This window comes from Cornus florida, unplaced genomic scaffold (genome assembly GCF_030987335.1).
Source record: "Cornus florida cultivar Cherokee Brave unplaced genomic scaffold, ASM3098733v1 CherokeeBrave_3.0.0_Hap2_Chr10, whole genome shotgun sequence".
Lineage (NCBI taxonomy): Eukaryota > Viridiplantae > Streptophyta > Magnoliopsida > Cornales > Cornaceae > Cornus > Cornus florida.
The window spans coordinates 73,947,792-74,018,152 of record NW_026775580.1 but is presented as its reverse complement, the minus strand read 5'-3'; the positions used below and the strand labels follow the sequence as shown (position 1 = coordinate 74,018,152).

At 34.9% G+C, this 70,361-nt stretch overlaps 7 protein-coding genes, 1 long non-coding RNA gene and 2 other non-coding genes across 17 annotated transcripts in view; 4 read left to right on the top strand and 6 right to left on the bottom strand.

The window, feature by feature from the left end:
- Window positions 1-3,522, top strand: part of LOC132276773 (uncharacterized) — an 8,126-nt gene extending 4,604 nt beyond the window's left edge. For 2 of the 7 annotated variants that reach the window (XM_059778374.1, XM_059778373.1), the window contains exons 7-9: window positions 1,900-1,981; window positions 2,246-2,909; window positions 2,990-3,491. In XM_059778374.1, the coding sequence (XP_059634357.1) occupies window positions 1,900-1,981; window positions 2,246-2,909; window positions 2,990-3,194 (951 nt within the window). In that variant the 3' untranslated portion in view covers window positions 3,195-3,491. Of the gene's footprint in view, window positions 1-1,899; window positions 1,982-2,245; window positions 2,910-2,989 lie in introns of all 7 variants that reach the window. The other 5 variants (XM_059778375.1, XM_059778377.1, XM_059778376.1 and 2 more) reach the window with 5 other exon arrangements.
- Window positions 3,523-15,490: 11,968 nt separating this feature from the next.
- Window positions 15,491-24,987, top strand: LOC132279699 (putative E3 ubiquitin-protein ligase LIN-1). Its single transcript, XM_059781725.1, has 17 exons — window positions 15,491-15,757; window positions 16,436-17,513; window positions 17,727-17,787; window positions 17,922-18,302; window positions 18,405-18,490; window positions 18,625-19,905; window positions 20,680-20,824; window positions 20,934-21,191; window positions 21,281-21,590; window positions 21,718-21,842; window positions 22,144-22,263; window positions 22,434-22,565; window positions 23,506-23,628; window positions 23,749-23,859; window positions 24,006-24,149; window positions 24,363-24,614; window positions 24,836-24,987. Exons 2-17 carry the CDS (start codon window positions 16,576-16,578, stop codon window positions 24,851-24,853), a joined length of 4,485 nt encoding a protein of 1,494 aa, XP_059637708.1. The 5' UTR covers window positions 15,491-15,757; window positions 16,436-16,575; the 3' UTR covers window positions 24,854-24,987.
- Window positions 24,988-28,860: 3,873 nt separating this feature from the next.
- LOC132280620 (small nucleolar RNA Z105) lies at window positions 28,861-28,933 on the bottom strand. The gene has a single exon (XR_009471627.1). It is a non-coding gene; the product is annotated as a small nucleolar RNA Z105 (small nucleolar RNA).
- Window positions 28,934-29,022: 89 nt separating this feature from the next.
- Window positions 29,023-29,116, bottom strand: LOC132280631 (small nucleolar RNA Z161/Z228). Its single transcript, XR_009471638.1, has one exon. It is a non-coding gene; the product is annotated as a small nucleolar RNA Z161/Z228 (small nucleolar RNA).
- A 1,267-nt stretch (window positions 29,117-30,383) lies between these two features.
- On the top strand, window positions 30,384-41,884 carry LOC132278794 (uncharacterized). 2 transcript variants are annotated; one of them, XM_059780681.1, is made up of 13 exons: window positions 30,384-30,574; window positions 30,702-30,789; window positions 30,893-31,079; window positions 31,179-31,269; window positions 33,028-33,063; window positions 33,183-33,281; window positions 34,958-35,088; window positions 35,213-35,261; window positions 35,371-35,460; window positions 35,544-35,597; window positions 40,042-40,107; window positions 41,187-41,238; window positions 41,319-41,884. In XM_059780681.1, the coding sequence occupies exons 1-13, from the start codon at window positions 30,497-30,499 to the stop codon at window positions 41,342-41,344; spliced, it is 1,047 nt and encodes a 348-aa protein (XP_059636664.1). In that variant the 5' UTR covers window positions 30,384-30,496; the 3' UTR covers window positions 41,345-41,884. The 2 variants fall into 2 exon arrangements, with proteins under 2 accessions (XP_059636664.1, XP_059636663.1); XM_059780680.1 differs by having other exon boundaries at window positions 41,141-41,238.
- A 730-nt stretch (window positions 41,885-42,614) lies between these two features.
- LOC132278793 (tubulin beta-6 chain) lies at window positions 42,615-46,551 on the top strand. Its single transcript, XM_059780679.1, has 3 exons — window positions 42,615-43,189; window positions 45,227-45,496; window positions 45,588-46,551. Exons 1-3 carry the CDS (start codon window positions 42,790-42,792, stop codon window positions 46,259-46,261), a joined length of 1,344 nt encoding a protein of 447 aa, XP_059636662.1. The 5' UTR covers window positions 42,615-42,789; the 3' UTR covers window positions 46,262-46,551.
- A 706-nt stretch (window positions 46,552-47,257) lies between these two features.
- On the bottom strand, window positions 47,258-48,404 carry LOC132278795 (uncharacterized). The gene is made up of 2 exons (XM_059780682.1): window positions 47,855-48,404; window positions 47,258-47,716 (listed from the first exon to the last, which is right to left on the bottom strand). The coding sequence occupies exons 1-2, from the start codon at window positions 48,176-48,178 to the stop codon at window positions 47,414-47,416; spliced, it is 627 nt and encodes a 208-aa protein (XP_059636665.1). The 5' UTR covers window positions 48,179-48,404; the 3' UTR covers window positions 47,258-47,413.
- Window positions 48,405-51,709: 3,305 nt separating this feature from the next.
- On the bottom strand, window positions 51,710-56,064 carry LOC132278903 (uncharacterized). Its single transcript, XR_009471167.1, has 2 exons — window positions 55,688-56,064; window positions 51,710-52,808 (listed from the first exon to the last, which is right to left on the bottom strand). It is a non-coding gene; the product is annotated as an uncharacterized LOC132278903 (long non-coding RNA).
- Window positions 56,065-58,087: 2,023 nt separating this feature from the next.
- Window positions 58,088-59,465, bottom strand: LOC132278587 (uncharacterized). Its single transcript, XM_059780415.1, has 4 exons — window positions 59,081-59,465; window positions 58,761-58,823; window positions 58,589-58,654; window positions 58,088-58,505 (listed from the first exon to the last, which is right to left on the bottom strand). Exons 1-4 carry the CDS (start codon window positions 59,405-59,407, stop codon window positions 58,284-58,286), a joined length of 678 nt encoding a protein of 225 aa, XP_059636398.1. The 5' UTR covers window positions 59,408-59,465; the 3' UTR covers window positions 58,088-58,283.
- Window positions 59,466-66,660: 7,195 nt separating this feature from the next.
- On the bottom strand, window positions 66,661-68,109 carry LOC132279443 (uncharacterized). The gene is made up of 4 exons (XM_059781423.1): window positions 67,638-68,109; window positions 67,318-67,380; window positions 67,142-67,207; window positions 66,661-67,047 (listed from the first exon to the last, which is right to left on the bottom strand). The coding sequence occupies exons 1-4, from the start codon at window positions 67,962-67,964 to the stop codon at window positions 66,697-66,699; spliced, it is 807 nt and encodes a 268-aa protein (XP_059637406.1). The 5' UTR covers window positions 67,965-68,109; the 3' UTR covers window positions 66,661-66,696.
- Window positions 68,110-70,361: the final 2,252 nt, after the last annotated feature.

Genomic DNA, 70,361 nt, shown 5'->3' with positions numbered 1-70,361 from the left:
TTTCTTCCCTTTAGCCATTGGATGAAGTTTATAAGGGTTTAGAATTGACAGGTCATAAATGTTAATAGGATGATGTAAGGCTAATAGTCAAAGACTCCGGAGATCTTTCATCTTGCTGAAGAAAGAGGCCCAAGTTGTGGTGTGAGATAAACTTTTTGTGCAACCACGTCACTAGTGTTGTTAAAGACGTGCCTAAACTCGAGGCGCAAGTCTAGCGCCTTTGTCATCCCAGGCGCACTTATGTGTACTAGGCGCACGCCTTGGTTGTGTCTCGTCCTATTTGTCAGGCGCGCCTCACTATTTTTTCAATTGATTATTCTATTTCTTAAGCCAAAAAGGGTACTTTTAGCAAATTAATAACCAAATAAGAAAGCCTAAGTGAGAAGGAACTTTTGTTCAAAAGAATAAACAAATAAGAAAGCCCGAGGGTGTCAATTCAATATGGAAAGAGTGAGACTGTGAGACGAATGATGAAGCCATACTTGTAGAGACGAACGACGAAGCCATGTCAGTTCTTTCGTTTTATTCTCTCTCTTCTCATCTCTGTTTACTTCTTTCTTTTGTTCTCCTCTCTCTGTCTTATTTTTTTTTTTTGGGCTCTATTTTTCTCTCCTTTTAACACTTTCTCTTCTCATCTACTTCTCTCTCTTCATCTACTTCTTTCGTCTCTGCATTTTTTCTTTTCTTTTTTTGTTAATAGATTTATTTCTTTTTGTACTCTGTTTTGCCTTTCAAAGGAAAACAAATTCCGTTTTGCCTTTCAAGAAAACAAATTTGTGATCTGTTTTATGGTTCTTGAAATGCTTAAATGGTTGATGTATTCACTTTTTTATATTTGATATTAATTTTTAGAATATTGATACGACTTATGAGATATGAATGCTTTTATGGAAGTTTAAAATTTCAATTGTGCGCCTCACTTCACTCGGGTGCGCGCCTCGCCGAGCACTTCACGCCTAGGCTCCAAAGGAGGACCTCTAGTGCCTTGGTGCGCCTTGAGCCTTATTAACACTGCTAGAACCAAAATTGTATTGTCGAAACTTCATGGACCACTTAACAGGATTCTCTGAAAATCAAAACCTGTTGGAAAAACAAACTGAAAAGTGTTGAAATCCACCATAAGAACCTCCAACTGTTCACATGCCCACAACTCTCTGAGCATAGACTGGAGGCCAAACAGATTGACCTGTTTCGTCATGACTTCCTGTCCAATGAAACTAGACGAACAGGCCACCAAGCCCTCCTTAATGTCCGACTCCACCACCTGTATCCCCTCTCTCTTCTTCTGTCAATGAAAAACATTGGATCTGAGTCACAAGATCGTCTTCCATTGCAGTAAATAATTCACTAAGCAAACGAACAAAAAAACACTGTCAAGACCTACACGTGGTAGATGCCAAGAGGAAAACCGCCACCCTCAGATGTTAATATTGGATGATAGAATTATCCTTGCTTTATTTTTACGTCAAGAATGTCCTGCCCAACATCTCAGATATTCATTTGTTGTATTATTATTTTTCAATTTTCTAAAATTTTGTAAACTCTTAAGTAACTTAATCATATACCTTTTAGTTCAATTCTCTCTTCCGATTATTAAGGCCAAGCATTTGACTCGCTAAATGAGAAGTTTGTACAAATACTTGAATTGTTTGGGCAAGATAATGGAATGCTGACTGCACATAAATCCTCCTTGGGAACTCTCAAGTACATCTTTGAAAAATCTAAAGCAGTATATTACGATTTGAGCTATTTAGGCCTATGTAAGGAAGGGCAAAGGGAGAGAGACGGAATATTTTTAATGTTGTTAAGTTGTATTTTGAGCTTGTTCAGTTGTTCCTTCTAAAGCTCTATATTCTATTTCTTACATTGTGAGCTACATTCTTTTGTTTTGTTAATCAGACTTTATATTCTAGTCTCCAATCAGCAAGAACTGTTCCCCCGCCGACAATAGAAGCTTATGATCAATATTTGGAGCTCCTGGATATGTAATGCAAGCATAGATTGTTCTTTTCACTTATTTGAACACAATATGCAATTTATTTATTTATTTATTTTGCATTTGTGTTATTTGTTGGTAGATTTCTGTTAAGGTGCTATATACGATTTGTGGTTCTATGCATGATAGATACGTATGCACGTCTTTATGAGACAGTGATTCTTTTGCATAATGATTGTTCTTTTTTCGCAAATAGGTGAATCAATTATGTATGTTATTCTCCTAACATCTGTTTGTGTTGTCGTGTAGCTGCTCATAATCGTCGTCGTCGTTTTCGCCCTCCGTCAGTCATTTATTTTCACCACATTTCTTTTGCTCGGGGTGGATACTTGGCTATGTTGATAAAACTTGACCAATTTGATCCACGGGATCGTTTTGATATCCCATCCTCAGAAAGGGTGGGTAAGAAATATATGACTGTCTCTGATTTTATGCAATGGACTTCAAAGTTTCGTTCGGCCATGGATATGTATGGGATTTTTGATCATTGTGGGAAAGAAGTTATTATAGTGGTTGGGTCTGCTGGAGAGCTGCATTCACTTTTGACGAGTGATATACGGCTGTTGCCTTTTTCTCTTCCACCTCCAGGATGGAAGTTTCTCAATACAGATGGAGCCTATAGACAAGGGAAGGGGGCCGGGGGCTATTGTTGTCGGGATCACCTTGGTGATGTAGAATGGCAATATTGTTTCGAGATAAACGAGCATCAGATGAGGTCTTTTGCATGGGTCAGGGGAACAGAAGCTTTTGTAGCCGAAGCCCTTTGTGTCATTGTGGGTTCACGGACTGCACTTCGTTATGGAATTAAATGGTTATTCGTCTACAACGACTGCCTGGATTTGGTAGAATTGGTCAATAAGAAAAGAGAACCACGTGGCTGGGAGTGTTTACGCCCGTATCGGGTTTTAGTCAGGTTTGCATTATTTGCTTATAGCTTTATATACATATTTAACATTTAATGTTTATTATTATTGTTTTCTTTTTGGTTTGTAGTAAAATAATTAGCGTGCAATTGGCTTTCAAACCCGACGGCGAGATGATATTGAGCCATGTGAATCGGGAGTTGAATACCGTAGCGGATTTTCTTGCTGGAGAAGCTATCCGAGGGAGAACGAATCAATATGATCGAGAAGAGGTTAAGCGTCTCGCTGCTTTAGATTTGGAGGAGGGAAGTCGATGGATGTTTAGACCTTTGTAACAAAACTTCTAGATTACTTTTGTAGAAGTTTGTCTTGCCAGGCTTAAATAGTTAGAAATTTAAGGTTCTGAAAACTTCTGTCTAACAAATTACTGTCATAGTTTGAGCTCTGATTAATTACAGTATTGCAGTAATCACATTGCCCCATTGTGAACGTTAAGTTTGTATGAAATGACAAATATACCCCTCTAATATAATCTGAAATTTAAATACAAAATAATTGTTATTTTGCAGATTACAATTGTAACCTTGGGGAGGCAGCAAAACGACCAAAACACCCCTGACCCCTGATCTTCTTCTTCCTCTTAAAATTCCTCTTCACTCTCTCTCTAGAATATTGAACATAATCATGATTCAATTACAATGACCAATGGTGGGAGCGGAGGATGTTGAATGATTAAGGAGTTACGTCCACCCCCCCCCCCCCCCCCCCATATCTCTCTCTCGCTTGTGTAGTTCTTCAACAGATTGTGGGACAATCGAAGACTAGTCTTCAGAACAATTGTTCGCCGGAGAAGAAATAAATTGACGATAACTGATTCGGCAAACGCGCTCCCAGTTTTAAATCTTATGATTGTCGTTGATCACTTCCCAGAAAAAGAAAAAAAAAAAATTGTGTCTCAAATCCTATGCTTCATTACTCATTTGTTTGGTCTCCTCTGTTTTCTTAGAATTTGTTGATTCAGTGTCGCAATAAATCATCATGTAGTTTCCAAAACCAAGCAAAGATCAGAGAGGCGGTTACTAAAAAATGGACATCATGTATCTTCGGCTGAACCAAAAATCACTGCATACATCATTATAGAAGTCATATGGATTTTTGTGTTCTTGGTACCATACTTGAGAAATTGGAACTACATGTTCTGGATCAACATATGTCGCCTGGAGATCTTCGAAGTTCTTCGAATGTTTGTGATGAACCAATCAGGTCTGGTATTGTATGTATCAATTTGAACAGCAGGATCAGCGTGTGATGAGGAGTAACTACCCGTGGACGAGAGTGGTGAAATTGGGATGCTCATGATGCCTTCTGGCTTTGAAGCTTATGTGACACTAGAAAATGGAAGATTGGTTCCTGAGAGAGAGTATTGCAGTAAGATTCTCATCCTCTTTTTGCGAAAGAATCAGCGCCGGCGATGGCGCAACGGACGACTTCGATTTGATGTTCTTTAAAGGTGTGGTTTCGATTTGGAGGATCTACTGAGTGCTTCGACAAATTAACATAGAGAGCAATTTGAGAGAAAAACAGGAAAGCCTCATGATCTAGTTTCAACATCGTCAAACTCCTTGGACGCCAGCGAGAGCTCCACAACCAATTTCTATTCATTTCAGTGACCCAACCGATTGGTGCACCCTCATGATCCAGCGGTAAATCGAAAAACTTTAGTCCGGTGAGCCTTTTAGAGAAATAAAGCATCAAAATCCACCAGAGAAATGGATCAATCAGAGGACTTAGATCACAACACAGAGCCAAAAAGTTGACCATGCACTCAAATTGACACCAAAAAAATCAAAGCAGAGTAAATCGCAAGACTAGTACAAGATCCTGACACCTAATAAAGTGATCAAGCTGATCAAAGTGGCACAAAATCAAGAATTTACAATACAAATTCAATATCTATCAAGTACAAACCCTATCTCTGAACCCAAAGTGGAGAGAAGAAGAGTATAAAGTGAAATGAACCAACTTTTTTTTGGGCAAAAATCTTAACGCCTCTGGATTCAGAGAAAAAGGAATTGGATCAAAGATGGATCCTTGCACACACACGCTTATATATATATATAAAGACAGTACACACAAGCTTATATATATATAAACAGAGACTAAAAGGAAAGGGTGAGGTGGGGGTATTTCAGGTAAAAAAAATTGTGATGAGCATGTGTTGGTCACTCTCCAAACCGGCAGGTAAACGGATTTGAACAAAAATGAAAAATGTGACGCGATTTATAGTTGAGGGGGTGTTTAATTTTACTTTTTAGATGAAAATGATAATACAAGGTGAAAGGAACAACTTAAAAAATCTTAGTAGAGAGCAACATATAAAATAAGCCATTGACTCATAAACTATCAAGTCCACTAAGATATAAATAAATTATAATTATACCAAAATATATAAATAAATAAATTGAAAATAATTAGCGTTGGTGAGTTGGGCTTGGTCATTGACTCCTAGTTGAGGACATTCCCGCCAAAGAAAGAGACAGTTGAAAGTTAAATCAAATGGGCAATTTCGTCCTTTAGCCAACAACAATCAGTTGAGAGTATGGTTCGCCGAGACTCGAGAGTAGATTCATTTTGCCATTGAGAGCTGAGACAATACCAATGTTTCAGGCCAAAAAGTGCCTTTCTGTCATTTATCAATCGAATCAAATCCCTCTTTCTCTATATATGTATATGTATATATTATTCAATTTAATACTATATGAAATGGACTCGGCCACAGTTTGCTTTGATCATCACATAGCGACAGCCAAAGATTGGCCGGCAGCTACTCCATGAAAAGCCGGCTCTCTCTCTCTAAAAAGTGATACGAATTTCAATGAAATTGTTTTCGGGATCATTGTTGATATTTCGCGGGTAAAAGAATATGTTATTACATCAACTTCAGAGGCGTGTATTGAAAGATGATCTGAAAACTCAGTCTCACACTTTCTTCTACAAGTTTTTTCATCTATTTGTTGGACTTGTACATACCGTGTTTCAGAGTTTTCTTATTCATTACTGTAAGTCCCCTCTCTCCCTGTTAGGTCTTCTCGAACACAGTCGCTCTCTCATCTGCCTTTTCAACTTCTTTGCTTTTTGTAAATTAGAATTGTTTGAATTTCTGTGATTATATACTTCGAATTGTTTGGAATTTCTGTGATCAATTTGATGATTTAAGTAGGTTTTTTTTTTTTTAGTTTCTGTTTCATGTAGAACTTATGTTCAGTATGATTTTGACTTCTTATATTTGTTTGAATCGCAGGTCAATGAACTAGTTCTATATATTAAAAAAAAAAAATGTATGAATTAGGGTTTTTAACTTCTTCTTTTTTTCCAATTTAAAACGATGATTTTCAATTTAAGTGATATATTTACTTACATGAACTGAGCTCTAGTAATTGAGCTTTGTTTTGGATTCCTGTGAGTAAATACTTAGAATTGTTAGGATTTCTGTGGTTAATTTGATAATTTTAGTCCGTTTCTTTTTCCCCATTTGCATAGTTTCGTTTTATGTAGAGCTAATGTTCAGTATGAATTTGACCTCTTATATTTGCTTGAAACGCATAAAAGTTAAGTAGACCTATCAAAGAAAGAAGAATGAATTAGGGTTTTTATTATTATTTTTCTCCCAATCCGAAACATGATTTTCAATCTCAGTGATGTATTTGTATGAACTGTTTGTTAAAGTTAATTTTGAGCTTCAGAAATTGAACTTCTTTTTCTATTTTGCGCCAGTTGTCAATGAATCAGTATAGTGGTTTTGGTAGAAATAAGCAGACGACGTATGATTTCACATATCAGGAACAGATCAATAACATAAAGAAAAAGTTTCAACATTAAGTGGGAACTCATTTGCTAGGATCAACTTCAGGAAGATGGCTGGAAATTATAGGTTTGCAATGGACCAAAAGGATATTGTTAGATTCTTGAAAACCACTGTTGGAAGTTTCATCCAGGATCAGTTAATCAATAAAGAACAGAGAATACAACAGAAGGAACAATGTGCAGAGAGATTAGCAGCTGAAGATGGAAGCTCCGATATTGATACAGAAGTCCGGTACTCTGATCAAGCTGTGTTAGCGACTTCGGATTGGGAAATCGATGCCCTCGAAGAAGCAATCGACACATCCAATGTGGAAACGAAGCTTGCAAGATTAGACCATGCAGAGAAGATGCTGCAAGTGTGTGCAATGTTTTATTCTAACCAGAAAACCGCAGGAGTTCCTAATTTTTATCTCTCTGCTTGGGCCCATCTTAACCTTGCATACCTGTGGAAATTGCGGAACAACGATCACAATGCAGTTATTCGTGTTCTCGAGATGTTCATTGTTGACCCATTCTTTTTGCGGATTGATTTTGCTCCTGAGCTCTGGAAAGATCTGTTTCTTCCACACATGAGCTCCATTGTGGGGTGGTATTCAGAGGAGAGAAACAGGCTTGTGATGGATGTAATTCCTGACTCCACTGGTTTGTCTTTCACTGTGGATTTTGATCAGTACTTCAATGAATCTTTGATCTTTTCTATGAGGCCAGATCAAGTGGAGAAAACACAGAAATTGGAGCAACTTTATGGGCAATCATTGGATTAGAATACAAGGATTTATGCAAAGTACTATAAGGACTACATGAACTACGATTCAGCCACTAGCAAGAAGGTGTTGCCCATGTTGCCTATGATTCCTTTGAACGAGGTGAGTCATTCGATTCCTGATTATGTAAAATTTGGTCCTATCTTGCCAAAGAGTGCTGGGTTTACTCCAATCCTCAAACCTAAAGAGAATGCAAGAGAATATTCCAGGTTAATTTCATCTCCTAACTGCTTTGGAGTTTTCATTTTGACCATGTAAATACTTTTAGCCATTTTTTGGTCATCTCAAATCTTTTCCTTTGTTTCTTTTGACCTTTCTTTTAGATTCATCTTATATTTTAAATGATTTATGGGGAAAAACCTTCTCATTTGAATGAAGGCTCTGATACCTGTATATTCTTTCAAACATTTGTCTCCATGCAGGTTGAGTGTAACTTCTACATCCTCACACAATCCGGAGGAGTCTGCCATATGGAATCCACAAGTGTTTGTCAGTACATTTATCGAGCTTGACTTTGGATGTATTCTTGGTTTATTGCTTTATACCCTTTATATCATTTGTAATTTTTGGAATAACTAAAGCTCGTTTCTTGGTTCTCCTTATTAGGAGGGCATCCCTGAGGAAAATGCAGATGATTGTGACAATGAGCATCATTCACATTTGGATTCTGAAGATAGAGCACACAATGTAGTGTCGCCTAACAGCATCAGAACAAATAAAGGTGTAGAAACTCAGCCAAACATACAGCCAACAAAAGCGAAGAGTCAAATGCATTCTCCTAAAATTTTCTCTCCTATTGATTCCCCTAAAACTCCTTCCCCAAAAGGTTCATCTCCAAAACCAGGCATGCATTATAAAAAGGAACCCACGTCTCTATTGCGTCTCAATTCCATGGTAGATTCCACTATTTCTAGCTCTTTGCACGTGTCTTCACACTTGTGCAATGATTCAAGCAGTAGCTCAGCAGATTCAGATGGTGAAATGCCGGTATATTTCAGAGTTATTTACTTGAGCTTGTTTGAATTGTTTCACGTTACTTAATCAAGCAGAGTTGAAAATTTCACTAAAATTAGCTCAGTAATTCAGGAGCTGCAGAAAACTAGTAGGAAAAACATTGGCCATGCACGGGGTATGACTTATGGAAATGTGACTAGTCAAGTACTTGAAAACAGGTAAGATGAACTTTCTTTGATTTTCTGTATTTGCACTCTTCCTCAGCCTTGTGGCATCCATGAAGAATGCTCCAACAAAGTTCAATCAGAGGAATTGTCATTATTTTAAAATCATGTCTATTTCAACAATGCAGTTCTCTTAATGAAAGCGACGAAGGAAGCCAATGTTGCATTTCTCTCCCATTGGCCGAGAAATTGGCTCCTCATTCAAGACCTCCAAAAGATTTTGTCTGCCCCATCACTAGTCAGATTTTTTGTGACCCTTGAAACTGGTCAGACATATGAAAGAAAAGCAATTGAAGAATGGATGAAATGAGGAAATATGCTGCCAAAAACAAACTATGTTCTGAAGAGACTAATCACCTCCTGGAAAGAACAACATCCTGATCTCGCTCAGGAATTTTCAAACACTGAAACACCAAGAAGCTCCTTCAGTACTTCCTCTCCTAAAAGAAATCCTTCAGAATTCACTCCATCTAGGACGTTTGATCTATCCATCCATAGAAGCAGGGATGATTATCATAACACTAGGAGCAGAAGATTTATGCGAGCTGCAGTGTCTACATCCAACCAGTGTAATATCTCAAGCTGCTGTTGAAACAATAATAAATAGCTTAAACCCTTATATTTCGTGTCTCTGTACTTCGGAGAACTTACAAGAATGTGAAGCAGCTGTGTTGACAATTGCCAGGATATGGAAAGACTCGAAAGCTGAAACAGGGGTTCATTCTTATTTATCTAAACCAACAATAGTAAATGGATTTGTGTAAATACTGTCAGCTTCACTGAACAGGGAAGTTCTCAGAACATGAATTTATATTCTTTCTGAGCTAATATTTACAGATGAGAGTGTTGGTGAAACACTTGCTAGCATAGATTCTGATACCAATTTGTTGGGAAGCGGAAGGGCGCGAAACACAAAGATCTAACAAAGCAATCACACACAAACACAAGATATACATAGTTCAGCCAAAACCGGATTACATCCATAAATGAAAAGAGATTCCACTATGATTTGTAGAGATATTACAATAATAGAGTACCAACACCACCACTCCACGAGTTTATTTCCTCGCTACCAACGTCCTACTCTACCAACCCGCATGCTACCTCTATCCATCAACTCTCCCGTGAGACTACGTCTCTCTCAATCTCATAATTCTTAACCCACAACATACCCATCAACTCCCCCGTGAGACTACATCTCTCTCAATCTCATAAGTTTCAACCCACAACATATGTACTTATTTATAGGGTTTCAAATATAATTTCTTATTGGACAATGATTACAATTCCTTAGAGGCCAAGACTTGCTAAATAAGAAATTACCTAATAGAATACAACTCTAAAATAGAATCCTAATTAGAATAAGAATTTGAGATACAATTTTCAACAGTTATCTACTAAAGTATTAACGAGAGGCTCTCGTTAATCCATGACTAAGTAGTGGTCATCCAGTTTTGCATTGAAACAACCTTCAATTTTCCTTTTCTTCTTACGGACCTTGAGAAAAACAAGGTACTCATATTTTTGTTGATAGCAAGGCTGGTAAGAGTTGCAAAGTCACTCAAAACCTCTAAGGCATCCAAGGCAGGTCTGAAAGAGCATTGATAGATTATAAGCCGGTCATCAACATAAAATAGATAAGAAACATGGATGTTAAGAAAAGGATGATCTCTGCAGCTTTGTGCACCTTATTTAGCCCTGCATTCCGTTTGTTAGCCAGCATATTGGAGAATTATTTAGTGACAAGAGTGAATAGGAGAGGGGACAGTGGCCTTTCTAAGCCCTTTTTGAGGCTGAAAAAAGCCATGAGGTTTACCATTACTCATCATTTGGAAGAGCATACCCTTTGAGAAAGAGCATACAATTGTTCCATTATGATATTTCCATTGATCAGGGAAAGATCGAGACTGATGGAATTCAACCAGGGGTTAATCAAGAGCTTCCACAACTTGAACAATAAAATCAACCAGTTTTTAAAATGCCAGTAAATACTAAATAGATTTAGTAACATGAAAGTAGCTGTCAAATTAATAAGAGTTGTTAGGTTTCAATAAGAGTGATTTTAGCTTATTTCAGAACTCTTGTGCAATTGGTAATGAAATTTTGGTTGATGGATTATACGAATTGAATTGTGTTCATTCTTTTATAACTTTAAGGATGAAAAATGATGTTGGAGAAAAACGTGTACATTCTTTTATAACTTTAATGAAAATTCATCCATGCTTTGACATATATGGTTGGTCATATTTCTAAGAAAAGGATTGAACACGCATTGTTGTTATATTTTTCTATTTTCAGAAAAAATTGTGTTCCTGATGTATTTTTTTTTTTTGATCAGTTAAAAATTAGCCATATTTGTGTTCTTGATGTCTTTAAAGTATTTTTTTCAGATCGAAAATCAATTAGGTAGGAAAATTAAAATTGTAAGGTCCGGTTTAGGTGGAAAGTTATGACGAGTCTGGACATCATCCTGGCCCTTTTCTTAAATTTTCTTAAAGGGTGCATTATAGTTGCTCAATATTCTACTCCTGGGACGACTAAACAAAATAGGGTTGCAGAAAGGCGTAACCGTACACTAAGTGACATGGTGAGAAGTATCTGTTTTGTAAGTTTTTCCGGCCTGAATCCTTGCGGGATGAAGCCTCTAAGACGGTCAATTATATTTTGAGTTATAGACCGATAGAAAACCTAGCTTAATGCATTTTCGCATTTGGGGATGTGAAGTTGAAGCTAGAATCTATAATCCGCTGGAAAACAAGAAAGACCCCAGAACCATTAGCTGATATTCATTGGGTATCTAAAGGCTATGCCGCTATAGATTTTACCGTTCCAATTAGATTGTTGAGAATAATCATCTAAATTATAGAAGATTTTGATGTAAAAGGAAAAGAACATACTGAACGTATTGGGTTCTTGGAAACTTATCCGTGGAGGTTGGGATGAATTCTCTAAACATATTCGTTTCAAGGTTCAAAGCGGAAGAAATGTTCGATTTTGGGAAAAAAGATGGTGTGGGGATTCGGACGTCCTTGCGATCTTCCATGTGATCAAACCTTTAGTTTCTAACAGGGGAAAAGAAAATTGGTTTCGGTTCGTAGAGATAGGGAGAGAACGGGAGTCACCTTGGTTCTTTGGCATACTAAGAAGCACGGACACGGATACAGGACACTAATACATCACGACATGGCAAATCCTAATAAATTAGGACACAAACACGTCGGGGACCCAATGAATAATAAATATATATTTATATATACAATATTGTGCTTTAAGAAATTAAGAGTAATAATATTAATTTTTATCAACCTAATAATGAAAAAAAATTGTTGTTTGCCGTGGAAAAAGAGAGAATAGTAGAAATAGAGTTAAGAAAGAGGAGAAAACAAAAGAAACATAAATATGCAATAATTTGAACCTTCGAACTAAATATGCAATAAAATAAATAAATATGGCAAAAAAAATTCAGAAATGTTTTTTGGTGTGTCCGACGCGTGACGTGTTGGGGTGTGTCTATGTCCGACGCGAATTCTTTGTCCTTTTAGACATGTGCTCGCTTCCTAGCTAGCATATATGGTGTTTCAGTGATGGACAACGGTTCTGGTAGGATTTGGATGAGATTGAGGAGTGAGAAAGGGGTGGGAAAACTTGAGAGAAAATGCTTTGTAACCTTAGTTTGAATTTTTAATAGGTCAAATTAAAACCCCATTTCAAAAAATTACAAAATACCCCATCTACTATTTTCTTTAGCAACAAATACCCTCAATTTACAAACTGCTGCAAATTCCCCAATTGACTTACGGAAGTTTGAATTCTGTTGTTAAAGTAGTCACTTGCACTTGGCAAATGAATTGATTGTTTTGACAAAAGTAGTCAAGTACATCCTTGTACTATCCATTTCTTCTGACGATGTAGTTGAGTATACGTGCATTGAAGGAAGTTGACTAGTGACGCTGAAATATAGAAATTGAGAAAGTAAAAGGATTTAGAATGAAATAAAGATTTATAGTCTTGCGGGGAAAACGTAAATTATTTGAAGATAAAGGGTTACAACAAAACAAAATTAAAATAGTTAAAGAACAAGTGCCCGTGCCAAGTTATCAACCACGCACTAAAAATATATGTATATGTTATGTTTTGTAGAACTCTCCATTCCTTTTTGTTTATTACACCCTTTCAAATAGAGGGAGAATAGTGTGGTTACTGTTTATTACGGCTGTTTTTCTTTGATTTTAGCACATATCGTCATTTGACTCATTTGTAGTTTCCTATTTTCCTAACGTCTTGAATGACCCAAAAGTTAAATCAACGCTATGCTTTTGGATTATATTTGTTATTCTCCTAACCTATATACGTGTATATAGTTATATATACTCCTTAGTAAACTCTGCATAATGTTCTTTTTAATGATTTTTATTTCTGTTTTGTATTGTAGTTGGTGATGATAGTGGTGATTCCGACATTCTGGTTCTCCACCAATCTTTTTTTTTTAGTGGCTTGGTGGGGTGGTTAAGAAAAAATAATCGATTCGATTCACGTAATTTCTTTCTTTGACATCCCAGGTGAGATGAGAAAAGGCAGGGTTGCAAATGAGCTGAGCCGAACTTTGGCTTGCTCGGGTTCAGACGAGCTTGTCTTAACCAAGCTCGGGCTCGGCTCGCCAATGTTCGAACGAGCTCAGGCTCGGCTCGGTCGGCAAAAACACACTGCCAAGGCTACATCATCTCATGATTCCATTTTACATGTGCACTAAACCATTGCAAAACACTGCTTGCATCATACAACACAAATAGTGTATATGAACTCAAATCTGCATACCTTTTTCAGCTAACACATAAAACAATACAATCCGATAGATGACAAGCCACCCAATTTCATTGTCTGCTCCAAGACTTTGAAAATGCCGAGACCCTTGACGCCGTTGGCCTCTCTGCAACTTTGCACCCACATTAATTTCTTGATTCTCTTCATCTTCTTCATCGATACCATCAGTGGCGCATATAATCAGTGGAGCTTGATGAAGCTGCTATGGTGGCTCTTGCAGATCAGATATGATAGGGAACTTTGGTTCAATGAAAACAATGACACACACGCACACGCACACACACACACACATATTCATATTTACATACAAAATGGGTTTGTGTGCTTTTTGATGTGTGAAGTTGCAGAGATGGGAATGAAATAGGTTTGGGGTGTTAAAATGGCTTTGTAGTTTGTGTGTTTTGATGTGTGAAGTTGCAGTGATGGGATGAAAATGGAAATCAAAGACTGCCATAACCGCTTGTTGTCGTAAAGGAATCCCAAAATTTACATACTTTGACTATGTTAATCGTTAATGGGCCGAAGGGTATGTTAATCTCATAAAAGAGCTTAGCGTGGTTTTAAATCTACAGAGGAGATCCATATAATTATTCCATACATTTACAGATGGGGTATAATATATTTTTTTTGGTGAGGAGTATTAATTCATTTTTAATTATATTTAGAAACTGCTTCTCGTCACTTTATATATATATATTTATTTATTTATTTATATTTGAATGGACCATTTTATGTGAGTGAAAAATGGCATAAGCATGATATTATTTTTTACTAACATAAATTTAAGTGGACGTGACCTATTTTTGGAATTTGTATCATTACTCTTTTGTTTGAGTAATTCAAAAGTGGGATGTATCCAACTATTTTATGTAAGTGAAGAATGATATCATCATGACATCATTAAATATGATATTATTCATACTCATATAATTTTAATATGATGTGTCCATTTAGACTTGTATCATTACTCTTTTTCTTCTTTTTTTTTTCTAGTCCCTCCGGAAATTATTTGCACCTTCGTTACTCTTTTTCTTTGTCTCACTACTTGGCCCACCCAACAAAAGAAAACAAAAGGTGAAAGTTTAAAAGGTTTTAACTTCTTTTTTAATGCACTTATTCTTGTATAATTCTTCCAAAAACTCAAAGATATAAACTATTAGTTTGGACTGTTCCAAAGCTTAATAATAAATAAATAAAAATCTTCTTTTGGCAAATAAATAAATGTTTAGTTAAAAAAACACACACACACAATAAAAAGAAAGAGAATGGTACCAATTAAAAAGTCCCTTATTATGTTAGAAACTTAAAATATAGCAAAGAGCAACATATAAAATAAGCCATTGACTAGCCGGCTACATATATTTGAATGCCATAGTTTATGAACATAAACTACCAAGTCTACTAAGATATAAATAAATTATAATTATACCTAACCAAAATATATTAAAAAAATATCAAGCAATTAGCGTTTGTGTTATGATCTAATTGGGCTTTGGGTGAGTTGGGCCTGGTCATAGTTGAGGATAGTTCCCGCCAAAGAAAGAGAGTAGAAAGTTGAAACAAAACAGAATAAGGGCAATTTCGTCCTTTAGCCAATAGTATACCAAGTCTTCTAAGATATAAATAAATTATAATTATACCTAACCAAAATATATTAAAATAAAATAAAAAATCTAAAATTGAAAACAATTAGCGTTTGTGTTATGATCTAATTGGGCTTTGGGTGACTTGGGCCTGGTCATAGTTGAGGATATTTCCCGCCAAATAAAGAGAGTAGAAAGTTGAAACAAAACAGAATAAGGGCAATTTCGTCCTTTAACCAATAGTATTAGAATGTTTCAGCCAAAAAGGGCAATGCTTTTCTGTCATTTATCAATCGAATATTTTTCAAATCAAATTCCCCTTTCTCTATATGTATATATGTATATGTATATATTATTCAATTTATACTATATGAAATGGACTCGGCCACGGTTTGCTTTGATCATCACATAGCGACAGCCAAAGAAGCCGGCAGCTACTCTATGAAAAGCCGGCTCTCTCTCTCTCTACATTTCTTTCTCTCTCTAAAAAGTGATACGAATTTCAATGAAATTGTTTTGGGGATCATTGTAGATTTCGCGGGTAAAAGAATATGTTATTACATCAACTTCAGAGGCGTGTATTGAAAGATGATCTGAAAACTCTAGTCTCAGACTTTCTTCTACAAGTTTTCTCATCTATTTGTTGAACTTGTACATACCGTGTTTCAGAGTTTTCTTATTCATTACTGTAAGTCCTCTCTCTCCCCTGTTAGGACTTTTCGAACACAGTCGCTCTCTTATCTGCCTTTTCAACTTCTTGGCTTTTTGTAAATTAGAATTGTTTGAATTTCTGTGATTATTTACTTAGAATTGTTTGGAATTTCTGTGATCAATTTGATGATTTAAGTAGGTTTTTTTTTTTTTACCTTTTCATAATTTCTGTTTCATGTAGAACTTATGTTTAGTATGATTTTGACTTCTTATATTTGTTTGAATCGCAGGTAAGTGAACTAGTTCTATATATTTAAAAAAAATGTATGAATTAGGGTTTTTAACTTCTTCTTTTTTTTCCAATTTAAAACGATGATTTTCAATTTAAGTGACATATTTACTTACATCAATTGTTAGGATTTCTGTGGTTAATTTGATGGTTTTAGTCCGTTTCTTTTTGCCTTTTTCCCTATTTGCATAGTTTCGTTTTATGTAGAGCTAATGTTCAGTATGAATTTGACCTCTTATATTTGCTTGAAACGCATATAAGTTAAGTAGACCTATCAAAGAAAGATGAATGAATTAGGGTTTTTATTATTATTTTTCTCCCAATCCGAAACGTTATTTTCAATCTCAGTGATGTATTTGTATGAACTGTTTGTTAAAGTTAATTTTGAGCTTCAGAAATTGAACTTCTGTTTCTATTTTGCGCCAGTTGTCAATGAATCAGTGTAGTGGTTTTGGTAGAAATAAGCAGACGACATATGATTTCACATATCAGGAACAGATCAATAACACAAAGAAAAAGTTTCAACATTAAGTGGGAACTCATTTGCTAGGATCAACTTCACCAAGATGGCTGGAAATTATAGGTTTGCAATGGACCAAAAGGATATTGTTAGATTCTTGAAAACCACGGTTGGAAGTTTCATCCAGGATCAGTTAATCAATAAAGAACAGAGAATACAACAGAAGGAACAATGTGCAGAGAGATTAGCAGCTGAAGATGGAAGCTCTGATATTAATACAGAAGTCCGGTACTCTGATCAAGCTGTGTTAGCGAATTTGGATTGGGGAATCGATGCCCTCGAAGAAGCAATCAACACATCCAATGTGGAAACGAAGCTTGCAAGATTAGACCATGCAGAGAAGATGCTGCAAGTGTGTGCAATGTTGGATTCTAACCAGAAAACTGCAGGAGTTCCTAATTTTTATCTCTCTGCTTGGGCCCATCTTAACCTTGCATATCTGTGGAAATTGCGGAACAACGATCACAATGCAGTTATTCGTGTTCTCGAGATGTTCATTGTTGACCCATTCTTTTCGCGGATTGATTTTGCTCCTGAGCTCTGGAAAGATCTGTTTCTTCCACACATGAGCTCCATTGTGGGGTGGTATTCAGAGGAGAGAAACAGGCTTGTGATGGATGTAATTCCTGACTCCACTGATTTGTCTTTCACTGTGGATTTTGATCAGTACTTCAATGAATCTTTGATCTTTTCTATGAGGCCAGATCAAGTGGAGAAAACACAGAAATTAGAGCAACTTTATGGGCAATCATTGGATGAGAATACAAGGCTTTATGCAAAGTACTATAAGGACTGCATGAACTACGATTCAGCCACTAGCAAGAAGGTGATGCCCATGCTGCCAATTGCAGAGCCACCTATGACTCCTTTGAACGAGGTGAGTCGTTCGATTCCTGATTATGTAAAATTTGGTCCTATCTTGCCGAAGAGTGCTGGGTTTACTCCAATCCTCAAACCTAAAGAGAATGCAAGAGAATATTCCAGGTTAATTTCATCCCCTAACTGCTTTGGAGTTTTCATTTTCACCATGTAAATACATTTAGCCATTTTTTGGTCATCTCAAATCTTTTCCTTTGTTTCTTTTGACCTTTCTTTTAGATTCATCTTATATTTTAAATGATTTATGGGGAAAAACCTTCTCATTTGAATGAAGGCTCTGATACCTGTATATTCTTTCAAACATTTGGCTCCATGCAGGTTGAGTGTAACTTCTACATCCTCACAGAATCTGGAGGAGTCTGCTATATGGAATCCACAAGTGTTTGTCAGTACATTTAAATTTCTATTATCGAGCTTGACTTTGGATGTATTCATGGTTTATTGCTTTATACCCTTTATATCATTTGTAATTTTTGGAATAACTAAAGCTCGTTTCTTGGTTCTCCTTATTAGGAGGGCATCCCTGAGGAAAATGAAGACGATTCTGACAATGAGCATCATTCACATTTGGATTCTGAAGATAGAGCACACAATCTAGTGTCGCCTAACAGCATAAGAACAAATAAGGGTGTAGAAACTCAGCCAAACATACATCCAACAAAAGTGAAGAGTCGAATGCATTCTCCTAAAATTTTCTCTCCTATGGATTCCCCTAAAACTCCTTCCCCAAAAAGTTCATCTCCAAAACCAGGCATGCATTATAAAAAGGAACCCACGTCTCTATTGCGTCTCAATTCCATGGTAGATTCCACTATTTCTAGCTCTTTGCATGTGTCTTCACACTTGTGCAATGATTCAAGCAGTAGCTCAGCAGATTCAGATGGTGAAATGCCGGTACATTTCAGAGTTATTTACTTGAGCTTGTTTGAATTGTTTGTTCATGTTGCTTAATCAAGAAGAGTTGAAAATTTCACTAAAATTAGCTCAGTAATTCAGGAGCTGCAGAAAAATAGTAGGAAAAACATTGGCCATGTACGGGGTATGAGTTATGGAAATATGACAAATCAAGTACTTGAAAACAGGTAATCTGAACTTTCTTTGATTTTCTGTATTTGCACTCTTCCTCAGCCTTGTGGCATCAATGAAGAATGCTCCAACAAAGTTCAATCAGAGGAATTGTCATTATTTTAAAATCATGTCTATTTCAACAATGCAGTTCTCTTAATGAAAGCGACGAAGGAAGCCAAAGTTGCATTTCTCTCCCGTTGTCCGAGAAATTGGCTTCTCATTCAAGACCTCCAAAAGATTTTGTCTGCCCCATCACTAGTCAGATTTTTTGCGACCCTGTTACCCTTGAAACTGGTCAGACATATGAAAGAAAAGCAATTGAAGAATGGATGAAACGAGGAAATACGACATGCCCCATTACGCGGCAGCCTCTCTCTGCTACAATGCTGCCAAAAACAAACTATGTTTTGAAGAGACTAATCACCTCCTGGAAAGAACAGCATCCTGATCTCGCTCAGGAATTTTCATACACTGAAACACCAAGAAGTTCCTTCAGTACTTCCTCTCCTAAAAAAAATCCTTCAAAATTCACTCCATCTAGGACATTTGATCTATCCATCCATAGGAGCAGGGATGATTATCATAACACTAGGAGCAGAAGATTTATGCGAGCTGCAGTGTCTACATCACCAACCAGTGTAATATCTCAAGCTGCTGTTGAAACAATAATAAATAGCTTAAAACCTTATATTTCGTGTCTCTGTACTTCGGAGAACTTACAAGAATGTGAAGCAGCTGTGTTGACAATAGCCAGGATATGGAAAGACTCGAAAGCTGAAACAGGGGTTCATTCTTATTTATCTAAACCAACAATAGTAAATGGATTTGTGGAAATACTGTCAGCTTCACTGAACAGGGAAGTTCTCAGAACATCAATTTATATTCTTTCTGAGCTAATATTTACAGATGAGAGTGTTGGTGAGACACTTACTAGCGTAGATTCTGATTTTGATTGCTTGGCTGCTCTGCTAAAAAACGGTCTAGTTGAGGCTGCAGTACTCATATATTTGTTGAGGCCAGGGTTCTCTCAACTTTCAGCTTATGATCTTGTACCATCACTTGTCCAACTTATTCTAAACAAGAATGAAGAGCTAGATGACCTTCAGTTAGTTTTGGAACCCAAAGATGCAGCTGTAGCAATACTTGAGCAGATTCTAGCAGGAGGAGATGAAAGCAGCAGATCTGTGAATGCTATGAGTATTATATCTGGAAATGGTATTCCTTCCTTGATTAAGTGCCTGGATAGGGTAGAAGGAAGGCAATCTGTTGTATCTGTACTGTTACACTGCATCCATACAGATAGGAGCTGCAGGAACTTGATAGCAAGCAGAATTGAGTTGTCTCCTGTTCTTGAACTATTTCATTCCGGAAATGATAGTGTGAGAGGCATATGTATAGATTTTCTCTCTGAGATAGTTCGATTAAACAGGTACATGTTATTTCTTTAATCACTTTGCAAATCCTATTTTTACTTCTGGAAGAATTCCTAGTATATAACAGTCTTGGGAAATCTTGCTTTCAGTGTTGCAAGATAATATCAGTGGTACTTAACAAAAACAAAAACAAAAACATCAGTGGTGGTGGTAGGTGTCACCAATGGAAAAGGCAGTGATACCATCAATCTACTGCCACCATTTCCATCAATTCCACCACCCTGCACACTGTTGCTACTCTCACTGGCAATCTACCAAAGATGCTTTTGGCTTTTGCTTGCCACCACGCAGACGCAGGCACACACACATACAGATTGCTTATCCTGCTACTGCGAATTACTACAAGTTCAACCTGATGGTTTGATTTGACATCATGTGATCAGAACACTAACCAGTTGAGCTGCATTAAGTTGCTAAATTACTTAAGATACCAATCTTAATCTATGCATAATTAAGCTTCAAATCTTTTGCTCTAAATTGATATTAGTGTCCAAACTTATGGTTACTGGGATATCATGCAAATATATGGAGGCATCTAACAGAACTTTATTTTTTAACTTTCAACTCTAATAGTCTTCTAGCTTTTGATTCCAGAAATGGCTACTTTCCTTTATTCCATATTTTTTTAAAGTTTGATCTGCATTCTACATTACCATTCATTCATAAATAATAACTATATGAATAAGTTCAACCATCCAATCTTTCCCGATCTTGCTGAGTGTCTGTGTAACAATAATATGAAGAGGTTTACACTTCTAATGGTGTTTCAGGAGGACATTCTGCAACCAACTTTTGCAGATAATAAAGGATGAAGGAGCATTTAGTACCATGCACACCTTTCTTGTCTATCTACAGATGGCTCCAATGGAACAGCAATCTGCCATTGCAACTCTTCTTCTTCAGCTTGATCTTCTGGTTTGCCCTAATGAAACCTAAATAACTTCAATTCTTAGATAGTGTTATTAAATTTACATAATGATACTATCATACCATCCAGTTAATGATCCTAGGATTTCTTTTCCAGGTTGAACCTCGAAAGATGAGTATTTACAGAGAAGAAGCTGTAGAGGCACTAATTGAAGCACTTGGCAAAAAAGACTTCCCAAATTCTCAAAAAATGGCTCTTGATGCGTTATCATCTCTTTCTGGGCGTCTAACTGCCTCAGGAAAGTCCTACACTGAAGCATGGTTACTCAAAATTGCAGGTTTTGATCAACCATATAATGCTTTAATGAAGGCAGAGAAGACGAAAACACATGAAAATGAATTGACAGAAACAATGGTTTGTTTTTTATGCATTATTTGCATTGTTTAAACACTTGTATTTGTTGCATATTTATTTTATCCAAATCTTAATATCCTTATGCATAGGAAGAAGAACAAAAAGCTGCAAGTACTTGGGAGAAAAGGGTAGTTTTTGTACTTTGCAACCATGAAAAGGGCGCTATATTTAAAGCTTTGGAAGATTGTCTCAAAAGTAATTCCTTAGAGATGGCAAAGTCATGCCTTGTAATTGCCACATGGCTCACATATGTCCTTTATAATCTTCCCGATACTGGCATAAGAGATGTTGCTCGGAAGTCTTTGCTCGACCAGTTCATAGATGTGCTACAATCATCAAGAAACGTTGAGGAGAAGATATTGGCAACCATTGCTTTGAGAAGCTTCATCATTGATCAAGGTAATTAGAATAAGAATGCTAACATAAAGATACAAACATTCACATGTACCCCGAGTGATATTTTGTTTTGATAAGTAATACTATGACCGTAAATATATTTAGTAACCTGGAGTTCTAATTTTTTAAGGTGCATTGGATGAACTGGGGGTGTACGCCAAATGCTTGTACAGGACCTTGAAAAAGCTTAAGAGGAATTCCACGATCGTCAATGATGTACTGAAAGCCTTGATGAACTTGCCCTCTGTCAATCCTGTGAGTTTTGGGACCATGCGTACCGTATTGATTTTTTAAGCAACATAAACAGATAATTATTTCATAATTTTAGGGCTTGTTTGAATGATGCCATTTGGAGAAGGGTAACCATGTCAAAAATTAAAAACTCTTTAATTTTAAAAAGCCTAAATATGATCCTGTAGGAGGAAGTACAATAAAGTTCTTATTTTTTCTAAATAACTCCATTCAAAATGATAAAATTTTAACATGTTATGTAAATTGTAAATGGCGCCATTCAAATTTAAGGATGTCCTGACAAACCCTATGTTGTGTATTTCAGACAGAGCTGTGGTGTTGTACTGAAGCATTTGAACTGGATTCCTTCATAAATGGCGAGGTTCTATCACTGGTTCATCTAAAAGGCCGGGTAATAAGTGGCCATTCCGATGGAACTATAAAGGTTTGGACCTATCAGAGGACATCTGTCTCTCCACATATGCACATACAGAAGCATAACATTTCCTATTGTATTGTTTTGTATGAGCATGTTTGTTTGTGCATTTATAATGTCGAGTTGGAGCTGATAATTACCTTGTGTAATGCGAGTGTTAATCTTTGTCTTGCATTCAGGTGTGGGATGTTGGAAAAAAAGTTCCACGGTTGATTCAGGAGGTTCGTGAGCACACAAAGGCTGTCACATGCCTCTACGTTCCTTCTTCACATGACAAATTGTACAGCGGTTCCTCAGATAAAACAATTCGGGTAATCATATCATAAATTTGTGAAGCTGTTTTTCAGTTAAAAACACACACGCATGCACAAATAAGATACAAAAGTAAAAAAGGATTGCCTTTTTACCGTTTCATGCAGTTCCTATTTGACATTTGGCAAATTGGTGGCATGATATTGACTTGCCAAATTTTTTGAGTAGGATATAGGAAGAGGGTACTGGCTCAAAACTGAAATTATAGCATCTAAATTTAAGTGTTGTGCTGGTGATGAACCAGTTTTAAGGAGAAGACATCCTTGTGCTACAAGTGCCTATTCATAAGGTTACAAGGTGCTCGTGGACTGTCAGCAACCTTTCAGTTCGACTGAATCACAAATAGCAAGATAGGATAACTCTGTTGAGGAGGTCATTAAATGAACATTAGTCGTTTCATTGCATATAAAAATTAATTGGGGGTTTGATCAGATCGAAGTTAGAGGTGCTGAGGTGACTTTCTTTATACAATACCTTCTCCTCTACTCATCATCAAGGTGTGTGATATTGTTGAAGCGTAGTGTCTTGTACAAGTGTGTCTCGAGTAAAATCGTATTGCACAGAAATGTGAGAAAATTGATCATACATAAAGATAACTTGGAGCTAAGACAAATAAAATGACGATATAAAACCCCAGGCTTCCCACTTTCCATCTAAAATTAGTCTGTTAAAGCTTGGACCGTATCTTTAAAACAATTAGTAGATAAGAGGCACTATTGGAGTAATATACGTGCTTGACCTAGTTGCCTACCATCAAAATTCATGTCCTGCATGAGATTTTAAGCCCTCAAACTGTTTAAATTAGTCCCCACAAAAAGAATTTTATCTAAAAATGTAGAAAGAAACCAAAAGGCTTTAGCGGTATGCTCTAAGCTGTAAATTTGCCCAATGATCACCGAAGCGAGCTAAACAGTTGTTATTCAACTTTTCCATCTACAGGTTTGGGCAATAAAACAAGAAGAAATTCACTCTCTCCAGGTTCATGATGTGAAAGAGGCAGTGCACAAGTTGACAGCAAATGCAGATGTTGCATGCTTTTCCTCTCACGCAACCGGCGTCAATGTAAGCACTCCTAATTTTTTTTTGAGCAACTAACATGTCCATAAAAGAAACTATGAGTTGAAATGTTGAATAATATAAAAGACAGTATTAGCTTTAGTGTTGAACATCAAAATTTTACAGATCTACAATTGGTCTGGGGTACCAAAGCATATAAACTTCAACAGACATGTCAAATGCCTCATGATGAAGGGCAAGAAACTATATTGTGGTTGTACAGGTTACAGTATCCAGGTAAAAACTATCTGCAATTTCAATGCATTTGATCATTTGTTTTAGCCAAACTCCCAACAATTCAAAAATTGAAACAAACACAATCAAAATTATGAAAGCCATACAATGATTTCTAATTTTCATATAAATTTGGAATGAAATGGCAGGAGGTGGATTTGGGGAAACACACATCAACCACATTCTACTCTGGTGCAAAAAAATTGTTAGGGAAACAAAATATACACTCCCTGCAGATTCACAATGGTCTTCTCTTCGCGGGTGGTTCATCAGTTGATGGCATAGCGGGAAAGGTATATAATTATTTTTTTTGGTTGTCATACAATAACAATAATCATGCCTCTTCCCAATTACTTGGGATAGGATACATGTATCCTATGTTTCCATTCAGCTCTATTTAAGGTCATAGCCCTATTCAATACACATGCTAACTCATAATTTCTCAAAATGGAATCATAACCATTGGTGAGATTGACTTTTGGGTGTTGTCATTTGCATCATGTAAGGTATTCTCACTCTCCACCAAGGCAGTATTAGGATCAATATCGACGGGATTCGACATCCACTGTGTAGCAGTAAACAATGACTTCATATTTACAGCAACAAGATGTGGGATCATTGAGGTTTGGTTAAAAGAGAAGGTGACAAGAATTGCTTCCTTCAAAATGGGTGGTGGTGGACATGCAAAACTTACATCCTTGACAGCAGACATGGATGGAGAGATGCTTTTTGCTGGCTCTTCTGATGGCAAAATCCAGGTTAGAACTTAGAATAGAATCCAGGTTATTAACAGCGTAGTAGAATCTACTTGGTTTGTCTCTCGGAATACAAAAACACTGCGTGCTTCGGATTTCTAAAAAATCAACCATAGAAAATGGGTTACCTGAAAACTCAATTGTATGTTATGTATTTATTTTATTTTTATTTTTTAATTCTTGACAAGTGATGGGTACTAATATCTCCTTATTGATGGTTGCAGGCTTGGGATCTGGACTGATACATGTACCATCAAAGTTTTCTTGTAAAATAAACATTTGGGGTTTCCTCCTTTTTAAATGCTACCCAATTGAAGCTATCATCAATTGAGCCCTCGTGGTTGGGTAAATGTTGTTCACTTAATGGAGTGTTCAATTCACCACAACCCTTCATTAAGTAATTAATATTGTTACAAGAAATTGATCGGCCACTTCAATTCACCACAACCCTTCATTAAGTAATTAATATTGTTACAAGAAATTGATAGGCCAATCCAATTCGTGTCATTTGTACATAATTACCATTCAAACTTAAAAAAAGGAAAAAAAGAAATTTTGTTCAAAAATGAAACTTAGACCCTTGCAAGTAGGTAATGTTCTTAGGGCTCGTTAGGCAAAGCTTTTGCTTCTGCTTTTACGTAGAAAAAAAAAAGAGAAACAAAAGCTGTCACTTCTATTTAGCTTATTTGTTAGTATTTGGAAATTATATTTTAGAATAACTTTTAATGGCAGAAGAGTTTTTCAATCTGTTTGGCAAAATATTTACGGAAGCTCTTTTACTGCTAAAATAATTATTTTGTCCTTAAATAGAGTATTTTTTAAAATTATTGTTTAACTTGTTTTTTTGTAACTCTTTTTGTAAAGACATACAAATAATCCATTCAGTTTAATCAAATTTATCCACAACATGCCATATGCAACATAATAATTAACAATATAAATAATAACAATAAGAATAACAATTAAAAAATTGCAAAAAAACTATTTAAAGATTTAGAAAATTTTGTAATTGAACATTTTGATTCTACCAAAATATAATAATAAGAATAATAAAATATTGAAGGTTTCTAATTTTTCTTCCAAATAGAAAATAATTAATCTCATGCTTATGACTTTCCTAGAATAATATTGTTGTTTCCTTATAATTACAAACTTAATTATATTAACTTAATTATATTATAAGGAAATTAATAAAAACAAAGAAAGAAAAATATTACTACGGTCAACGTTAGATTGCAATACAGGAAAGATCTATGACGGTGAATTAATCTGAAATTAATCTAATAAAAAAAGAAATCCTATGCGAATGAATTAATCTGATAAATAAATAAATAAAAACATTATTTTTGGGTAAATAACTAGAATCCATTATTGCACAAAAGGGAATTCAATTTGAATGTGAAAAAAAAAATTAAAGATTTGTGACGGTAGGATGCAGCGTTGAAATATGGTGATTACTCCTATGAAAGCTAGTGATTGTTCATCGGGGAGTTTCGAAAATATTTAGAGAAAATAGGGAAAAAAAAGAAAAAGAAATAGGCAAGAGAAGAAATATCAAGGTCGAATGATAGATTGGAAGATTGAAGGAGTAAAGCCACCGGTTATGTCCGCAATAATCTTCTTCAATTTTTTTCTCTGGTTGAATGCTTAATAGATCGTTCTTGTGAGTATGAAGGAATATGTACGTTGTCAGAGAACACCGATGTGAGTTTTTTTTTAGACTAAGGTTTGGAAATAGAATTAAGGGGGGTTTTTTTTAATAGGGATACGGTTGGAATTATAATTTGTTATGAGATAATATAAAGGGTACGCTTGTCATTTAAAAAGTTTCATTAATACCCCTAACTTTTCCAAAACGCTCTTTCAAGACCCAAAAACTCTTTAAAAAAATTAGCCAAACACTACTTAAAACAACTTCCAAACTCAAAAAGCCAAAAGCAGCGTTTGAAAAGCCAATCCAAACGGCCTTCTTATATTAAGACTATTTTGCATTTAGTATTTAAGAATGGAATGTAATAGAATGCAAGTGAAAATATAATGAGATTGAAATGGGTCATTCTCATTCTATTCTTTTGGTTCCAAATATGAAATCTAGTGTTTGGTTGGATCAATTTAAATTTTAGAATGGAATGAATTTGAAATTAAAATATCCAAAATATCTCTTTTAGTGACAAATAAATTAAATTAACAAAATAACATTATTCTATTAAATTTTTAGAAGAAATGGCCATGGTAGAAGGCAACGGCAGCATTGGTAGAAAGCGGTGGTGGAAGGCCGTAGTGGTGTAGGTGATGATGGTGGAAGGCAGTGGCAGTGGTATGGTGGTGGTGGAAGGTGACAATGGTGTAGGTGGTGGTGGTGGTAGTGATAGTGGTGGAAGGAAATGGAGGTGATGATGCTGGTGATGGTGGAAGGCAGTGGAGATGGGGTGGTGAAAGACAGTGACGGTGGTGGTAATGGAAGGCAATGGAGGTGGAATTGTGGAAGGTGATTGCGGTGGAGGTGATGGAAAACGGTGGTAATAGTGGTGGAGGTGGTGGCGGAAGTGACAATGGTGGAAGGTGGTAGTGGTGGAAGGAAGTGGAGGTGACGATGGTGGTGGTGGTGGAAAGTAGTGGAGGTGGGGTGGTGGAAGTCGGTGGTGGTGGAAGGTGATGGTGGTGGCAGTAGAGGTGATGGAAGACGGTGGCTGATAAGGGCACAAAAACTATTATTTTATGAAGAATGCTAATTGCAGTCGTGCTCGCCACTATGAAAAGACAATCGCGTTACTTATTGGTCACAATTCCTATAATTACACGTTCATTTATGAGATATCTCTTGCCTTTATGGAAATTAAAAATATAAATTTTTAAGACAAAATTACCCTTTAACCTTTTCTTATCTCTCTCCTTTTTTTCTCCTCTCCTCGTCTTATCCCTTATATCAATAACATTCTATATTGCCAAAAATATTTTATTTCTTTTTTTTTTAATTATATTTTAACTATATATATATATATATATTTTATTTCCTTTTTTTAAAATCATATTTTAACTGTATATATACGTGCTATATATTGATATCAAGTGATAATATTATTTGTTTTGCAGTCCAAAAAGAAAGAAAATAATATATTCCTATTTTTATTTATTTATTTATTTATTTTTTTATATAAGGGAATTGAGGTGAGGAGAATAAAAGGAGAGAGATAAGAAAAGGTTAAAAGGTAAAGGATAATTTTATCTTAAAAATTTTTATTTTTAATTTTTATAAAGGCCGGAGACATTTCATAATTTAAAAAATGGACATGGTGTAATTATAAAAATTGTGACATATATTTTATTAAGATTTATATTATTTTAATATTAGTATATGTATGTTTTATATATTTTCAAACCCAAGATTCAGCATACCAACCAAAAAATCAATAATATTTGACACTTTCGTGTCCCCTCAACGTGAACGGATTTGGTAAGCAATTGGTGCCTCCTCATGAGTCGTCTCCTCTACACCAATGTAAATGACGTGTCATTTTGAATTAAAGATTATTGTTATATATTTGCTTATTTTAAATAAATAAATAGAAGAGTACATCTTTAAGTCGCAAGTATTGGTCAATGGATGAGCAAAAATCTGTTTGGTATGCGATTTGGTGTTATTTTTGTTAGGAAAAATAAATATATTTTTTGTGAATAGTGATAAAAAATTAATATTAAAAAGGATATTTTAAGCCCAGTCATCTTTTTGATCAAATTCATTTTTTAAAAATATAAAATTTTGACTCAATAGCCTTAACCCCATTTATATATAAAAATCCCAAATATATATTCTTTTCTGTATTCTTAAAAGGTCCTATTCCCTATATTTTTTTTCCTTACAAAATCCCTTTTCCTAAAGATTTATCATTATTTCTTTTAGTACAATAAATTATGGCTTAAATATTGAGTTCCGTTCTTGACAATTGAAATTACTTGTGTTTAAATTTAACAAATAGTACTATAAAAAACAATTAATATAGAAATATATAATCAAAAGCCAAAAAAATCATAATAAAATATCTCAGGTTTGGCACTCAGAATGAAAAGGACTATTGGATAAAAAAATCAAAATTTCAAAGATCTTTCGATCTCATCATAAAATATGCATCCTCATCGTGCCAGTTCAGTAATCTAAACAGATAGTTTTTTTTTTTTTTCCTTAAAAAAAAAATACTTTTAATATATATATAAGCAAATCACAAATTGAATACAAAATATAAGCAAGCATTCAGTATGAGTAGGAGGTTATGAATTCCTTTCATGAAATCAATCGGTATATGTTTTGTTTATCATCATTATGCTTGCTCTTATCAACAATTTTAATTTATATATATATATATATATAACAAAAAATATAAGTTATAATCAGAACCATAAACAATATATATTAAACCATCAGAAACATTGGATGATAGCATCAGTTATGACACTTTGTGTCTCAGACGACCGTCGTGAGAAATTTATCCAAAATCGTCATCTGGTTTCGCTGTTTCTATAGAATCATATATGAGAGAGGAGAGAGAGAAAAAAAAAAAAAAAAACACATAATACATAAATATATACATATGTGTGTATACACAATCAAACAGATAGATATATAGAGCGTGAGAGAAAATCAAACAGAGGTCGCAATACTCCAAGTATCATACACGCAGCAGCTGCACAAGGTTTTGGCTGCGAATATGTTGGTACCACGCGAGGGTGATTTAAAGGGAAAGGTTTTAGGGTTTCTACCAATTCGTATTGACGACTTTACCCTTCCTGGTGGAGTAAACAGTTTGCTAAAGTGGATCTCTTTTTTCCATTTTAAAATTTTAAAATACAACTGAATTAAATTATTTTAAATAAAAAAAAATATAAAACTATACTTCTAAAAAATTCAAAAATTGTTAAAACATCAATGAATAATGAGATTAACCATCCTCATAAGATGGTGGGTAATTTGGTGTATGAGAAGCTTGAGACCTTAGAAATAGTTGAATTTTTTTAATAGAGAAATTAAATTCATGACATTTGAGACATTGAGGCTTTCATTAAAAAAAAACATTGATTATAAATTCTTAAATGATTGAGTTCAAGCTTATATATAGAGTATTTGTGCTCGACTTAATATTAAACTAATTGGGCTCCTTTAAACATTCTTGAATCCAATTTGGAAGAATATTTGTGCTCGACTTAATATTAAACGTATTGGGTATTGGGCTCCTTTAATCATTGTTGAATCTAATTTTGAGCTAATTCTAAAATTTGAAGTTGAGATTAATCAGATAAAAATTAGTAAATAATATACCCTTATACTTATTGAACTCGTTAAACTATTCTTGTATCTAATATCGAGCTCATAACTTAAGATTAACTAGATAAAAATTATTAAACAGACTATCTACACTTGTCTCTTCAAACTTCTTCACAAATATCAATTCATAAACGCGTTCATGCTAATAAGTCAAAGGAAAAAAGAAAAAAAAATTTAAGTCATACATGTAAAACCTAAATTGTTGATATCAAGTTCAATTTCTTTGCAGTTACACTTATAGATTGGCTTAGACCTCCAAGGCCCCAATTAATTTCAACGCCAATTAAAATGAGTAGTACTTTCTCACATTTAATTTACTTCATATTTATAATATGTAAGAAATTGCAAAATGTTTGTATTATTTTATTTCAAAATTTAATGCCTTTTATGTTACTACTTTATGTAAATAATATCCAACCTAATTTTTAAAATTCTATATATATATACAGGTTCATTTTTGTTTTTCAACAACAGTTTCTAGAGGCATTTTCTTCTCTGATCACTTACCATTTAGTAGATCGATTGAATCCAACCGTTGGGCGAAGGAATAGCGAAAGCACAGACTACAATGGCCATCGACACAGTCCCTCCCCTCATCGGCGCGCAGCTCAATTATCTCCTCACTCACTCCCCTGTCTCCATCAAGGTGATACACTACTACCTAGGGTTTCATTCTCGTTATATATATACATATATACATACGCACATATATCATCAATTTGAAAACACTAGCTCAGAAACTCCATGTATCTCTCATGGATTTGATCTTTCAGGTTGAACAGATGTGGTCTGGTTCTAAGCACCATGGCTTGCTCGATCGATTCACCTTACTCATCCCCTTCTGCCTCGATTTTATCAAATGTCAGTCCCATTTTTATCACATATACGCACTTACATACATGTGTGTGTGTCTATATACGCAACCATGCATGCGATTCCTAGTTATTTGATGGTTTAATTTCAGGGGATGTTATATACAACGGACAGTATCCATTGTTGGCACCAGATATCATTTTTGGACCTGATGATGAAACTTTTCGTCCATTTCACTCTGCCGGTGAAGAAGGGGATTTGAAGTCTCCAAAGAGCAGTTTGAGTGATTGGAACAACAAAGACCATACTCGACTACTGTCTCTCATTCTTGAACTTAGGTTAGGGTTCTTTTATGCTCCTTAATGAGTTCTATATTTTGATATTTGGTAGTAGTTTGCTGTTGCCATAAATAAATTTTTTATTTTATTTTTGTGTAGGGAATTATATATGGCTTACCAAAGGAAGCGTGTAGGAGACGTGGACGACGATAGACTAAAATTTGAACTTAGCACTATGGTATCAAGGAAGGTAATTTGTCAAATTATTATTTACGTGATAAATTTTAAAGAAATGTGACATGATTGGAACTTATATAGAAATTAGTTCTTTCTTTTGGTGTGTGGTAATGCCTGTCTTCTGTGCTAGTGTTTTACATCCATGTCCTGAAATTTGAACTTAGCACTAGGCATCAAGGAAGGTAGTTTGTCAAATTATTATTTAAGTGATTTTTTTTTTAAGAAATGGAACATGATTGGAGTTTCTATAGAAATTAGTTCATTCTTTTGGTGTGTGGTGATGCTTGTCTTCTGTGCTAGTGTTTTTTATCCATGTGCTTGGGATTTTGAAAGCAGGAAATTGGAAATTTATATTATATTGTGTCATAATCAGACCTAGCAAGTGAGAAAAACATTATGCCTTCCAAAATTATCATAGGAAAAGAATGTGCTTTAGCTGATGCGTGTAACATCACACCTGCAAGTTTTCATTATGGAACATTATGATGGGGATTACAATAAAAAATGAGAATAGTGTCGATGATAGTTAGTAAGGCAAGGGTTGTCTATTAGATTTTGGGGTAAGGCTTACTGTATATCAAATTTGATCAGCTTAGTTAATTCTGGACATCCTCAGATTGCACTGAGTAGGATATGACACAAATATTGAGGCAAAAATTGGCAAGGCTAAAATATGGGTTGTGCTGTGCTGTTCTAAAGACAGTAGCTTACAAGAAGGTAGACACTGCACATGAGAATACAACTTATCTTTTCACATGTAAAATGAGTTTTGCAAGTTTGTTGTATTGGTTAGTAGGTTGATTTAGAAATCGTAGATTCTCATCTGTAACCTACCCTTTCACTAAATCACTCTTATGTTTGTGTGTTCAAAAACTAAATAAAAGCGAAATTTAGTTGGATTTAAGTTGGGACACCAAGCATTTAAAAAAATAACAGAAAGAAAAAAGAAAAAGAAACTTGGTTCTAGTATGTGAGAGGATAAATTATCCTTATTTTCCTCCTTTTTCCCTTTTCCATTTTCTGGCTGGGGTTGCTAATGTACTCTGTGCAATTGTAGCATAAACAACATTAGCAGTGCCACCATTTTATGCTTATCATGTGTATTAATGCATCATTTATAGCCCACATTGCTTATATAGGAATACACGCAAGGTCTGTCATATGTATGTTTTAACGAACATGTCCTGAAGTCACTATCTATAATATATATATTTTATACCATTACATAAATGTCAACAGGATTTTTATTTTTCGTATGCCATTTTTAGATTTTCTTTCTTTAAAGTTTTATTTATATATATATATATATATATATATCTAATTCAGTTGTTTTATTGGCTCATTCCCAATTGACAGGACTCATCTCAATAGTCATACGACTCATACTTCTTCTCTGCATCACAGAGTCCATTCTATATTCAGAAACAGCAAAAACTTCTATTGTTTAATTTCCATAAGACACGATTCATCACAAAAGTCATTGAGTTTCTTAAAATCACATCATTTCTCTACATACATTGTACATTCTGTATTCAAGGAACAATAAAGGAAAAAGGTCTAATTGGTTACTTCTCAAAAGACGCGACTGTACTTCCCGTATTTTTTGAGATCCATATAACTTAGATTGATTGTATGAATTGAATACTTGTTTGCCTTAACTTGGAGATATACACACACACACACACATATATTTTGAATCCATATTTCCAGAGTATTACTCTATTGGGCTTTGATTATGAATATTGTTTAAACAATCATCATCATGCTGCAGGGAATTGAAATGTGTATGAGCTCAGGTGTTGAAAAGGTATAATTTAAGAGGGTTGCATCTTTCTAATTGATTTTATGAGCTTATAAGAAGCAATTATAATTTTCTCTTTAGTTTTGACTATGTTGGTGGTTTTCTCACTATGTACTGTAGTATAGCCAGAAGAGGTAAAGTTTGCAGTGCCTTTACTGGAAATAGATATAAACAAAATGGTCATTGGGTGCACCTGGCGACATCAGCAAAAGATATATTTACAGGTTATTCTTCACATTATTTTGTCTTCAAAATGTAGTTTGTAAAATTGTGCACTCTTAACTGTCTAACACCTATATATTTAAGAAACATTTTATGATTGACTAAACAAAGGGAACAATACAAGTAGGACAAAATGAAATCCTTTTTAGAGGACAATTTTTATTTGGGTAATTTACACAGACCTCCCCTATGGTTTGCCATAATTGCAGGCAGCACCCTTCCTGTTTCGGAAATTATGCGGACCTCCCCTACTTTTGAAAATATCCTACACGGACCTTCCTTCTGTTAGAGTCAACGGCAATCAACGACGGAAAATGATGACATCAGCTACTATTTTTTATGAAATGCTGAAAATAGCCTTGTCTATATAATTAGATATTATATTTAAAAGATATATATATATCAAGCCTTCATCTGGTTTAGCAGTGGTGATGGCGGCGAGGATCTGCTCGGAATACTATCATGCCTATTTAGTGAAAAACAAAAGATCCCAAAAGATCACATGCCCTCTCTCTTCAGTTTTCCGGATTCAATTTCCCGCCAAAAATGAAAATCTCAGAGCTATCGTCGTCGGATTTCCGTCGGAGCATCCACGAATCCCAATCTCACGTACTCTCACAAATCGAGTCCTCGATCAGAGAACTCGAAAGCCACTAGCTGGGATCTCCCTTGTCAGAGGCTCTCTCCTCCGACCTCGGACTCAGACTGACTCAGCTGAGTTCACTCTCTACGTTCCTGAACTCGGTCAAGCTCTAGATATGGAAACTCAGCTATTGCCTCTGGAACTCCTGCATCGACCTCAAAAACACCGCTGGCAAGTATCTGCCGATTTGCTCTTCCTCGCCGGCGTTCAAGTCGGCCTCGTTCTACTACAAAACCGGCTTGATCTGGCACGACCTTCGCAAATTCGATTTCGCCAGCAATTGCTTCTAGAAAGCCACTGATCTCACCTCAAACATCGAGATCAGCGCCATATCCGATCACGAAGAGCGAAAGTTTCTCTTGGATCTGAATATAGCGAGATCGAGAACGGCTTGGGAGATATCGGACCGAAATTTAGCAATTAGAGCAAAAACTTCACTAAATAGGCATGATAGATTTTCATTCCTCTCTGCCCTCTGCTCGGAAACGCAATTCCCATGCTCACAGCCAGTTATTGCAAAAAAATCCACTCCTGTCTTTCTCCACCTCACTCTCATACATAAATCATAATAGTTGCCCTGGATTGAATTTCATGGATGAGAATTTGGTGCCAAATCAAGGTCTCTGTAACTATTTTTAGCCACCTGTAATACTCAGACTAGATCAAAAGCTCACCAGAGTTCGGGTTATATTCCATTGGAAACAATGGTTAGGGTACATAAGTAAATTCATCTCATTTTTATTCACACTATATATATATATTATTTGTATGGGTATTTTAGTCATTTATCATAGAAAATTGAGGGCATTTCAGTAAATTTGACGTGTCCGTTAGTGCATTTGACGGTCAGTTACACATAAGGGAGGTCCGTGTAATTTCCGAAACAGGAAGGGTGCTGCCTGTAATTATGGCAAACCATAGGGGAGGTCTGTGTAAATTATTCTTTTATTTTTATTTCATTTCACTTGTTCGTTCCTTTTCTTTTTCTTGCTTGCTTCTTCCTAATATGTTTGAATTGAATTCATGATGATGCAGGCCATATATCCTGTGGGCAGAAAGTATTCATCTGTCCCTTCGGCACCACGCCTAAAATTGGTAGCTTCTTCTGAGTTGAAGGCTCTATTTTCAATCGAAGATTTCAAGCTTCCTCCATGGTTGGATGGAATGTAATGTTCATTATTTCTGCCTTTCTATTCCTGTTCCCTTTATCAGAAAGAGGCATCTTGCTGTAGCCTGTAATAGCAAATCTTAATCTCTCTCTCTCTCTCTCTCTCTCTCTCCCCTCCAAAGGTGTATGGCTGAATATCTTCCCAACTTAGAGGAGATGCTAGCATCACAGGTTAGTTGTAACTAAACCATTCTTTTATGTAATGATGCCTTAAAAAAAGTCAATTACACCAATTATTGATGCTCCACAACTATAATTGATTATTTTCTTTTCAACAAAGATTGGAGATGCAGTTTCACTTATTGAAGCTAGAAGGAAGTTTATTGAGGCATTAGCTCCTCATTTTGGAAGGCCCGTAGAAGCTGATCCGGTAAGATTTTTTTTACATTTATGGGACTCGAGTATATAAACCAGCTAAACAAACTGCTTAGTTCTCCTTGCTTTACTTGCCAGGTTTTTTGCAGAAAGGCAACATTTCTGGCTGCCTCAGGATTGTTTTCGTTTCTGGTATGCAGTAGTCTTCATCATTTCACACACACACACACATATGATGAAAACTTTTTCATTATGTACTAGTTAATTTAAACAACATCAACGTGCTATACATCTTACTAACTTGATGTGCAACTAACATGGCCTTTCATTCTCTTTAGCATGTGATACTATGCATTATTTTTCCTAGTTTGAAACTCAACACACTCACTCTGTCCCTACGGGGAATTGAACCCTTGACGTTCCACTTTGGAAGGTGAGGAAGTACCACTAGGCAGCTAAAGCCTTTACTGATACTATGCATTCTTTTACTTGTCCATGTGATCGATGCTGGTAGATTTCTAGCGAAAGGACTTGGAAGAGTGACATTTCCATCTGTGTTACAGCAGTATGGCTGTATTCTCATACTTAAGGTTTTTATTGATATATATCATATATATAGACACAAGAATGGGTAGTGGTGGTGGTGGGTGGACAAATCTTCCGCTATTATTACTTGATAAAGTGTTACAGAATTTAGCAATTTATATACATTTAATGTTCACTCCCTGGGGGCCTGGATAGTGGAAAATAGTAAGCGGTTGCGTGATAAGTTAATTGTTGCTGATCCTTTGAGGTACTACATAATATAAAGAAAAATATATAGTTTATGAGTCTAGTTCTTGCAAATGAAATAGATATGAAAGTATTTTATAAACAGATTTGAGGTACTGCATGAAGTAAAGAAAAATGTGTACTTTATGAGTGTGATTCTTGCAAATGAAATAGATTGATGAAAGTATTTTAGAAGTTGTTAGAAAATGGTGGAGCAGAAGGAATCATAACAAAACTTTAAGCGAGCATATTGTTCTCAGCATCCTTGCAAACTGCAAAGGGTAAAAAATTCAGTTTAGATGTATATTGTTCTCATCGAAATTGTTTCAATAGCTAATTGACTTGAGCTGGACTGGTTTGGTAATAAATTTCAATTGGGAAACATAATTTGAAATTTAAGCTACAATTCTCAGTAACCAAGGAGAATTAAGGGTAGCTGAAAATTAAATTATTTTAATTAAAAAAAACTTTTACTTGTCAAAAAATTTTATTCAACTTCCTCCGCTCTTTTTTTTTTTTTTTTTTGAATTATTGAATTTCCACTTGCCATGTGTTGCCATAGAATTTACCACATATGAGATTTAGATGTATTGACGTACATTCACAGAGATTTTGTCACTCTACATACTGCTAAGGCACACTTAAATTCATCTCAACGATGGGGACAATTCATGGCTCTTAAGAGCTACCGGCTATCCTTTTTTGCTTTGGATAGGTTAGAACAAACACATCAAACATGCTCACACAGTCACTCGTCTCCCAATGGGAACTTGAACAATGAACCCCAACCTCCCATGTCGGAACTTGAGCTAGGCTCTTGGTATTTCCATCTACCCAAACGCATACAGATACATATGAATATCTTTATGGGGGATAGAGATGCTTATGCACAACCTTCCATTAGATTCCATTGAATTTAGAAAGAGGGGAAAGGAAATGTTAGGTCCTACAGCTGCATTTTTTAAAACAGATGAACCAAATGTACTAAATCTTCCTCGGTACCTTCTCGATGGGTGTATGAGCTAGAATTCTAATGCCTCAAGGCCAAGGATTCAAGAGTTAGTACCAGATCATCCTCACAGATGCCGTAGAACAACCAACCATATTAATTTCAGTGCCTGTGTTACTAAACGTACATCAAGTCTATAAATTGAATCCATTCAGTCACTTGGTTTAGAGTACTAGAATTTGGATTTTCATTGAGCGCACACCTTTTTTGGGACCCTTCTTTCTAAAAAAATTATTTCTTATAGAGAGATAATAGTCTAGTTCATCACTAATGCGGTAGAAGTGCATGAGGTGTATCCTTAAGAGGTAACTCTGAGAAATTAATGTACAAAATAGTTCCATCCATCATGAATAACTAGTTTATTATATGCTAGTTGCAGGATTACATGCTATCATCTTTTGTATTTTGTGAGCAAAAGTCTTAGTTTAATAGGATTGTATAACCTTATTGGATGATCCACCATTGACATTAAGGATGTAATTGAAGATGGAGTTCAAAGATGGCACCAACATGTTTCTTCAATCTCCTACAATCATAGTACTGGAAATGTTAATTAATACTTTTGGTGGCTTCGAATTTCCCTGAAGAATCCTTTAAAGTTAGCTAAATATTTGTCTTTGAAGTTAGAACTAGTTTGTAATTTGGAATTGTTTTTTTTTTTTTGATGAATAAGTTTAGAATTGAATTTTAATTTATTTGGAATGAGTCTGGAAGCTTTGATTTTGATTAGGAAGCTTCAAAGTTTGATAAAAATAAATATAAAAAAAAAAAAACAAAATGTTTTGAAAGACAAGAAAGTTGAGCACTCTGAAATCATGTTTGATTAGCAAGAACAACCTATGCTTGCATGACCCAAATAGTTAGCCATCAATGCTGAATTTCCCAGTACCAATGCTTGGCTGGTAGAGAGTGGAGCACCAATGCTCACGAACACTTCTATGATGGTTCCGTGTCCCATGTCTAACACCGTGTCGGATAGCGACACTTTTTGTGAGAGCGTTGAGAAAAACTTTTTGTGATTTCTTTGGGAATTTATGAGAGATCATCAAAGGAGTAAAATTACACAGGTCACTTATGTGATTGTTCTCTCTGGAGTTTCGATCAAGAATGGAACACAAACCATGGTCTAGGAAGCACAAACACCTCTCATATGGGTGTTGTGGCTGTATCGGACACTTAGACATGCAGGCACGCATGCAACACAGTTAGGGGTGGCAATATTTGACATGACACGCTTAATCTATGACGGCTAGGGGTGGGTTTGGGTTTGGCTTAATCGTGTTCGTGTCGACTCGAATTGACACGGTAGTTAAACGTGTTGTGTTTGACCCTCAAATCCATTTATAACCTGTTTAACTAAGTGTGTCAGGTTTGTGTCAGAAATGACTTAAAGCGTGTCTTATCGTGTCATGTCAAGTGTTGACTCATTTATTAAACGGGTTATGTGTATCGTGACGTGTTACCTATGTAATAATTGTGTCGTGTTCTTGTTGACCCATATAAAAGGATAACCCATGTCTTGACACGATACAAACACAAATTGCCACCCCTAGAAACGGTCTGGACATGTGTTCGACATGGCTATATGTGTCATGAAATTTTGACTAATTCATTTTTTGGTTGGGCACGGCATGAACCCATTGTGGACACTTTTCAAGACACAACGAGGTGGTTTTGTAATTATTTTTCTTTTAAGAATGGGATTTAATGAAATTTGAAATATATTAGGGGTTAATTAGGAAAAAAAAAAATATAGAGTAAACAAAAATGACAGACATCTAGCTCTAAGCTCCAAATTAGTGGTTTCATTCATGATTATGTAAAAAAATGAACAAAATTATTATTTATATATATTATAATAAGTAGAGTAATAAATTACTATTTTTGAACATATCCCTGCCTTATCCATGTCCTACTTTTCTGAGATTTGTTGTATCGCCATGTCCGAATCGTACTCGTGTCCCATGTCCATATCTGTTGCTTCATAGATCATGGTCCATGATATCATCCATGGTACATTTGGAAACTTGGCTTGTTGATCGCTGGTGACCGCACTGTGTACAAGGGTTGTAAAAGTAGGGGTGGATTCGTTGCTGCCTGTGTAAGATGTAGGGGGAGGAGGTTTTTAAGATGGATTAATAATTGTGGGACAAAAGAACGAATTTGTGGAAAGTTAGAATTGGCACCACTTAGGGAAAAGATGAGTAAAAACCACGCTAGATAATTTGATTGCGTGATGTTGACTGATGAAGACTCCATTGCAGAATAGCAATCAGATTTAAGTTGGAGATGAGGGCAAAACTATGAAAAAGGGTATTGATTTAACTGTGGATGCTTTAGGTAGAGCTGAATTGGAAACATGATTAAGTTGTGAGTGCAATAGTTGGAACCAAGTTTCGTTGACTTGGTTTGATTGAATAATTTTTTTTATGGTATCTTATTATGCAAACAATGTTTTATGTAGATATATAACTCTTAGGAAACACCTAGTACTGGTGAATTGAATTTGCTTTAACTAGTAAATAGTCAATATAGACTTTTCAAGGTTCAGGAAGGGATTGTGCCACTCAGGTAATGATTGTAGTAACTTTAGTTTCTAAATTCAACTGGGATTTTGTTTTGGCACTGTCTTTTTGGTGAAACCTCTTTTTGGTTACTAAGAACGTTTTTGGAATCTGTCCTTGTAGCGTCAATTAAGTGGCTTTTGTTTATTCTTTCCCAATTTTTTCATATTTCAACCTTTTCAGTGTAGAACTCATTTTATAGCTTGCATTTTCCTATTTTATAGCTTAATTTCTTGCATTGCCTTGTTTTTACTTTATGCAAATTCTGATCATGAGAGTATGAATGCCTTAGGTGCATTTTTCCCTTCCACTACAGTTCCCCAAGCAACAACCACTTCTGATGCTTCAGAGTTCTCAGGTAATAGCAATTTTTAATCTGATTTATGTATTTATGGATATTTGTTATTGTATCCGTACAAAAGTGGTTAGACTTTTATTGATTCAGCCATGCTGGTGCAATTTTTTCTTGTGGATGTGGTCTGGTTGAATATGAAAATTATTTAGTCCCAAATTAATTTTCTTTCCTTGTAGCTTCACTGCCATGCACAATTCACAGTCGAATTCTCTTTGTTCTCAGTTTCTTATCTAAAAATAAAGCACTTTGAAGATGATGTGATAATTTCCTTGTTTTCCTTGAACATTTGCTTTATTTCAATATATTAGTTTAGTAAGAAACACAATTCAATCACCAACATCTTTTAGGAGTATTGATTTGTATCAGTAAACCAATAATTTGTTGGCATATTTGTGAGATAGATAACTCACTTGCTGACATAGATAAATCTGTTGCCATGTGTCATTAAAATATGCATGCCTATTAACCCCTTTGTACATTGAAACAATAAATGCATGTGTGCGGAAGAAGCATGTTTTATGTTTCTTGGTTTCTACTAATTTAAATGTCAGCACAAGGGCCCTTTTTTGGGGTGTCCATTTAGGTCAAGTACTTCTTGAAAGGCATGGATACCCTAAATGATTGTTTGGAAGCAGGTGGTCTTTGCCGTCAGTCACAAATACATCAGCTGTCAACTTTTGAACTTTATATGCTTTTGAACTTTACTTTTTTTTGGTTGGCTCCATCGTTCAAAACTTTTGGTTATTTTGGTAACTTCTTTATCAATAAAAATTGTGTACAAATTACTTCTTTTTGGTGGCCTGCTTCCTAGAGCCTTGTACTGAAAACATTGTGATTACACCAATAATCTACTAATGATGGTGGTTTTAGCAATGTCGGAGGCTAGTTGTGCGTGTTTAATTTGTTTGCAATGTCTATAGATTGTTGGTTCTGACATTATGTTTATGAAATTTAGTTTTTTCCCCCCTTATTTTGTTTATTTTGATGGCTTATATGAAATTTTCATTTACTGATCCGGCTATTTTCTTTAATGTAGCATTTTAGTTACCATGGTATGCCCATCAAGTCACCTATTTTGACAGATTTTCCCTGGAGTCCCAGATGGGAAGCATCAGAAATGGCTGAACGGTTCTTGTAAGTTCTTTCAATTCCTTCTATGACTTAATGTCTCTTTGCATGCCAAATTCTCGTGATTCTGAATCATTTTTTGGTAGTGATTATCTTGTGGAAGAATGTTTGAACTTCAAGAAGTACTGCAATGAGAATATGCTTCAGCAACGATAGTGCCCCGTCTTGGGAAGGTCATTAATGTTCCTTGAGTTCGCCCTCATCAGTACAGCGATGTAATATTGTTTTATTTGAGCTATATGGTTTTATTTGTTGATATGGTTGCGAATTTCATTTACTTTATGTGATGTTGCTGCTTCAAAATCACAGTGAGCACGAACCATGTTCTCGACATTGTAATATATCCCCGCAAAAAAGGTTATGGAGCATGGTAAACCGACTTTTGTGTTGAGGAAAAGTAATTCTGGGGAATTTACAAGATTACAACCAAATTGGGTATGTTATGATGGATGATGATGATGTTTTTTTTTTTTTTTTTTTTTTTTTTTTTAAACAATTATGTTGTGATGATGTTGGTAACTGGTATGCTTTTAGGAAGAATTTGTGTAACGTCAAGATGCATTTGCTCCAGCAGATTTGTAAAGTAACCTACCAACTAAAGAATCATAATAATTTTTTTTTCTTAAGCAATATATGGATTGTTGTTCGTGGATGTGTGTGTGTGTGTGTGTGTATATGCAAGTGTATAGAAAAAATGTCATTGTTTGCATATGTGTTCTCTTTATTAGAATTGTGACACATTTGTGCTACTAAGGAGACTCAAAAAAATACAGGGAAAAAGGATAACATTATGAGTATTCTATATAAATACATTTAATGAAAGATACTGCACGCGAAAACAAAAAGAAAACATTTAACAAACATATTTAATTTGTCTCCTGCAGTGGATCTACCTACTTCCTCGGTTTTGCATCACTGATCGTTCAAAAATCTATACATGGTGAAAAGTTCTACTGTATTAATTTACTTTTACAAGCTATAACTCCGAGAAACAGTCTCGTGTCACCATTTCAAAATATTTTTTTACTTAGTAGGACCAAGATTCCATATTCTAAGTTAGGGAGGATTTTGATTCAACGACCAAATCCTTGTCATGATTTGCATGATTTTTGTCTTTTTTTAATTTTTATTTGTTTAAAATTTATTGTCTATGGTATAATTTGTATATGATTCAATAATGATCCAAATGGGGTCGAACCTGTGTCCAAAAAAACGCACAACCCTCGCCAATCGTCAACCACCACCCCAACCGTAAAAATCGTGAAACCATTGCGGGTAACTTGCGCACCGACATGCCCAAATGAATGCGCTAATATCAACAGTACGCACGTGGGGCTCACCCTCTTAACGTGCACCCCCCACCCCCCTCTCTCTCCAGCGGTTGTAGTGTCTGTATTCCCGCTGTCATCTATCACATGCCGCTTCAAATAATATCCCTTCCCCTCTCTCCTCCTTCCCTCCTCTATTACTCTCTCTCTTTACACTCTCTCTCTAGATCTCTTTCTCTGTCCTCCCTCATTCATATCACATCACCATCTGAACTTCAATAGATAGACAATGAGAGAGATCTTGCATGTTCAGGGAGGCCAATGCGGCAACCAAATCGGTTCCAAGTTCTGGGAAGTGATCTGCGACGAGCATGGCGTCGATCCGACCGGTAGGTACAAGGGCGATGGATCGTCCGATCTTCAACTCGAGAGGATCAACGTTTATTTCAATGAAGCTTCCGGCGGCCGCTACGTTCCTAGGGCTGTTCTCATGGATCTCGAACCAGGAACCATGGATAGTATCAGATCCGGCCCGTACGGCCAGATCTTTCGCCCCGATAACTTCGTCTTCGGCCAGTCCGGTGCCGGAAACAACTGGGCCAAAGGTCACTACACCGAAGGCGCCGAGTTGATCGATGCCGTTCTTGATGTTGTTCGCAAAGAGGCTGAGAATTGTGATTGTTTGCAAGGTAATTTGGTTTATTTCTCAGTTCCATCATGCTTACATATATACACTCATGCATATATAGATTTAGTTATATATACCTTTATATGTGTGTGTATACATAGGATTTAAGTTTCGAATGGTTTGGTTTCGTGGTATGTGAATTTTAGGGTTATATTGAAGTTCGATGCACTGTTATGGAACTCGTGTTTGCGATTACTGATTAGATTGTAAATGCACTAGATCATTTGCATTTTCTTTGCTTGAATTACATTATATGTTGTGTTAGGAAGCATGGATTTAATGCTTTGGAGGTCAGAGGATTAATAGTTCCTTTCAAAGGCAATGTATATGTATTTTCAAGTAAGGAAATGAAGATTTACAAAAGGAAAGAAAGGAAATGGGCATTTTTCTACTAATTTAATTTCTTGTTTTAATGTTTCAGTGAATGTACCGACTCACCATTTACATCTGCAGCATTCTGATCCCAATTTCTTTGATGCTGAGTTTTGGAAGCATGGAATTGGAGTAACATTTATTAAAATTTGGATCTAAAATGATCTACAATTCTAGGATATATTTTGTTCTCCCTTTTAGAATAGTAAACTCATTAGATGATTTATAAGTTTTTTTTAGCATTACTCTAACTTTGATTGTGATTGCCTAACATTATAAATGCAGTAGTACTAGAATCACATAATTTTTTTAGATCTTCTGAACATGAAACATAAGGTACTTATTAGATGATTTGTAAGTTTTTTTAGCACTATAAATGCCAAACATTATAAATGCAGTATATTTTAAGATCTCCTGAACATAAGGTATTTGTAGTTGTTGTCCTTGTGGAAGTAGGGGACATTGAAGTTTTAAGCCCCAGTGGAGGCATGAGAGTGCTTAGCTATTAGCTACAAAAAAGAAAGAAGAAAAAGGAGAAAAAATCATGGAAGTAAAAAAAAATCAACTTCAATTTAAGGCCTTGTTGTTTGTTAACTCTGTTTGGTTTCTGGGCATCTTTTAAAAAAAAAATGCAGCACTGCTGCCACTTTCTTTGTAAATTTGAAAGCATCAAAATGATGCTGCAAAATAGTGTTTTGAAAAGAAGCGGGGCGGGCACTGTGGTGGCTACAAGGCCCACTTGAGTTATTACAGGCCTCAGTCTTAAACGGCAGAGGCCCCACATCTCTCTTTTTTATCTGTCTAACGTAACGTCTCACTCTCAACAGCCATCTCTCACTCTCGCCCTCATCTCACTTCATCTCTTGCCATCTGTCCACAACAAGGAAGCCAATTGTCACCCTTTTTTTTTTTTTCCACCTTTTGAAGCTTAGGGTGTTTTTGTTTTTACCGATAACACACCCTATGCTTCAATTGGTGAAGAAAGAGAGTGAGAGTTGGCTTCCTTCTTGTGGAGAGAGAGTATAGTGAGATGAGAGTGAGAAGATGGATGTTTGCGAGTGAGAGAGAGATGGCTGAGAGTGAGATGTTACATTAGAGAGAGATGTGTCGCCTCTGTTATTTAAGACAGAGGCCTGTAATAACTTAAGTGGGCCCTGTAGCAGCTACAGGGCCCATTTCTTTCCGCAACACTACTTCGCAGAATCATTTTGATGCTTTTAAATTTACTTACAAAGTGGCAGCTACCCTTTTTTTTGTAAGATACCCAGAAACAAAACAGGGTTATTAAACACATTTCTTGCTGCTGCATCTCATATTTTTTTAAAAAAACACAGCAGCAGAAAACAAAAATTGGCAGTGTTACCAAACAGGGTCTAAGTTATGATTTTTATGTTGTTTGAGTGTGCTTTATCATCCATTGATCACTGCTGGATGATGGTCACTGTTCAAATATTATGACAACTTGGTTTGCAATTTATTGTGGCATCTTGGTTAAGCAACTCCTTTTTGTTTTGAAATGGTTAGGGAAAATGTTATTTTACTTTGTGCACTTATTTAGGTTATTCAAGTGTCGATTGCCAGCACAGAAAGATAGCATTTGTCATCTATTGCCAGACGGGCTTGTGATGCAAGTGTGACCTGTATGTTTCTCTTGTTTATGGGACAGGTTTCCAGGTGTGCCACTCCCTTGGAGGAGGCACAGGTTCTGGCATGGGAACCCTTTTGATATCCAAGATAAGGGAAGAATACCCAGACAGAATGATGCTCACATTCTCTGTTTTCCCTTCACCAAAGGTCTCGGACACAGTTGTTGAACCCTACAATGCCACCCTCTCTGTGCACCAGTTGGTAGAGAATGCTGATGAATGCATGGTCCTAGACAATGAAGCACTCTATGACATTTGCTTCAGGACCTTGAAGCTCAGCACTCCTAGTTGTGAGTATTAAATTTCTATTGGTTTAATTAGACAAGGACCTTTATAATGAATAAATATTGAAGCTTAACTTAATGTACCTTCTTTTTTCAGTTGGTGACCTGAACCACTTGATATCTGCAACTATGAGTGGGGTAACGTGCTGCTTGAGATTTCCTGGCCAGCTTAACTCAGACCTGCGGAAGCTGGCAGTGAACCTGATCCCATTCCCACGTCTTCATTTCTTCATGGTGGGGTTTGCACCACTCACCTCTCGTGGATCGCAGCATTACATCTCCCTCACTGTCCCAGAGCTGACTCAGCAAATGTGGGATGCCAAGAACATGATGTGTGCAGCTGACCCTCGCCATGGTCGTTACCTGACAGCATCAGCCATGTTCAGGGGGAAAATGAGCACGAAAGAGGTGGATGAACAGATGATCAATGTGCAAAACAAAAACTCATCATACTTTGTGGAGTGGATCCCTAACAATGTGAAGTCAAGCGTGTGTGATATTCCACCGACAGGCCTAAAGATGGCATCCACATTTGTAGGGAACTCCACGTCGATCCAAGAGATGTTCAGGAGAGTGAGCGAGCAGTTTACAGCCATGTTCCGGCGGAAAGCGTTTTTGCATTGGTACACTGGTGAAGGAATGGATGAAATGGAGTTCACGGAGGCGGAGAGCAACATGAATGATCTGGTTGCCGAGTACCAGCAATACCAGGATGCCACTGTGGAGGATGAGGAAGACTACGAGGGTGAAGAAGAGAATTATGAGGGCTAAGACATCGGAGAAGGGTGGCACTTACCCTCATCTGATGAAGGTAAGATATGACAAAATCAGTGGTTGGTTATCTACTACTACTATGTGGCCTCTTTTGTTCGTTTTGCTTCTGAAGTTTCAGCTCATATTCATTCCTTTTGCTTCTGAAGTTTCAGCTCATTTTCCTTCCCTTTCTGAACTTTCAGCTTATTTCTTTGGTTCTTATTGTTCCATCTATTACTGTATTCCTTGATATGTTACTCTGTTTGTTCTGTTGAAGCTTTTGAATAATAAAGTAACTTTTCCTAAAATTCAATTGGTAATTAATTCCTCAAATTAGAGAATGCCCTTTTATGCCGCAATCATAGTCTCTTTTAATGCGTAAATTGTGCAGGAACTTGGTTATGTTGATGAAAGTCACGGGGATTTTCATTTTGTCCACTTATTGTTCCGGTCTGCACTTCTGAAAGAACTAGACTTTGTTAGTAATTTCAATATAGTTCAAGCCAAGCAATATCAAATAGCATAGAAAAGGGCAAACCTTAAGATATTTTAATTATACATGGATATAAGTATAATATTAATTTCTTAAGATTTTTTTTTGAATTTACAATAATGTCCAAATTTATTTTCTATAATCACCTAATTTTTTTGAATTTACAATAATGTCATTTCTATTAAGGTAAGTTTCTTGCTGTGTGTGCAAGGCTGCAAGCTGTTGTTCATGTAATGGGCTAAAGCTTCGGTTTCTTCTAATGGGCTAAAGCCCTCTTTTGTTACTTCGGCCCATTAACTGGGCCTGTACATGTTTATGATATAGTCAATTAGTATAAGTGTCATTATCCCTTTCCCTTTTTCCCTCCAACCAAACACAACATTTGTCCTGGTCACCATTTGAACAGGCCAACTTTGACAAACAATCTGATTTTTTTTTTTGTACACATTGCACCAATAATTGAAATTAAAAAATAAAATAAACTAAAATAGAACGATAAAACATAAAGACTAAAATAAGAATGAGGCAAAAATTTTATAGAGTTTCTCAAATTTACATTACATTTCTCAAATTTACCTTACATTTTAGATATCCGATTAATGCAATGTCCTTAATTGGTAATGCCAGCTATTTAATAAAATATACACACAGAATTATATAACAAAAACAAAATTTATTTAAATCGCTATTGGTTTGAAGTAACGCTTGAGCCCTTTTATTCCCATCAGTCTCTGCTTTCTTGCTTCAGCAGCTTTGGCTCTGATACCGGGTATCATCACAACCCTAGTCAGATAAAACCGCTGTGTAGACTCCTTTACCAATGACTCATTAGCAGACTGTGGGACCACCAACCTATAACCCCCAATCATCGTCCGATTCATAATAAACGCCTGTTGATGAACCAGACTAGGAATTTGACCAGGTCTTGCGTTTGCTTTCCCTATTTCCAAACTCAGATTTTGGGTTTGACCTCTTTCACGCTGTAAAAAAAACATAAAAATATTTTAAAAATTTATACAGTGATTACACACACAATCACAGAAGCAAACCAAAAACGGGGGAGACTTTCAAAAAATTTATTCAAGAAGCAGAAAGAGGGAAGAAGAAAAATACAATACCGTTGTTTTTGAAACTTTCTTGTGCGAGTCGTCGGATTCACTGACCGAGAAAGAAAGAGGCGTCGCCGGACTGGAAGTCCCGACGACGAATTTGGGCCATCTCTCTGTTCTCCGCGGCGGAGGTCGCGACGGTGGCGAATCTAACGCCGATCTCATCCTTTTGGTGCCCCACCGAGAAGGAGCCTCCAATTTGGCTATAAGAAACGGAAGCTCGAGCAGTATATCCGCCGCCTCCTTCTCTTCTTCGTTAAACACATCTGAGCCGTCATCAAAGGGAGGAAAGCGAGTGGGGATTGCGAATTTCGCAGATTTCTTCATCTTCATTCAGAAATTACAGAGATTGGAATATCTAGGGAGAGAAAGTTAGAGAGAGAAAGTGGGACTGAGTTGCTACAGTAATTGGAATGTCTAGAAAGTTGCTACAGTAACTATCTTTATTAAGAAGTAAACCATCCGGCCTATTAAAAAGTGATAATAAAATTACAATCAGTTTTAAAAACTCCCAACAATTTTATCCCAATTTTATCAATTGGCCGAATACCTAAAATGATTAAATTCTTCTTATAATATTTTAATTTATTTAAAAAAACAAAAATTTATAATTTTTCAATTACAAAATTATCCTCTACTTTTGAGTTTTGATTTGCTGCAATCATGTCCTTCTCTTCCCCCTCCATTGCCTCCTCTGCCCCCACCCTCAATCCTCCCCTCTCTCTCTCAAACAACACACACAAACACACTATATATATATATATAACACTGTATGTATCTGACTTGGCTCAAGTCTCGTCCTTTGAGAGTCCTCCCATTCCCAGGGCAAACTGTTCACGGCGATTGGTTAATGGAGGTTCGCCGAAACTGTTCACGCCGGAAAACATGGAGTTGAACGTTGAAGCTCAAGTTGAACTTCTGGTTACTGCAGTTGGGTCGAGAAGATTGAAGTTTCGCTGTTTTTGAAGTTCAACGGAACTTCTCGCCGGATTGACGCACAAAAACTAAAGTTTGCCTAAACAGGAGCACGCCGGAACTTCTGGGTCTGTTAATGGGGCTCGCAGGAACTGTTTACGGCGATTGGTTGATCTCTGTACTAAACTGAAGTTCGCCGGAGTTCATGGTGTTTAAACTTCTGCGTCTTGCCGGTCTTCATGTTGATGGAGTTCTTCACCGGTGCTTGAAAATTTCCAATAGTATCAAAATTTTGGGTGGAGCTCATGTAAAAAAAAAAAAAAAAGCAAATTTGGTGAGTTATGATTGTCATGAGTGAAGAAAGTTGTGGATTTCATCAAACTTTTGCGGAAAGTGTGGCTCATACTTAGGGAGATTGTAACTGAGGGAGCAAGGGTGTGGTTTGTGAGCTAGTCGAATTACTTATTTTAATTTTTAACACCGAAATCTATACACATGGTTAACTCGTCAGAATTAATTTACCACCATAAGTTTGATGATCTCAACAGTCATGGTCTAAATCTTTTCATTGGATAACCCAATGAAATGCTCCTTAAGATAATCATTGCTTTTGAACTCGAAAGCCATGGCTGAATAATTCTGATATTTGTTTCTTCTCGCCATAAACCACCACAAATGGAGCAAGCAATGACTATTCCAACAGGGCTCCAATTGTAACTACTTAAGAAAATTTTGATGAACACACCTACCATATCCAGTAATGTATAATCTCCTTCAAGAAATTTAAACTCGAGATAAAAAAAGGCATCATTTTCATCCATAATCCTCTGTTAAATATTTTATGAAAACCTTATACGCCATAGATTTAGATCGATCAAACCCCTTATGCTCATCCATGAAACTGTGATGCCACTTGCGGGGAATGACATTATTTAGACATAGACCCTGATATGATGCAGAAGAAAGCTTAGAAATGAAGCCAATTGCTGCACATATATTGTAGAAATTGATTAACTCATTTTCAAATGTAACCAAACAATCTTAGCATTCCAATAATAATTTCCACATATATTATAAACAAATGGCAGTAGAGGATAGATACCGCATTAGAGCTTTCATTGTACTCCGCCTCCATGAACGGCCACAGCTTCTCAAAAACTTGAGGACTCCGATACACAGACCCAGGCGGTGCCTTTCCGCCGCCGCCGCCACCATCCTTACTAACAACAACCTCTAAGAGCATACACCAACGGCTCCACGAAATTCTGCAGCTTTGGCTCCGAACCGACTCCCCGGAAACCTCCTCCCCCGCCGACAACACAGCCGGTCGCGTGCTTGCTGCGGCCATGGCAGAACCGAGGCGAAGACGGCAGCGACGGGGTGGACGACCTCCCGCTGCTTAGACGGCTGTAGCCGTGCATGGTGGCGGCTGGCTAGGGTTTATTACGGAAGTAAAACCCTAGAAAATGCTAGGGATCTGATTTATTGTTGCGCACTACCAGTTAGTGGCATTTCAGTGGTGGTTTTTGAGGAATTTGGTGTTTGTTAGTGAGAAAAAAAAAAATGGAGATGAAGAAGTTGAGTGGTGAAGCAAAAATGAGATGAGTAGACTTTTGTGGGTTTTCACTATTAGAAGCATGGGTATTTTCGGTATAACATATTTAAATATACATCACTTGTTTGGCATATGTGACAGTAGAGGTATTTTTGTCACAAAAGTCAATTTGTCAAAGCAATTGTTAATCACGCGCTGGATTAACGGAACCAATTGACAGAGTTAGGATAAAATAATAACTTTATTATATTATTGGGGGGTTTTTCAAACTGTTTGGGGTTTTATGATTATTTTTTAATAGTATTGGGGGTTTACAGAAATTTTGCCCTAAAATAAATCTGTAGGAGGCTGATGCGATGTGTCAAGTCTTAAACACTGTTTTTAATTTTTTTTTTGCAAATTGTTCAATAGTGTTTAGAAACATGTTTGGTGAGTAAAAATAAATTTGGTAAAAAAAATGTAAGATAAGCTAGTTTAAAAAGCCACTGTTACACTACAAAAAATTACCAAATATATTGTGTTGTTTTATTTTGCTACAGTACAACACAACGATGCAAACATATATATATATATATATATATATATATATGGTTGCCAAACAAGCGATAATTCAATAAAATGTACCATAAATCAATGTGTTTGTTCTAAAATGGAAGACTATATCCATTATCGAAAAAAATAAAATAAAATGGAACACTAAATCTCACTAATATGGGTGACACTCCTAGAATTACAATAATACGCCTCTTACTTCAACTCCATTATTGTTAATATAAAATCACTAATTCTCTTACAAGTTTTAGTTTCTAAAATATATTAGTATTTTCTTCAAAAAAGATTTTTTTTTAGATAAATAGATAAATATATAAATATATATATATATTTACTTTTTCTGTATTTGACAAATTTTTAGATTGAGGTTGAGGTCGAATTCATCGGGTGAGGCATATAATATTATTTATTAAAAATTAATTTATGAATAAATTATTTTTATTAAGTTTTAATTTTCTTTTCTTCGTAAATATTTTATGATAATCAAATACTAAAAAATAAAAATATATATATTCAAAAATATATTTTACATCCAAACAAACGGAAATTTCATGACGTTAATTTTCTAAATGGTATAAGTGCAATAAACACTCTTGAAGTATAAATTTCATAACACTTTTGCCCCGTATTTAAAAAGTTGTGAAAAAACACCCCTATTCTTTTCAATTTGTGCAAAAACACCCCTCAATTAAGATAATGCCCATTTTACCCTTTTACTCTTCCAAAAATACCCCTACCAAACCTTACTTTCCACCCCCAAAATGGCAACCACTGGGCAAAGCGAGTACATCAATCTTTATGCTTAGCTATGACAGCAAGTGGTGAGAGATATACATAGAGAATTACAAGTAGAAAGATATACACACATAATTTAATTACTCGGATCCCTAACACAGAGACTAGAGAGAGTAAAGAGGGAAATGAAACCCCAATCTATACTACACCTAATTTTACTTTCACTCTTCTTCATCATCACCACCGAATCAACAGACATCCAATTAGGATCAACCCTCTACGCCTCAAACCAAAATAGCAATTGGAACTCACCAAACGACACGGCTCTGGTGCCATCGTCTGGCAGTCCAGCACCGCCGGCCGCGGCATCTCCTCCGCCGCTCTCGACGATTCAGGACATTGTTTCATTGGAGACTCGGCGGAAATGACGACGGCTTCAGCACGCGACGGCTAAGGAACTGGTGGATTTTGACCAGAACTGGCGTCCCATCTTCTTTTTACTCACCTCTGCATTGGTCTCCGATACCGGGCTTGGTTCACCTTCACCTACAATAGTAAACTGCCTCTTCGGCATCATATTTTACGATTCTTTATGTTGAGGGCCGGCCAAGGAGAGGGATCCGACGCTCATGGCTGGGTTTTGGTCCTCTCGCCTTGACTTTGAAATATCACACGGATGCGAAGTACCACGGCTCAGTATCATGCACGCTGCCATCACCATGCCCAGGTCCTTTTTATAGCCGACTGCAGTTCACCGCCGCGAGTTCACCATCACAGCCCGTTGCTCGCGGGCAGCCGATTCAGTCCATCCCTCCACCGGCCGAGCTCTCTTTGTCGTTCTCCATCTCTTGCTCACCGCCGCCTCCATCACGGCGAGCCACATCGCCGAGCTCTCTCTTGCTCGTCGTCGCCTCCATCACAGCCGAGCTTCGCCTCACCGGCCATCCCTCACCACAGCTGAGCCCGTCTTCTCCTTACCCGCCGGTGCCGCACCGACTCATCACAGCCGAGTCCTCCTTTCCAAAAGTCAAGTCGTCGCTTCACCCCTCCCTCACCACCCAAACCCAAATTCCAGTTAAGGGCGTTGAGGAACTAATCCTCTGATTTCGTAGAGTTCTCTAGCATAGACCCAATTTGAGGAGTATGAGAGAAAATAGAGGGCTTTGACGGTGGAGAGTTGTAGATTCCGGCGACGGCGACAGACGACTGATGAAGAAGAAGAAAGGCCAAACCCTTTTTAGTCATTTCACAATTATTTTTCTTATTTATATAATAAAATGTGTTGCGACAAGCATTTTAGTTCAATTTGAATAAATATGAATTATTTACACAAATATCATAATTTAGGAGTATTTTTTTGTACTAGAAAAATACAATATGCATGTAAGCATAATATAAAACTGTTTTTTGCCCTGACCCTTTTCTGAATAGGTGGTGAAGTATTTTGCAGTAATCATATTTATGCCAATTTCAAATGAAAAAAAAAAAAGAAAAAAGAAAAAGAAAAAAGTAGTATTTATGCTTTTCTTACTCTACTCATATTTTTTACTGGCTATTAACAGCTATTTCATACTCATCCACTATGATGGGCTGGGTCAGTATACGGACTCCTATTATAAGGTCTTGTTTAGCAATGTTACTATGCTATCTTTTCTTTCCAAGGCCTGGTGTAACTTTACTGTATATATAATTGCTTCCGCGAGCCAAACAAACCAAACTCACTCCAGCAGCCTCGCGGAATTATTATTTTTTTATATATATTATAAAATGTATTGCTAAGGGCGTTTTAGTTCAAGAATAAATAGAATCTATTTGCACAAATATTATAGTTTAGGAGTATTAGTACAACATGCACTGTAAGCATAATATAAAAGTGTTTCCTTTTCTGAATAGGTGGTGAAGTATTTTGCAGTAATCATATTTATGCCAATTTCAAATGAAAATAAAAAAAGTAATCATATTTATGCTTTTCTTACTGTACTCATATTTTGTACTGGCTATTAACAGCTATTTCATACTCATCCACTATGATGGGCCGGGTCAGTATACGGACTCCTATTATAAGGTCTTGTTGGGCCTGAATAAGTCTTGCTGTATTTTGTTTAGCAATGTTACTATGCTATCTTTTCTTTCCAAGGCCTGGTGTAACTTTACTGTATGTATAATTGCTTATTGGTAGAATGCTTAGCTTTTTGAGTGTACCCGTGTTTGATTTTCTCATTTCTCATTTGTCAGGATGAAAAAAGAAAAAAAAAAATTTGCTTTACACGTCAAAAAATAAATTAATGGATTTGATAGCTACAATCAGATTTAGAATTATAATATATATATATATATTTTTTTTCCACACAATCCTTCACAGGTATCGCTCACGCTCCGAGCGCATTATTCGTTCAAAGTTTCACTGCTTATGACTTAATTCTGTCGCTCTTACGCTCTCGCTCTCAAATTCGCTCTAGTGCCTACTCCTGCTCCCGTTTTATGTGATTTCGAAGAGTACAGGAGCCACAAAATATAAGCGAGAATAGGAGGCAGAGTGCGCGTGGAGCGAGAGAGGGAGCACAAGATGGAACAGCAAATTTGTTTTAGTGTGAGAGACGATTTTGATCCCAATGAGACAGTCCCTCTCACAATATAGCACTATATTTTTGCACCAGTTTTAATTTCCTGACAAGACTAGGACAAGCCTTATCTTTAACAAAACTTCTCTTAATATGGTTAATCTCTTTGTTGATAAGAAATGACTTAAGAGTTGTAAGTAGTTTTCACCTAGGAAAATGTCTAAACATATTGAAAATATTTTAGAAACAAAACGAAGCCTATAGTAGTTTAACTTTTCAAAATCATTTTTTCTTTTTTTTTTCTTTTTTAATTTTTATCACCATTTCAAAATCTTAAAAACCACAATTATTAATGGAGATACAAGCATTAACAAGGCTTGGACAAATATTTATGAATTCGACATTAAACCTTCTTTAAAATTTAATTAGTGATGTACCTTACTTTTTAATATATTCCTTTAGTAACAAATAATTTATTTATTTGTGGCATCTGGCATAATGGAGAGTCACGGAAACTCTCCATTATTATTATTATTTTAATTTTGTGATATTAATTAGGGAAATCTCCAACAATTACATTTACTCAGTTGGTGAATAAAATTTTACATAGAGGAGTTTGTATTAACGCTTAATTACCAAAAGTACCCCAAGAGGTTGGTATTTTAAGATGCATTTAATTTGTTTTCATAATTTATAAAATTGGAAAAATATCCTTAATTTCTCTTTATTTGAATTTGATTTAACGAGTAAAAGTATGGCCTTTTAGAATTTTTGAAGCTGGATTTGATAGATTCAGTTTATGGACAATTGAGTTTATAATTGAGTTTATTGGTTTATTACAGGTGAAACAACTGTGAGTTAGGAGTAATCTCTAATTAAATTTTAATTTGGAGAAAACAAATTATATATTAAAATTGTGAAACTTAAGTCAAATTTACTTTTAAAATCCTTAGAAAATAGTCGGATTCAATGGAATTTACTCCTCATATAATTTAGTAAACTAAAATTCACTATTTATTCAACCATATCCCTGCTTTAATATCTTAAATTGCACACATTCAAAAAAAGAAAGAGAGTCTAAATTTTTTCATTTCTTTTATTTTCAAAAGGATTTGAAGCAGAGTTTTAAAGACATAAGAGTTTTAAAATTATAAAAATAAAAAAAGAGAAGTAGGGAAGATAAAAATTAGAAAATTGAGAAAGCAATTGGTGTTATTTTATAAAGAAAAGCAGAATCTCTTAGCTGTCAAGAAAAATCAAGATTTACTAAACTATGTACAAGAAATTTTTTTTTTTTTAAAAAAAAAAAAAAGAAAAGAAAAGAAAAGAGACGCTATTAATAACAGGAAAAAAAAAAAAAAAAAAAATTGTAAAAGGAAATTAAAGATCGAGAGACTATTATTTAAATGAAAATACACATAGATGTGTGTGTTGTGTGAAAAATCCAAGTTCGAAAGGACAAATAGATAATTGGTTATGGTATGCATCAGAGTCATGGAAGTATGAGGAACGAACATCGCTTACCTGATTATTTGCAAGCTTCTCATAATTCAATAAATTCTCCTCATTTGCTTGCACTTTTGACTCTAAAATTCATAATAATAAAATATAAAACTAATATAATATTATATTCAGAGAGAGATGGGGATGGATTAGAATAGGGTTTGTGCAGAGATCTCTAAAAATGAAATCCAAAGCGAGAGTGTCCTTATATGTGTGAAGTACAACCCTAAACCTAGTTTGTTAACTCAAGGTATAACTCATGTCTATGTGTTGGGTTTTGTGTTGACCAGGATAGAGTTAAGATTGACGGTTATAATTCTCTCTCTCTCTCTCTCTCTCTCTCTCTCTCTCTACACCGTTCCAGTGCAGATATACAAAAAAGCAGATGGGCTGCAGAAGAAGTGTGTCCGTTGGTCATCATACTTTTGGGCTTTGTTTTATTCCATCCGCCTCAGAAAAAAATAAAGTGTCACATTTAAAAAATCGTAAATCTCATAGATTTAACTGATTTTCTAAATATGACACTATCTGCAAGAATACTACCGAACAACTAAAGGCTCATGGATTAGGCCCTTCTCCAATTAGCCCATGAGGTAACTTAGGGCCAGATCTTAGGGTCTATTTGGTAATTGTCTCCTTTTTTTTAAAAAAAAGGAACAAAGTAGAGAGATAGCATATATGGACATGTTTGGTTTAGAAAATCAGAAAATTGTACCCCAAAAAAAAATTAAAAAAAATTGTTTGGATGATGTTTTTTGAAAACCGTTACGAAAATCTGTTTGGTTGTCTACTTTTGAAAACCATATTTTAAAAGGACAATATCCTCGCTAGTGAGGATGTACTTACATTTTGTGGGTTAATGTGAACAACTAACAATAAATAAAAATGTCTTTGAAAATTGTAAATTTAAAAGGAAAAAAAAAATTAAAAAATAATATTTAATTGCTTACTAATGAAACTAAAAGTGTTTCATTTTTTTGATGGTCTATGTCATTATCTCTAATTTTGTAACTAAAAATTATTTATTTGTTATTGATCCATATCAACAGTCAGATCATAATAGAATTTTAAAAACACATATTTATTTGTTTTTGATTCCTATCAATAGTCAGATCTTGATAGAATCTTAAAAATCGTAGTTTAAAAAATTGTTATTTTCAAAGACAAAATAGTTAATTCACTTCACTTAATATTTTCTTTCTATTAACTTCACTTAATGAAGTTAGTGAAGTTAATAGGTCTTCTAAGTATCATATGCATACCATACACATCCCACATTATAGAATAACAACATTCTTCTACCTATTAATTATTTCTCCTCTATGTTCATCATTAATTTTAAATTTTGATATATAATATAGTCAATTGTTAGAAGTGTTATTCATAATTTCTCTTCTTTTCTCCCTCTAACCATACGCAACATTAATTCTTGGCATCATTTGCACACTCCAATTTTCACATACAATCTGAATTTTTACATACAAAACCAATAATTGAAATAAAAAAAAAATAAAATGGAACAATATATAAAACATAAAGTCTAAAGTAAGAATCAGGCAAAATCTTCATAGAGCTTCTCAAATTTACACTTTTTAACCCGAATTGATTGGCTGATTAAATTTTAAACGAAACAAGTGTGAGCTAATACTAAAGAGAGGAGTAATCTCTAATTAAATATAGGTATATATATATATTTTGTCTTTAAGTTAAAATTATGATACTTTAGTGACTTTTAAAATCCTTGGAAAATAATACTTTACTAAACTAAAAATCACACTTTATCCAACCATTTCCCCACTTTGGTATCTTAAATTCCAAAGATTAAAAAAAAAGAGTCTAAATCTTAGTAATAGTTGAAGCGCTATATGAACAAAATTGAGATAAAATAAGGCTAGATAAACTATGCACAAGGAACAAAAGCACCAAGAGACTATTAATAACAGGGGAAAAATAACCGAGAAACCCCCAAAAAATGATCTGAAACAAGCAAGAGAAAAAAAAGAAAGAAGAAGAAATCGGGCATGGTTTGATTAACAAACATTAAACCACCCTTAATTGTTATTTTATTTATTTTGTGAAAATCAGGTAAAATGTACAAAATATGTTTAGTTAACTATTTTTTAAAATTGTTTTCCAAAAAAAAAAAAAAAAACAGAGATTGTTTTTAAAAAGACAACAAATTAGTATTTACAATAATGCCATTTCTATTAAGGTAAGTTTTTTGCTTTGTTCAAGGCTGCAAGCTGTTGTTCAAATTGGGCTAAGCTTCGGCTTCATGTAATGGGCTAAAGCCCTATTTTGTTACTTCGGCCTACTAACTGGGCCTGTACATATTTTACTCCTATGATATAATTAATTATTACAGGAATTATCATTCCTTTCCTTTCTCCAACCAAACACCATATTTGACCTCTGGCACTATTTGCACACTCCAACTTTCACAAACAATTTAAATTTTTTCACACACTACACCAATAAATGAAATTTTAAAAATAAAATAAATAAAAAAACAATAAAACATGAAGATTAAAATAAGAATAAGGCAAATTTTTTATAGAGCTTCTCAAATGTACAGTTTAGATATTAATTGGTAATGCCACCAAAATTTATTTAAACGCTATCTGAAACAACGCTTCATCCCTCTCATTCTTATCATTCTGTGATTTCTGGCGACTCTGTCATCCATCATCGACACGTTGTTGTTATTAGGAACACCATGTGGGACCACCAGCCTCGAACTCCCATACATCGTCTCGTTCACACTGAAAGTCTGCAGATATGGAATTTGACCTTGTAGCTCTAGATTTTGGATTTGACCTCTTTCACGCCAAAAATTTAGCTGTCCAAAAAAAAAAAAGTACCAAGAAAATATAAATAAATAAAATAAGTGAGATAAAAGAGAAAAAATTGAGATAAAAGTACCTGTTGTTTAAGAGCTAAATTGGTAGCTAATAACTCCTCGTAGTGTCTTTTCACCTTCTCTACCGACTGTTAGATGGTTAAAGAATGTTAGGGTTTTGTTCAAACAATTATACAATAATTATATTCTAATTTGTAAATACTAGTAGATGAAATCTCAATTTAAGGAACTCACCTCAGTTAGACATTGTTTGCGCTGAGTTGACTCATTTATAATTTCCAACAATTCTTCTCTTGACTGCAACATAATCAATAAGAAACATTAAGAAATTTTAGACACTTATTACACACAGTCACACACATTGACAGAAGTAAACCAAAAACAGGGGAGACAAGAGGAGGAAACTAAAAGGTAGATGAAACCCAGTTTTCAAAAATCAAAGAAAATAAAGACCCATGTACGAATTCAATATATATATATATATATATATATATATATATATATATATATATATAGTAATTTAATCAAGAAACAGAAAGAGGACCGAGAAATACCCTTTTTTTGGAGACTTTCTTGTTCGAGTGCTGGGGCCTCTCGTCGGATTCACTGGATAGGAAAGAAAGAGGCGTCGCCGGACTCGAAGTGTCGACGACGAATTTGGGCCTTCGCTGCGGCGGAGGAAGTGACGGCGACGGTGGCGAATCTAACACCGATCTCCTCCTTTTGGTGCCCCACCGGAAACGAGCCTCCATTTTTGCTATAAGAATTGGAAGATCGAGTAATATATCGGCTACCTCCATCTCGACTTCGTTAAACGAAATTTCATCAGACTCATCTTCACCAAAGGGAGGAGAGAGAGTGGGGAATGCGCTTTCTATCATCACTCTGTTCGCAGATTTCAGAAAAACCAAACAGTGGAAAGTAGAGAGATAAAAGGAGTAGAAGATTGGAATTTATAGAGGGAGAAAGTGAGAGAGAGAGAGAGAGTGTATTGAGGCTGATGCCACGTGTCAAGCAGTATAGGGTTTATGTTATGCTAGTATTTGAAACTTGAAAGGGATAATTTATAAGTGAGGATATTTTTTTTTATATACCAAAATTTTCTTTAAAAGGTTTATATTTTAATATAAAATTATATAATTAAGAATACATTAAAAGCTTAACGGAGGTCAATTCCTAAGTATGGAATCTTCAAATATAACCCAACTCAACCGTACTAATCAATAGCCCAAGTCTTGTTAATTTTTTTAATTTGAGGTTGAATTCAAGCTTGCAAGAGTTTTCAACTCATATATATATACATACTCCATGTTTTACCATGATTGGACTATGATATGAAATTCTAGGTGTGAGAAATGTGCACTCTAAAAGTGGAAATGATGAGGTCCACATTTAGTTGACAAGTGTTCTATCTAGTTTCTTTGCAATACTCCATGTATTTTTTGTTTTGCAATGTGTCCCCTTAATCAAATTAATGAACTCTCTGTATAACACTGGTGAAGTGGGTCTTCCCTATCAGAGTCACCCATTCTGATGGCCATGGCCACTGCTATTTCTTCAAATTTATCTAAACGGGGAGTTGCTTCATGTCGCCCTATTGCTGTAAAGTCATCCAATCGGCAGCAAAGGGCAATCGTCTGATTTCGGTGATCAACAATGCCATTGAGAGCAAAAAGTGAAGGACAACTGAGGAGGCCCGAAGTGACATGGGCCGGATATGACCTGCAAATGCGACATCCGGTCCATACAGATGGGTCAGGCCCATAGAAAGACACTGTCATATGGGCCGAACGCGAATAGCCCATCAAAGATGACCAAAACTCATAGAGGAACGGGCCTAGATCTAGCAGTCCATCAATATTTGTAAGTATCTATAAATAGGAAAAGTGATGGATAGAGCAGGGGGATATTTTTTTGGTTGAAATGTAAGAATTCTAGAGAGAAAAAGAAAGGAGGAATTTCTTGCATCTTCAACAACAAGTCGAAGAGGGGTATGGTTCCGGAGATGAACGGAAGGATGATAATGATGATGATGGCAGTGAAAGAAGTGCATTGATCTTTTGCTGTTATTTGATTTCATTTGAACTCAGTTAATCCATGGATATTTTGTAGTGCATTCTCGAATTTTTTGCGAATTCGCTCCCAAATCGCAAATCCATGTGCGAAGCTTAAGCGCGGGGCCGCTTTAGACGAATTGTGTAACTAAGTGTAAAATTGAGGGCCAATCTAACCGGGTAGATGTCCGTGTGCGAAGCTTAAAAGCGGGACCGCTTTAGACAAATTGTGTGACTAAGTGTAAAATATAAAAGGTTTATATTTTAATATAAAATTATATAATTGAGAATACATTAAAAGCTTAATGGAGGTCAATTTCAAGTATGGAATCTTCAAATATAACCCAACTCAACCGTACTAATCAATAGCCCAATTCATGTTAATTTTTTTAATTTGAGGTTGAATTCAAGCTTGCAAGAGCTTTCAACTCATATATATATATATATATATATATATATATATATATATCAAGTTTATCGTTCGGATTCTTCAGGTTTTATAATTTGAGATTAGGGCTATAAATGAGCCGAGTCATAACTTGTTCAAGCTCGACTTGATCATTTTACAAAGTTTATTTGAACTTGACTCGAGCTCGAGCTGGCCTTCCATATTACTGATCGAGCTAGGCTCGATTTAAAAGAAGCAAGCTTGAGCTCGGCTTGGTTAGCTCGTTTATTTTAACGATCCGAGCGCAGACTTAAGCTTGTTATCAGGCTTGAGCTTGTTAATAAGCTTGCAATCAATCGAGTTAAAGTGGCTCTCTAATAAATCATAGATACGATGATATTGTGGAACATCAAACAAGGACCTCAGAAATTTTCATTGATATTTTATAAGAGTGTATAATTACAAATTTATTTCACATTAATAAGAAAAACTATCCAAAAAAAAAAAAATTGCTGCAACTTGATAAAAAAACATAAAAGGAAATCGGAAATTTTCATTGAATTTTTTTTTATAACTGTATAAAATTACAAATTTCTTTCCTGTTGATAAGAAAGACTATCCAAAAAAAAAAAAAAATTGTTGCAACTTCAATCTTCTCAAACATCCTTCTGTAATTAGTTAATCCAATCATTCCCCAAAAGTCAACACTCGACAGAGGCACAGCCCTGCAAATGAACACATCTTAAAAAATTATAACTAAAAATATAAATAATAAAAAAATAATAATAATTGTCAATTTGGCATTAAGAAACTTTAAGATCAGTTTCAGACTCACACAAAGGGTCAGTCATTGAAAACTAAGTTGATGGGATGCTGGTTAACATCTATACATGGTTCGTAATATTGGTCATGATCGCTGTATAATGAACTCAGATAAAGTCACTGTAAACTGACAAATATGGATTACGTAGTGGAGTAAGGTGGGGAATAGAAGAAGTCATGGCGGTAATGTGCATTCTCCTCTGCAATTGACAATGGAAGCACTTTAGAAGGATTGTCAACCATAGGTCTGTCATTACTGACCTTCAAGCTTTGTTTTGATAGCCATATGTTTCTTTCTTTTACCTTTCCTACTGAGGTGGAATTGGGGTGTGCCTTGAATCTTTACCTTTTGTTTTTGAATAGTATAAAGACATTCAGGAAAAAGAAAAAAAAAAAAATTAAGATCAGAAAACACATTTTGCAAATTGCAAATATATGATTCTATTGTTTTTCTTGTATAGATGAAACACCAAAAAAAATAAAATAATAATCTATTAGTGACAAAGTGGATAAATTTTCATATTAAGTATTAATCTAGCATAAGGTAATGGAAATAGTTGGGGATACTTACTTGTCTAGGCAGAATTTGTTTCAACATTGACACTGAGACGACCAACATTAAAATCGATACTATGGTCCTGAATGCATTGTATAAAACATCAATTAAAACAGCCTAACCATCATTACACATTTTCAAAGAGGTTCACTAGACTACATTTTGCAAAACCATAAACTTGCCTTTTGAGGTCCAGTGGATTAAAAGCCAATCTCTGCATTCCTTGTAGTACAAAATGCAACTACAGCAGCAAATATATATATATATATATATATATTAAGTGTAGAGAAATGAGAGAAACATTTGTTGCCTGTGGATTCAAGAGACCACAACCTTTTGAGAATTTGAGAGGAGTGTGAGAGGGAGAGAAAATTTAAAGGCAAATTCAGAAGAGTATAAAAGTCACTTTGAAATATGTAGTGTATTTGCTGCACCTTGAAAAATAGCAAAATGGAAGTCTCCATAACCACATTATTAATTTGTATCGTTGAATGTTGTGAGGAGCTTTTTCTTTTTCTTTTTTTTTTTTTTTTGGTAAATTAGCAAAATGTGTGTGTGTGTGTATAAATATGGATGAGATTGATGGGTGTAGTTGGGTGGTGAATTGGATGATGGTCTTAGGAGGAGGAAGAAGAGGAAAGGTAAATGTTAGGGAAACTTTGGTTACAAAAATAGTCAACAACACGTCAAAGAGTAGCATAATTATTTAACACCTCAAAATTACTATGACTCCACCAAAAGTTGACATTTGAGGTGTAAAACTAAAATGTTAATCTAGATAAAGAATGACCTAACCTCAGGAGATGTGAGTGTAATTTACCCTTTTTTTTTTTTTTTTTTTTTGTCATGGCGAAAGTGTTTGGGAAGCCAACTCTATTTGTAATATATATTATATGTAGTACAAGAATAAATATAATTGAACTCTAATGATCTTTGATTACAAGCATATTCACAAACCTGTTCGCGAACAAACGAGCCGAGTTCATAGCTGTTTGAAATTTGGTTTGTTTACGAAATGAGTTTAGAAAACTGGTTCGAGTTTGGTTTGTGTACTAAACAAACAAACATGAACCGGACTATTATCGAACCGACCTCGAACCATTTGTCGAACGTTTGGTTCACTTACAACCCTATTTGGGATGGACTTGAGTATGGCTTCAGTTGCCCCGTCATGGCAACTAGATTTTGTTACTTTTTAACCCGAATTGATTGACTGATCCGATGGTCAAAGCTGCCATTGCAGATGAAACAAGTGTGAACTATAATATTAAAGAGAGGAGTAATCTCTAATTAAATTTAAATTTGGTGGAATATATATATATATATATTGTCGTTAAGTTAAAATTATGAAACTTTAGTAACTTTTAAAATCCTGGGAAAATGTTGGATGTAATACTTTGGTATCTTAAATTCCAAGGACTAAAAACGAAAAAGAAAAATAGTGTGAGTCTAAACCCTTTTATTTCTTTTACTTTTAAAAGGATTTGAATCTTAAATCTTAATAAAAGTTCAAGTTGTTAAGACTATATGAACAAAATTGAGATAAAATAAGGCTAGATAAACTATGTACAATGAACAAAAACACCAAGAGACTATTAATAACAAGGGAAAAAGAATTGTACAAGGAAAATAAACAACAAGAGACTATTATTTAAATAGACATATATATATATATATATATATATATATATATATATTCCAAATGATATTTTTAAATTTTATGAACCCTAAAAATGATCTGAAACAAGAAGAGAGAAAAAGAAAATGAAATTGGGATTGATTTGGTTAACAAACATCAAACTTGCCAAATTATTTGCAAGCTTCTCATAAACCAATAAACTTATCCCAAACGCTTTTAGGCTTTTCCCCTTTATGGATTAGGCCCTTCTCCAATAAGCCCATGAGATAGCTTACGGCCAGATCTTAGGGTCTGTTTGGTAATTTTCTTTTTTAATTTTGTGAAAATCAGGAAAAATGTACAAAAATATGTTTAGCTAACTATTTTTGAAAATTATTTTCTTAAAAAAAAAAGAGAGAGATTGTTTTTAAAATGATAACAAATTATTATTATTATTTTAAATATTTTTTAAAATTGTTTTTAAAAAATTGAACCAAACATTTCCTTTATGTTGGATACGGTTGGAGGATTTTGCTTTGAATATTAGTGCTATATTTATGATATTTACGGTTGTAACTTGTAAAGAACCTGAACCCCAATAATTAAAGAAATGTCATGCCTACTTCATTATAAGGGAGAACAAAAATATTAATGTGAAAAACTTTATATATTTATATATAATATGTATTTAACCTGTTTATATACTTTACGTGTGGGTGCTCTATATGTGTGTGTGTGTGTATATATATATATATATATATATGCGAAAGTCAAGTTGCTTCCATCAAACATTTATAAGTAGTTGGTAAATTGAAAAGTTAGTCCAGCCGAATCAAAATAGCAAGAAAATTAATTCACACTTTTTATATCAACCGTTAAATTAAGCTAATTTTTTATTTATTAAACCCACATGTATACTTTCCTTTTAATACAAAATTACTCTCATCCTATTTTTAGTTTCTATATTTAATTTTACTATTACCACCCACTGTAGTAATAAAAGGTGATTACCAAAATAAAAATAGAATCATTTGAAAGAAAAATAATACTTGTATATATATTACTAAAATTTTGTCTTTTTAGTGTAGAAACCTTTGAAAGAAAAATAATGCCGGTATATATTATGAAAAAAAAAATATTATTTTTCTTTAGATGTCTCTTTGAAATACAATAGTACGTATGATATTATAGTTTTTTTCTTAAGAAACATCTTTTTATCCTCAATTTTCAATAGTATGTGATCTTGTACACATGCTAAAATTCAAATAAATTTACTTCTCTAATATAAGTAAATTTACCAACAAATATACTATAATGTTGCATCTTGGAATATCTAATTGATACATTGGAATTGAAATTGAAGGAAATTTCACTTAAAGTTTAAACAAAATTTTTTTATTTTTCAATTTTAAGACGTATCGGTGTTCCCAAACTAGCTTAATTAGATTTTGAAGAGTTGCGTTTAACATAAATTCTCTTGTTGAATTTTCCACACTTGTGTTCAAAGATATAAAACAAATGATTTCTCTTTATCATTCCCCAATTGAACCATCTAAAACCTGGTGACATGAGACATGATAAGGAGGGATACATCATCTTAACAGACAAGTTATCATTTGAAAATAGACAATATAAAGACTTTCCAAATCAAGTCTATATAAATAAAATAGCCAACGTATGAGCGATATAACTACTAATATTTAATAAGAGACCATACAATTGAATTTGGTGACATGATGAGACATACTTTGTGACCTTAAGTAAGGTGCTTCAGATGTGTTTCATGTTGTTTCATAATAAAGCTCTCATAGGAAGCAGTATTGTTGTTATAGTTATTTGTGCATGTAGATGTGAATGACAATATATACTAGTATTATTTTTCTTTCAAATATTTTTTATTTTTATTTTGGTCATTACCTTTTATTGCTACCGTAGGCAATAATGGTAAAATTAAATATAAAAATTAAAAAAAGTTGAGAGTAGTTTTGTGTTAAAAAGAAATGATATAGGTAGGTTTGAAAAATGACCAGTAGATGTCTATATAAACAGTGTGAATTAATTTTCTTACTCCACGAGAAGTAAGAGATTAGGACTCTCTGTATAGAATATATATATATATATATATATACACACACATTTTAAACTCAAGTCGGTTCCATCAAACATTCATAATAAGCAGATGTAAATTGGAAAGTTAGTCTAGGCAAACAAAAATAGCAAGGAAAAAAAGAGAGTAGAAATTTTTTATAATAGGAATATTTTTTTAGATGATATTTATTTTAGAAAGGTTACAATTTGAAGGAAAAGGAAAATTTTCCGCAAAAAATTATTTTTCATAAGCACCTAATTTTTTTTATAATTTTTTCTAAAAAAAATTAATTTCTGCAGTGTGTGCATGCAAGCTGTTGTTCAACTTGGGCTAAGCTTCGGCTTCATGTAATGGGCTAAAGCCCTCTTTTGTTACTTTGGCCCAATAACTGGCCTGTACATATTTACTTATATGATATGATCAATTATTACAAGTGTTATCACTCTTTTTTTTTTTCTTTTCTCCCTCCAACCAAACACAACATTTAACTCCGAAACCATTTGCACACATGAACTTTCACAAACAGTCTAAATTTTTTTAGACACTACACCAATAATGGAAATTAAAATAATAATAATAATAATAAAGAACAATAAAACATAAAGACTAAAATAAGAATGAGGCAAAATTTTTATAGAATTTCTCAAGTGTACATTTTAGATGGCATTGGTTTCATGATTCTGAAATAATGCTTCATTTTTGTCATTCTGTGCTTTCGTGCTTCGGCAGCTTTGGTTCTGTTACCCATCATCACAACCATAGTGGTCAGATCGAATGGCTGTGGAGACTCCATCACCAATGAATCATTAGCAGACACGATGTTGTTGTTGCTGCCGTTGTGATTAGGAGCACCATGTGGGACCACCAGCCTAGAACTCCCATACATCGTCTGATTCAGAATGAATCTATGCTGATGAACCATATATGGACCATGTAAATTGGCTTGCCCTATTTCCAGATTTTGGGTTTGACTTCTTCCACGCCAAAAATTTAGCTGTCGAAAAAAAAAAGTACCAAAAAAATATAAATAAATAAAAAAGAGAAAAAAAAGTTGAGATAAGAAGAAAAAAAAAATTAGAGAGAAGTACATGTTGTTTAAGTGCTAAATTGGTTGCCAATAACTCCTCGTAGTGTCTTTTCACCTTCTCTACCGACTGTTAGATATCAAAAGAATGTTAGGGTTTTGTTCAAACAATTATACATTAATAATTATATTGTAATTTGTAAATATTATTAGATGAAAATTTCAACTTAAGAAACTCACCTCAGTTAGACATTGTTTACGCTGAGTTGACTCATTTATAATTTCCAACAATTCTTCTCTTGACTGCAACATAATCAATAAGACACATTAAGAAATTTCTACACTTAATACACAAAATCACACACACATCGACAGAAGTAAACCGGAAACAGGGGAGACATTCAAGCCAAAAACCAAGACGAGGAAAACGAAACCCAGTTTTCAAAAATCAAAGAAAACAAAAACAGAATTCAACAAAAAAAACACAGTAATTCAAAATCCATTTGGGAATTTAAGAGAAGACACAAGCAAGAAACAGAAAGAGGGATTAAGAAAAATACCCTTTTGTTGGAGGGCTTCTTGTGCGAGTGCTGGGGCCTTTCGTCGGATTCACTCCGCGGGAAAGAAAGAGGCATCGCCGGACTCGAAGACTCGAAGACGAATTTGGGTCCTCTCTCTGTTCTCCGCGGCGGAGGCGACGGTGGCGAATCTAACGCAGATCTTCTCCTTTTGGTGCCCCACTGCAAAGGAGCCTCCAATTTGGCTATAAGAAACGGAAGTTCGAGCAGTATATCGGCGACCTCCATCTCTACTTCGTTAAATACATCTCCATCAGACTCGTCTTCATCACAGGGAGGAGGAGATCGAGTGGGGATTGCGAAGTTCATTCAGAAACAGTAGAAAGTACAGAGAGAGATTGAAATTTATAGAGAGAGGAAGTGAGAGACAATCTTAATGATTAAAACCGAAGTAAGTACTAAATAGATATCCATGGAGGCTGATGCCACGTGTCAAGCGAGTAGAGATGGAGGTTGTTCTAGGGTTTAAGTTATGCCACACTCCTTCTAACATAGGGTTTATTGTGCGTGACTGTGTGTCCTTGTTAGATACTAATTCCAGCTTTCTTGAAACCAATTTCGTTGAGCTGAATTACTTTAACCCCAAGTAACATGATTGATGGGCAAGTTCCTTTTAACAGCTTTTTACCGTTTTGCCTTTCAATCTATTGTCTCACTAGAATATATAGATGTTTTATTTTTCAGAACAAAATAATATATAATATTTATAATCAACTCTCAAATTACACCATATTTAACAATTTTTTAATATTATTATTATTATTTTTTTGTAATTTGTTCAATTGTGTTTAGGTTTGTTTGGTAAGTAAAATTTTTTAAAGTAAAAATATAAAACAAATTTGGTAAAAGAAATGTTACATGACGCTGGTTAAAAAAGCCACTGCTATACTACAAAAATTATCAAATATGTTACGGCATTTTATTTTGCTACGGTACAACACAAAAATTAAATTAAAAAAATTGATTGCCAAACAAGCGGAAAATTTCTAAAATGGAAGACTAGATCTCACTAATATGGGTGACACTCTTAGGATTATAATAATATGCCTCCTACTTCAACTCCATTATTGTTAGTGTAAAATTACTAATTCTCATACAAGTTTTAGGATTTCGGTTCCATTTGTTTCTAGGTAAAGTAAATTTTTTTTTTTAAAGAATTTTCTTTTTTTAGATATATATATATATTTATTTATTTATGTATTTGACAAATGTCTAAGTTGAAGTTGACGTGGAATTGGATGAGGAGTATAAAATAATTTGTTAAAAATTGATGAATAAATTATTTTTATTAAGTTTTAATATATATATATATATATATTTTTTTTTCTTAAATATTTTACAAAAATCAAATACTAAAAAATAAAAGATACATATTTTAAAAAATATTTTACATTCAAACAAGTGTACCTTTCATATTTTTCTTATATTTTGCGCCAATTTATATGAAAATAAAAACAAAGCGGTTTCTAGTTTATATTTTCTTACTCCCTTCTTCTGTACTCAATATTATAGTGGTTATTAACGGAAGAGCGGCTATTTCATACTCATCCACTATGATGGGCTGGGTCAGTACTTGGACTCATATTATAAGGTCTCGTTGGGCCTAAATCGGTCTTGTTATATTTTTTTTAGTATAATTGCTTATTTAGGGATTTAGTTGGTAAAGTGTTTAGTTTTTTTTTAGTGGGTGTAGTCATGTTTGATAGCTACAATCAGATTTAGAAATAATTATAGTTTTTATTTTTCAGCAAAATAACTACAGTGAGTCCAAATCGTATCCTTGATAAATTTGTATACATAGGTGTCACACAAACTGGAAATCATAATTTTGGAGAAGTAGTTTTGGAGTTGCCGTGAAACTATTTAATAGAGGAAACTGGCATATTTGGTGTGGAACCCACATATGTCATATTATCATAGTAAGTCACATAGAAGGTGAGAAGGATTGGAAGTACTGATATATGTATAGTTAGTAGTTAGGGAGGATCTAATCTAAGGATAGGAAGCACTTAAAAGTTTGACATTTTTTATTATTTGGGTTACTCCGACACACCTTATACTTAATTGCATATATCACGGAATTTTTTATTTTTTATTTTTGACACGCGGGAAAGTTATATGTGCGTTCGATGCAAACACATCAATATATGGTTAAACATGTATTTAATACAATTAAAAGTAAATGGTTATTTATTTTTATACGGACATGAATCGGTCAACTTGTGAATATATATATTTTTAAATTATAGTGCTCACTTTTAATTTAAACATGGACTAATTTTAAAAACCATCCACTATTTTCATATTTTGATCATAAACTCGTAATTTTAGAAAATCTCATACGCTTAAAAAAAATAATTATATTATTCAATATTTGTATTCGACTCGTTAACTGAGCTATGAAATGTTAAATTTAATCTTACTATTTTAAATTAAATTAAAAATATAATAATTATTTTTACACTAACAGAAATACCCCCATCTTCTTCTTCCTCCTTTTCACCCCCCACTCTGAAACTTTTACACATATCTCTCTCCAAACCAAAACCACAACCACCATCCGAAACATGCTCACCGATATAAGATATAAATCTACAAACTAGTGTTCACAAATTCGAAACAATATATATATATACACAATTATATACACTATATTGTAGGTTTCGTCATATACGGACAGTTGCAGGAATTCTACCATTACTACCG

Coding starts and splice junctions, on each gene's coding strand:
- LOC132279699 (XM_059781725.1), top strand. CDS start 16,576: ATGGCTGGAAATTATAGGTTTGCAATGGACCAAAAGGATATTGTTAGA. Junction 21,192..21,280: donor ATGAATTGACAGAAACAATG/GTTTGTTTTTTA, acceptor CCTTATGCATAG/GAAGAAGAACAAAAAGCTGC. Junction 24,150..24,362: donor TTGATGGCATAGCGGGAAAG/GTATATAATTAT, acceptor GCATCATGTAAG/GTATTCTCACTCTCCACCAA.
- LOC132278794 (XM_059780680.1), top strand. CDS start 30,497: ATGGCCATCGACACAGTCCCTCCCCTCATCGGCGCGCAGCTCAATTAT. Junction 33,282..34,957: donor AGCAAAAGATATATTTACAG/GTTATTCTTCAC, acceptor ATGATGATGCAG/GCCATATATCCTGTGGGCAG. Junction 35,461..35,543: donor GGCCCGTAGAAGCTGATCCG/GTAAGATTTTTT, acceptor TTTACTTGCCAG/GTTTTTTGCAGAAAGGCAAC.
- LOC132278793 (XM_059780679.1), top strand. CDS start 42,790: ATGAGAGAGATCTTGCATGTTCAGGGAGGCCAATGCGGCAACCAAATC. Junction 43,190..45,226: donor GAATTGTGATTGTTTGCAAG/GTAATTTGGTTT, acceptor TTTATGGGACAG/GTTTCCAGGTGTGCCACTCC. Junction 45,497..45,587: donor GAAGCTCAGCACTCCTAGTT/GTGAGTATTAAA, acceptor TTCTTTTTTCAG/TTGGTGACCTGAACCACTTG.
- LOC132278795 (XM_059780682.1), bottom strand. CDS start 48,178: ATGAAGATGAAGAAATCTGCGAAATTCGCAATCCCCACTCGCTTTCCT. Junction 47,717..47,854: donor AGAAAGTTTCAAAAACAACG/GTATTGTATTTT, acceptor TTTTTTTTACAG/CGTGAAAGAGGTCAAACCCA.
- LOC132278587 (XM_059780415.1), bottom strand. CDS start 59,407: ATGATAGAAAGCGCATTCCCCACTCTCTCTCCTCCCTTTGGTGAAGAT. Junction 58,655..58,760: donor GCAAACAATGTCTAACTGAG/GTGAGTTCCTTA, acceptor ACCATCTAACAG/TCGGTAGAGAAGGTGAAAAG. Junction 58,506..58,588: donor ATTTAGCTCTTAAACAACAG/GTACTTTTATCT, acceptor TTTTTTGGACAG/CTAAATTTTTGGCGTGAAAG.
- LOC132279443 (XM_059781423.1), bottom strand. CDS start 67,964: ATGAACTTCGCAATCCCCACTCGATCTCCTCCTCCCTGTGATGAAGAC. Junction 67,381..67,637: donor AGAAGCCCTCCAACAAAAGG/GTATTTTTCTTA, acceptor ATTATGTTGCAG/TCAAGAGAAGAATTGTTGGA. Junction 67,208..67,317: donor GTAAACAATGTCTAACTGAG/GTGAGTTTCTTA, acceptor GATATCTAACAG/TCGGTAGAGAAGGTGAAAAG.